Below are 71,246 nucleotides of genomic sequence, written 5' to 3' on the forward strand. Positions count from 1 at the left end.
CCTTCACGGGATTTAATCGATACAAATCCTCGTTTCACGTGTCAATTAATGCGTATTTTTTTCTCCAAAGACCAAAGAGCTAACCATCTCACTCCTCATCGCTTGATTAATGCAGCGCCATGCAAACCAACCTTCTCACTTCCGCATGCATGCAGGGGATATTAATGTCCTTGGTTGCTAGTAGTGGCAAACCCCATCAATTTTGCCTCGATTAGTGTTAGTGGCCCTTTGCAAATTGTAATTTTGATATACTGTCCTTGTGTACAAAAAATGGAGGTAGTAACTATATTTGACTTCCTTCCCCATTGTGGTGACGTTGATGATATCTTTTTTTTGTGGTTTGGCAAAGTGCGTTCGACGGAGAACACCATTGAGGGAGACCACGGTAAGTCGTTCGCAAGTGCCGCCTGCAAGCCGAGACAGCCGCCTTATTGCATCCAGGAAGTCTGTTGAACCAAAGGACTAGTACTACTAGGAGTACACAATAGCGTCGTCCGTCCAGCTTAGTGCGGTGAGATGGTTTCTCGAAGAAGACGATGGAGAAGCGGAGTCAGCGAAGAGTGAAATGATGGTTGCTTCGTCTGTGCTTTTGTGATTTGACGCCTCACTGCTTTGTGATTTGTGATAGAAGGGACAGGGGAGTAGACTCTGTGCTCTATATTGTACTACATGCGTCCAAGCATGGGAGAAAGAGGAGAGACGTCGCATTTTATATTCCTTCAATCAATCAATTAGGGAGCTTTGGTTCCATCTTTTTGGCTTTGGCAACACCGTCCACAATGGTTCCCACGATGCCAAAAGCTATTTTCACATTTGGCTACACATTGTGGATGTCCTTAACCGTACCACTTGGTTTTGCTCCTGTGTGCTATCTATACAAATATCAATTATATTAATCTAAAAATTATAGAATCAAGATTAGTAAAAAGGAGGTGATTTTGCCGCGCGGATGGCGGGGGGGGTTCTTATTTTCAGAGGACGTTGTCCTGGCGGTTTGCTAACATGCGATCCCACGTGTCAGTGCTTTACCAAGCCGATCCGCGTCCCACATGAGGCAGAACAACGGCAGAAGCAACACGTGGTTAAGTTGCAGAAGATGAGGGAGAAGCGGATTCAGCAACGAGTGAAATGATGGTTGCTTCGTCCCTCCAACTTCTTTTTTTTAGGATTATTACTTCGTCCCTCCAACTTAACTGCGGGAAAGGTGCAGCTTTGTGATTTAACGCCTCATTGCTCATAACTATGCCAGCGCCCTGACTGGGGTGCTTCATCCCGGCTGCTCTGCACTGTATTCCGGTATGGCGTGGACCCGGTAGCTTGATGTCCCACATGTCGGCGAAAAGGACTAGAAGATTTATGAAAGCGAGCGCTCCACTCTTATGACGGAGGAGTACACGACACGACCGCCCAGTGAACTGTCACTTGTACTGTATAGTACTATAGTTTTGTTGTTTCACACGATCCATCGATACAAACCCGATTAAACAAAAAAGGGCGGGATTTTCCCTGCGCGGTAGATGATACTAGCCATACATTTCAAAGGCAATTTTAATGTATGCAAACTGAATAATTATAAGTAACAATATGATATCTAGTAAAACTAAAAACACATATGATTTATTGTGTTAGAGTGTAGTAGTAGTGTTGTAGTGCATAGTTGTTAGATGTAACATGCGAGAACGTGTAGAGATGTAGTTTTGGAGGGCCTACAGAGAGGAAAGCGTAATACGGTCACCGAACTTTAGAATAAGCTGATTACGGTCACTATATACGTTTTGCGGTGATTATACGGTCACTTGCTCACGGTTCAGCATCGGATTGCACTCTGTCGACCGGCCAAATAGTCTGCGTGGCGCCATGTTGACTAGTTAAATTGACCACGTTCCTTGTGGGTCCCACCTGTCAGTTCGCGTAGGGAAAAGGTCAGATAAACACAAATTTACGCAGGCGCGACAAGACTCCAACCCGTGCGCGGGAATCACCTGGTTGTGTATGTGTCTGTCAGGGCCTGATGTGTGCGCATGCACGTGTAGGTTGAGCACTTGAGCGTGAGAGTGTGTGTTGGTCGTGTGGTGTACTGGTGTGTGCATGCATGCGTGCGTGTGTGCGTGTGAGTGTTGCGTGCATGCTTGGCTGCGTGTGTGCGTGTGAGTGTTGCGTGCGTGCGTGGGTGCATGTGTTTGTGTGAGTGTTGCGTGGATGCAGTTCATGTGCATGCGTGCGTGTGTGTATAATCACCACACCAGCTCCTGTGTGTTAAACAGACGGCTCAGCATACCAATACAAGGACACCTTGTCCGTTGTGCCCGCGGTCATGACTTCGAACCACCATCCAAATATTTTTTGTCATTTGTTTTCATTCTTATTAGCAAGATGCCTGTGCGTTGCACGTAACATCAAGATGCGTTTTTATGTCTAGTTTATCTTGTGAGAGAAAAGGATGAACGAGGGAAGGCCTTATTTGCAAATGTGGAGAGGTGTGTGGGTACCTTTTTGCAAAATTGCCAAAGTTTCTTTCCTATCCGTCAGATATAAATCGAACGGCCTATATTGCAGGATGGCAGGCACACCATCATCACCAACTCTATTTTTTATAAGAGTGTATTTTATGTATTTTATAAGAGTGTAGATGTAGAGTAGATACAAGTCGACAGGTGGGCACGATGGTAGTGAGATAATGTGATGCAACACTAGAGGTGCCACGTGGAACGTTTAACTGGTCAACTAGTCATGTCATGAGCAAATACAGAGTTGTATGGTGAGCCCGTGACTGTATAATAACCACTAAACATAAATGGTGACCGTAATGAGTGGATTCTGAAGTCCAATGTACGTATCATGCTTTCGCTTCAAATACAATGGTCGTCATTGCATATATCGCGAGAGAAAGATGAAACATGCATGAATTTTCTGGGGGCTTCCTTTTAGAGGACCTAGAGATAGTTTTGTGTGCATACATGAAAGGGGCTTACAGGGGGGGTATGCGATGGAGAGAGAGATGCTCTTCGTTTCTCTTTATTATGACTAACTTTGTATATAGTATAAAAATATACAAATTCACAGTACTCCTCCATATAACTTTGTAATGTTGTATATATGTAGAAACTCTAAAATAATTTTTTGGCCACACTTTATTCAAAAGGAATGTTGTATGCGAAATAAACATGAAGAGAGGGCTTTTTAGATCAATTGGATACGTGATGTAACATGTGTGAATGTGTAGTTGATGCATGTGGCGGGGCCTAGAGAGGTATGTGTGTATTACGTATTCGAGAGAGGCATGGATAGAGGGGCCGACGGGGGGCGTGCGAGAGATAGCACGAGAAATGAGAGTGTTCTAGAGAGAGAGAGAGATGAATATGACGTCACAACGAGAGATTCCATTCCCTTGAGTGTGTATATGCAAGGGGGAGGGAACAGAGGCACCAGGAGAAATTTTTTGTGTGTGTGGTGTTTGTGTTGGTATGTGTGGGTGTGAGAAGATAATGAGACGTGGGGGCAGAGGGTGTGTCACCGCGTGAGGTCCGGTGGGTCGAGGTCAGGCCCTTCGTCCGGTTCCGTCCTGCGCCACATTGGTCGGCCTGTGACGCATTTAGGAAGACCCATGGATGACTAGTCGTACAAGACAAAGATAGCAGAATTGTGAAGGACTCTGTGTCCACTGACAAAGTCGGCTAGGATTTGTAACCCTAGGTTCTTGGACTAAGGTAACCCCTTTATCTCTGATATTACTATTCATCCAACCTAACTTTAAGGGGCATCCTACAGAATGCTCTGCTAGAATCATACTCGTCGATTAGGAAGAGAGATGTGAGACAATGCGTGAGAGACAGGCCTAAAGATAATGTGCGTACATGAGACACGTAGGCAGGTCCATGTATATAGAAAGGGTCGATGGGGATTGTGCGTGTGTATGTTTGCGAGAGGAAGAGTGCTTGTGATAAAGGTTAGTGAAAACAGTTGTAAATGGTTACGTGAGGGAGGGAGGGTTATATCTAGATCATGTGTGCGAGAAAGACACCTCGGAAGAGAGTGTGTGAGCATGTGTGAGAGACCACCGATGGAGAGTGAAACTACACGTAAAATACTGCTCTACACATTGATTAAAGATATAAATTGTATCCAAATATTAGGATGGGATCATGATATTTGCAATTCGTGTAAGGAGCGGTCATTGATCCATCAGACATCTAGATTCTATCGAATTTGAGCATGTCTATGTTATTATTCGACACAATTGATCCACATAGTTAGTATTTTTGAACTCCAGACAATGCATCGCTTTAGCAATCGAATATAAACGTGAGTATAGTTCATGTTGTGTGTGTAAAGCACATTATACATACGAAAGTTACACGATGAACATTATAAATAGCTACCTATGAACTAGCATACATTTGAATTCAACTTAAGGTGGTTCAAAAAAATTGAATTCAACATGAAGTCCATTCAATTATTTGAATTTGATATCATGGCATTTGTAAACCATACCTAAATTATGGGGGCACCAATCTTTGCTCTGATTTTGTACATAATAGCATATGTAGTCGTGTACAAAATACATTCAAATTTAGCTCCTCCATTCCAAAATAATCATAGTTATAGGATTTTCAAGTGTCAAAATTTCAAAAAGAAGCGGACAATTTAATGAGGTTTTCAAACGTACAAGGTCAAATATAACGTTGTCTATTTAGGTCAATCCTCATAGTTCAAGAGTACTCTAAACGTGAATGCTTGTGTTTCAAAATTTCGAACGAAGCGCCAAAAGAGCCTCTACTCGCCTGAAACCACATGAAGCCAATGTTTGGTAGTACAAGGAAATTACTTTTCTAATAACTCCGACCCGTGAAACCTACCGGTCCGACGTCCAAAGGTCTAAACCGGGGTAGGTTTGTAGCTTCATCTAGACGCCACGCAACCGCCTCCGAAAAACATTCATACACAATGGCCGCCTAAGCACACATGTGCGCGGCCGAAATCGCTCCCGCCCACTATTTGGGACACCTGGGATTACCATCGTACCCCCGACCCGCAGTAAGTCCGAAATTTAAGAGGGGGGCAAACTTTGTACTTCCCCCAAATTTCAGACAAGCGCGTCCCATCTTCTGTTCAAAAAAGCCAAAAACAAGCGCGTCCCAGACCGAAACATGGTTCCCCCCACCCGTCTGATTCCCCATTCGTACTCTGTGGGCGCCAAAACTACCTCTCCACCAGCCGCGAAAGCCCGGCGTCCTCCGTCCGCCACCCCATCCCACCCATCAACCACCGCCCTCCTCCATCACGCCGGAGCCTATACCCCGACGTCGTCGTCCACCGCAACCTCAACCGCAACGCCCTCCACGGCTAGTAGTTGAAGCCGAGGCCGAGCAGTCCGTACCCGAGCCAGTTCAACCACGCCATCCTGCGCCTCACTGCTGCCGCTCCAACTTCGCCACCCTCCACCGCACCGGAGTTGTTCCTGCTACGCCGTCCTTCGCCGACTCGGATTTGCTTCCCCTCCGCCGACATACGGCCACGGCAACACAGCAATAATTTGGCCATGGGTTCGTCCAAGCCTGCACCCTCCAGAACATCAGTTTCCCCGGTAAAAAGAAGATCGGCGCAACATGTGGAGGTGACCACATCGGCAACCGAAAATGGTACTCCTATTCCCTTATTCATGCAAATCTTACGTCTCTGCTTTCACGGTATTCATTCCACAGAAGACACTAGTTGACCGCTTCTTCTTGATACTAGATGTTCCTAGTAACTCGCGATGCACAAGGTTTCTCCTCATATACTATTTCACCTTAGCTAGAGGTCCGTCGCCCCCTGGATTTCAATTTCTGGCTAGTTGATTCCCAATTAACTGAAGCATTCCCCGGTGTAACAGGCGCTAGTACGCCTATTACGCCGGGGAAGCAGCGCCTTGGTGTTTATCTTAGGGGCGTGTGCAGCCTAGAGCTACTGGCGCCCGATCTGGAGGTCGGCCGGGATTAAAGGGATGGCCTAGGGGCGCTGCCAAGCACGGCGGTGGTGTGAGGTCGAGGGGAGGGCGGGGCGGCGGAGGCAGGGGTCTGGGCCGGTGGTCGCTCGCGGTTCGAGAAAGATCGTCAACAGTGACTGGCGGGAGGTAGACGAAGGCCATCTACCCGTTCCTTACAGATCGGACGGTTCATTAAAAAATCGATTGATCTATTTATTTTCAGTCGACTGTTATCTTAGATATGACCACATGTGGTGGTGTGCTGGAGGAGTACCTGTATTTCCTGTGCTCATATATTACAAAATTATACGGAGTAGAATCTAGTTTTGTTTGTCATGCAATGTTGTAGAGCTATCATATGTCTCCTGACATTTATTTTTCAGCCACCTGCTATCTGCTACTTTTACAGTGCACTAGTTCTGAACACACTTCACCCATACTCTCACTATTGTGTTTTTATGCAAGGGTATTTTAGAGTCTGCCGAAAGAGAAGCAGCAAAGAAAAGAGAGAAGTCGCGTCAGCTTTCTTCGCGGGTAGGCACGACACAGTACAGCGCTATAAAGGGTTCAGTGTCAGCAGATGGAGATGGTAAACGTAGCTCTGGAGTTGATGACCTCGCTCGCAATGAACCACCATCCCAGGTGCTTGTTTTAACTTCACGGTGTCATATGTGGTTGTATGTTCCATATGGTGTCTAGCTTGTATTCGAAAGGCCGAAGTCGGTCTTTGAGAAGGAAATATATATTTTTACATGAACCACCATCCCGTGAGCACCAGAAGACAAATAGCTAGTCAGGGTGTCGTGGTTCTAAGCCTGACAGTAGAGTGGGGGGTAGGTATGGAGAGGCAAGGTCCTAGCTATGGAGAGGTTGTAAGCACAAAAGATGTACGAGTTCAGGCCCTTCTCGGAAGAAGTAACAGCCCTACGTCTCGGAGCCCAGAGGCGGTCGAGTGGATTATGAATGTATGGATTACAAGGTGCCGAACCCTTCTGCCTGTGGAGGGGGGTGGCTTATATAGAGTGCGCCAAGACCCCAGCCAGCCTACGTAGGAGAAGGTTTAAGGTGAGTTAAGTCTGGGGCGTTACTGGTAACGCCCCACATAAAGTGCCTTTACTATCATAAAGTCTACTTAATTACAGACCGTTGCGGTGCAGAGTGCCTCTTGACCTCCTGGTGGTCGAGTGCGTCTTCGTGGTCGAGTCCTTCAGGCCAGTCGAGTGTGTCCTCGTTGGTCGAGTGAGTCCTCGTTGGTCGACTGGAAGGCGACCTCTTCTAGGGATGTCCTAGGGTAAGTTACTTGGGACAGGTCCGTGACCCTACCCTAGGTACATAACCCCATCATTAGCCCCCGAATGGATTGAGGCTTTGAGTGAAGAAGGAGTTGATGTCGTTTCCGATTAACCTTTGCGCTCTAGTTGTGCGCTGTTCTGGATCAAAGAATCTCTTCGTTGACAGGGAGCAATTCGTCTTTGGTCGACTCGATCCATTCTATTTTTGCGTCGAGTGATCTTTCGAGCTTCGTCGATCTCCGAGCGACGGATCGCCGGAATCACCGCGTCTGACAGACTGGTTTGTTGTTCGCGGATTCTGCGGGGTGCGAAATTTGGGGGCGCGCGCGAAGCGGGGCAGACCGCGGCGTTCGGATGGGACGGGGCGTAGACGCCTCGATCTCCGCGCCGCCTTTTTCGCCACGTATCCAGTCCTCATAACTGCTCACAGATATGATTAGATCGACCGGGCCCACTCGTCAGCCACTCGGAAGGGACCTTATAAATGTGCCCGGCGAAGATTTCTGTGCTGCGCCTCCGCATTCTCCCTCTCTCCCTCTGCTCCCTTCCTCCCTGCTCAGCGTGCCCGCTCTCGCCTCCGCACCGCTTTCCTTCGTGCATCTCACCGGCGACCATGGCCAAGGAGAAGACGGCGGCGCTGGAGCGTGCCAAGAAGGCGTCGGCATCGGAGAAGGCGAAGGGGAGATCCACCAGCCGCAGAGGATCCTCGTCCAGATCCCGCCTGCCGAAAGGCTGGGTCCAAGGCGACTGGATCCAGTCGACCATCACGGAGAAGGACCTCCTCGACATGGCCAACGAGGGCTTGATCCCTCACGGAGCTGCGAGGTTGCCGGGGAAGGAGTGGCAGCCACAACCAGAAGAGGGTGAGTGTGTGCTTCTGGCCACTCATGTCGATCGGGGGTTTTCCTTGCCACCGAGCATTTTCTTCCGGGGTTTCTTGAATTTCTTTGGAGCGCAGCTCCACCACTTTACCCCAAACTCCATTGCCTACCTTGCTGCATTCGTGTCCATGTGTGAGGGTTTCTTGGGCTGTCGACCGCACTGGGGTTTGTTCAAACGTATCTTCACGTGTCGCTCTCAGACCGTGAAGAAGGCGAGCCCAGGTGACGAGAAGACCCGAGTCGTCCAAATGTGTGGGGGCCTGGGGATTCAGGTGAGGAACAATAGCACCTTCCCGCCCATGTCTTTTCCCGAGTCCGTCAGGGGCTGGCAGTCGACTTGGTTCTACTGCCAGGTCCAGTCGACGCCAGGGCAGTCGAGTGGACTCCCTCCGTTTACCATGGACCGAGTGAACAAGCCCTCCCCCCTGAAGTTGATTCCGGAGGAGAAAGCCGACGTGAAGATGTTGATGGAGCGCGTGGTGCATCTGGTTCGGGACGGCGTGACAGGCATGGACCTCCTGGAGGTTTTCCTCAAGCGTCGCATCCAGCCTCTCCAGTTCAGGAGCCACTGCATGTGGTTGTACTGCGGGCCCGAAGACGAGACTAGAGTCCATCCAGAAGAAGTCGACGATGTCACTCTGGAGAGATGGATGGCAGCCGTTACCGGAAACAGGGACAACCCGCGCGGAGCCAGAAGAATTCCTCCACTCGACCACGACAGCATCCCAAACAAGGTACACTTGCTCTGCTTTCCATTGTCCTTGTCGTATTCATTTCTGCTAACCCTGTCGACTGGTCGACTGATCCTTGTTTGGGCGACTGCTAGGCCTTCACCGAGCTGTACTCGATGCCCAATGGGGCACAAGCTTCGACTGAGGAAGGCGAGGCGAGCGGGGCGAGGCGAGCGGGGGCGAGGCGAGCGGGGGCGAGAGCCAGGAAGAGGAGGAATGGGACTCGGATGCTGCAGGGGATGACGACGACGATGATGATGATGAAGGTGATGAAGATGACATCGAGGACGAGGAAGAAGAGGAAGAGGAGGTCGTTCCACCGCGCTCAGAAAGGCGGTCGAAGCTTGTCCACGACCCTTCGACCGAACGTGGCAAGGGGGTTGCGACCGCCACCCAGTCGACCAAGCGCCCCCGGACCACCTCTCCGGCGCCGACTGAAAAGGCGCCGAAGCAGCCCAGGGCGGCTTCATCGAAGCCGACCAAGCTCCTGCCGAAGATGAAGGTGTCCATCCCCACCATTTCAGGGTAATCGTGTTGCTCATATTTTCTTATTCTTATGCGAACTTTATCTCTGGTCGACACTGATGTTAGTCGACTGATCCTTTGGAGTTGCAGTGCTGCTACTTCTGAGACCTCGGCCCGGGCCGATGACCACGAGATGGAGGATGCCGCAACTTCGAATCCAGGTGCTGTGTTCTTAATACCATTCTTAGTCGACTGACTTGCGATCTCTGATCCTGACCCTTCTCTGCAGCTCCACCCAACACTGTTATCGATCTTCCTGATGATGATGAGGATGAAGAGCCGCTGAAGCATAGGAGGAGTCGAAAAGCGCCCGCCAGCAAGGTGCCTCAGGATGTGTCAGCGCCTGAAATTCTGACTGTGGAGGGAGAGAACACCACTCGACACACGGTGACCTTCGCGACTCCACTGACGAGTGCTCAGCAGCCCTCCCTCTTCACGACTCACCACGTCCCAGAGGACCAAGCTGGTGCGGCGAAGGAGGCGATACGCCAGGCGGGACTCATGATGGAGCAGCTGAAGACCATCCGGGATGCGAGCCAGGCAGCTTATGACGCCAGCTCTGCCCTCCAAAGTAATGTCCAGGTCAGTCGACTGCTGTTTGTTCTGTTGGATATGCTACCAAAAACTTTTCTTTTCCGGGATTTATATTAGTCACCCACTGGGAGTGTCGAATAAACTCCGTGTTAGCGGGGGCACGCTGAGTGCACCCGCTGGGTGTAGTCCCCAAGGCTAAGGTCGACTGCTGGCAGTCGGCCTTAGGCTTTATAATGTCAATCTTTCTATCAGTCGACTGGTCGACTGGATTTCGCAAACCGGTGGGGGCACGCTGAGTGCACCCACTGGGTGTAGTCCCCGAGACTGTGGTCGACTGCTTGCAGTTGATCACAGTCTTAGATAATGCGTCTCGCACACTGTTTTTTTTTTTTTTGAGGTCGACTGGTCGACTTTGTCTTCAACAGGATTAGTGGGGGCACGCTGAGTGCACCCACTGGGTGTAGTCCCCGAGACTACGGTCGAATGCTTGTATTCGGCTGTAGTCTTAGAAACTTGTGTTTTTCCCTTTTTCACTCGGAAGTGAATTATTTTTGACGTTTAGTCGATTGGTTCTTCGCAGAACTCCTGTGATCTTGTGGCTCGCTACTCAGAGCTAGAACAGAAACATACTCAAGTCGAGCTGAGCTTGAAGCTGGTTCAGGAGAAGCTGACAAAGGCGAAGGAGGAGACTGAAGGTATGTTTGGTGAGACCTTGACGACTGCTTTTCCTCTTGCTTGTTTCAACATCTGATCTTGCTGTGTCTTGCAGGTAAGGTAAGGGAGGCCCAGCAGAAGAAAGACCTTGAGCTAGCTGAGAAGATCAAGCTTGCTGACGAGAAGTTAGCTTCAGTCACCAAGCTTGAACAAGACAATACCAACCTGAAAACTGCTCTTGGGATTGCCAACAAAGAAGTCAGTCGACTGAGAACTGACAAAGCTGCCTTGACCGATCAAGTCAGCAAATTGACTGAGAAGAAGACTGCGCTGGAGGCCTTCCTGAGTGGCTTTGCCAAGAAGCTGTTTCTTATGCTCGAAGGTAAACCTCCATGTTTGGCAAATATTTCTGACTGTGGCTTCTTCCATTCGACTATCCCCTTGACTTAGTGATCACTCTTGCAGAATTTTGTCAAAACTTTGAAGAAGAAACCAGCCGACTGGAGCCAAACCTTGACCCTGTCAATTCTCCGGTGAATGACGAGGTTGCCATGGATATCTTCCGACTGGAATCTCGCGTTGCATCCGTCGTGGATTATCTCGCAAGGCTGAAGGCCGCCACATCTCGCATCGACTCGACGCTCTGGCCTGAGGAGACACTTCAGAATGACCTTGAGTCATTAATGGCCCGCTTGAACACGATCCCTGGTCGAGTGCAGGAATGGAAGAAGTCCTCAGCTCGGTGTGGTGCAGATGTTGCTCTGTGTCTGGCCCGAGTCCACTGCAAAGATGCACGAGAGGAGAAGCTGGCGGCTCTTCGGGTGGCCAATACCAAGAAGCACGACTTCAGGTCCTTTATGGAGACTTTCCTTGCAGCTGCCACTCGGATCGCCGACGGAATTGACCTTGATGAATTCGTCGCACCTTCCAGCCCTCCACAGGAGGGGTAAAAAACTTCTTATGGCTCGACTCTTTTAAATTTGCCTCGGTATGCCGAGTGGAATTGTATCCGACAAACTTTAACAGGCTTGACGCCTGAGCACTTTCGGTTCCTTTAGACATCGATTCAAACTTGAATTTGGCGCTTGAATATGATTGCCTTCGGCTCAAAATGTCCTTTGCAGGTTCAAAGCAAGGTGCCTGTGCTTAGGCGAGCGCTTGGACTGCAGCTAAGCCTCCGAGTGTGAGGATCGCTCTTCACTCGGTAGGATTTTTATAACTTAGGCGAGCACGAGGCTGCAGCTAAGCCTCCGAGTGGAAGGCTGGCTTACCACTCGGTAGGATTTTGATAAACTTAGGCGAGTGCTTGGACTGCAGCTAAGCCTCCGAGTGAGAGGATTGCTCACCACTCGGTAGGATTTTTATAACTTAGGCGAGCACGAGGCTGCAGCTAAGCCTCCGAGTGGAAGGCTGGCTTACCACTCGGTAGGATTTTGATAAACTTAGGCGAGTGCTTGGACTGCAGCTAAGCCTCCGAGTGAGAGGATTGCTCACCACTCGGTAGGATTTTTATAACTTAGGCGAGCACGAGGCTGCAGCTAAGCCTCCGAGTGGAAGGCTGGCTTACCACTCGGTAGGATTTTGATAAACTTAGGCGAGTGCTTGGACTGCAGCTAAGCCCCCGAGTGAGAGGATTGCTCACCACTCGGTAGGATTTTTATAACTTAGGCGAGCACGAGGCTGCAGCTAAGCCTCCGAGTGGAAGGCTGGCTTACCACTCGGTAGGATTTTGATAAACTTAGGCGAGTGCTTGGACTGCAGCTAAGCCCCCGAGTGAGAGGATTGCTCACCACTCGGTAGGATTTTTATAACTTAGGCGAGCACGAGGCTGCAGCTAAGCCTCCGAGTGGAAGGCTGGCTTACCACTCGGTAGGATTTTGATAAACTTAGGCGAGTGCTTGGACTGCAGCTAAGCCCCCGAGTGAGAGGATTGCTCACCACTCGGTAGGATTTTTATAACTTAGGCGAGCACGAGGCTGCAGCTAAGCCTCCGAGTGGAAGGCTGGCTTACCACTCGGTAGGATTTTGATAAACTTAGGCGAGTGCTTGGACTGCAGCTAAGCCCCCGAGTGAGAGGATTGCTCTTCACTCGGTAGGATTTTTGTAACTTAGGCGAGCACGAGGCTGCAGCTAAGCCTCCGAGTGGAAGGCTGGCTTACCACTCGGTAGGATTTTGATAAACTTAGGCGAGTGCTTGGACTGCAGCTAAGCCCCCGAGTGAGAGGATTGCTCTCCACTCGGTAGGATTTTTATAACTTAGGCGAGCACGAGGCTGCAGCTAAGCCTCCGAGTGGAAGGCTGGCTTACCACTCGGTAGGATTTCATAACTTAGGCGAAACGGATTCGCAGCTAAGCCTCCGAGTGAGAGTCTGGCTCACCACTCGACAGGATTTTTCCAAACTTAGGCGAAACGGATTCGCAGCTAAGCCACCCACTGAGGGGGAGTTTTTATGTGGACAAAAAGAAAAAGTGCTGACACAATTATTTCTAAACCCATGAATTACAGAAGTTCTTTATTGCAACTCATCCGAGTGATACAACTTAAGTGTAAAACGGGTGGAGTAGCTCCGCGTTCCAAGCTCGGGGCTCGTCGATATTATGCTCGACGTTGTAAAGACGGTATGCCCCGTTGTGGAGAACCTTGGTAACAATGAAAGGGCCTTCCCAAGAAGGAGCAAGCTTGTGTGGTTTGTGCTGATCCACTCGGAGAACCAAATCCCCTTCCTGGAAGGCTCGACCCCTCACATTTCGGGCGTGGAAACGGCGCAGATCTTGTTGGTAGATGGTCGACCGGATCAGAGCCATCTCCCTTTCTTCCTCTAAAAGGTCGACTGCGTCCTGCCGCGCTTGTTCAGCTTCTACTTCGTTGTATATTTCGACTCGAGGAGCATTGTGGAGAAGATCACTCGGTAAGACTGCTTCAGCTCCATAGACCAAGAAGAATGGAGTTCTTCCGGTCGACCGATTGGGCGTGGTCCGCAGTCCCCAGAGCACAGATGGAAGTTCATCGACCCAAGCTCCAGCCGCGTGTTTGAGATCACGCATCAGTCGCGGTTTCAGTCCCTTGAGAATCAGTCCATTAGCTCGCTCTGCTTGTCCATTCGACTGCGGATGGGCGACCGACGCGTAGTCGACCCGCGTGCCTTGGGAGTTGCAGAAGGTTTTGAATTCCTCTGAGTCAAAGTTCGACCCATTATCCGTGATGATGCTGTGCGGGACTCCATATCTGAATACTAGTTCCCTGATGAAGCTAACAGCAGTACCGGTGTCGAGGCTCTTGATTGGTTTAGCTTCGATCCACTTGGTGAACTTGTCGACTGCCACCAGTACATGCGTGAAGCCACTTCGTCCTGTTCTCAAAGGACCGATCATGTCCAGCCCCCAAACTGCAAAAGGCCAGACGAGTGGGATGGTCTTCAAAGCTGAGGCAGGCTTGTGCGACATATTCGAGTAGAACTGACATCCTTCGCACTTATCTACTATCTCCTTTGCCATCTCATTCGCCTTGGGCCAGTAAAATCCGGCTCGGTATGCTTTGGCCACGATGGTCCGAGAGGACGCATGATGACCACAGGTCCCCGAGTGAATATCGTTGAGGATGAGTCGACCTTCTTCTGGTGTTATGCACTTCTGACCGACTCCAGTCGTGCTCTCTCTGTATAATTGTCCTTTGATGACGGTAAAAGCCTTAGATCGACGGACGATCTGTCGAGCCTCTTCCTCATCCTCCGGAAGTTCTTTCCTCAAGATATATGCGACATACGGAATCGTCCAGTCGGGAATGACTACCAAAACCTCCATGATCAAGTCGACCACCGCTGGGACTTCAACTTCAGTCGGATCTGTGGCACTCTTGGGCTGCGGAGTTTCTTCGGTGAAAGGATCTTCTTTGACTGACGGAGTATGTATATGCTCCAAGAACACACCACTCGGAATGGCTTCTCTCTTGGAACCTATCTTTGCTAGATCATCAGCTGCTTGATTTTTCAGTCGGGGTATATGGTGGAGCTCCAACCCCTCGAACTTTTTCTCCAGCTTCCTCACTGCACTGCAGTATCCAGTCATGGCTGGGCTTCTCACGTCCCACTCTTTCATCACCTGATTGACCACTAAATCCGAGTCACCATAGACCATTAGGCGACGGACGCCGAGTGAAATGGCCATGCGCAACCCATATAGGAGGGCCTCATATTCTGCCTCATTGTTGGAGGAATCAAAGTGAATCTGGAGCACATATCTGAGCTTATCTCCTCTGGGGGAAACCAGGACAACCCCAGCACCGGAACCATTCAACATCTTAGAACCATCGAAAAACATGGTCCAATGCTCCGAGTGAACTTCAGTCGGCTGCTGCTGTTCGATCCACTCGGCGAGGAAATCTGCTATTGCCTGGGACTTAATGGCTTTCTTTGCCTCAAACTTGATATCAAGGGGAAGAAGTTCAATCGCCCATTTGGCCACTCGACCAGTTGCATCTCTGTTGTGCAAAATCTCTGATAGTGGAGCGTCGCTGACGACTGTGATTGAATGGTCAGAGAAATAATGAGCAACCTTCTTTGTGGTCATGTATATTCCATACACAAGCTTCTGATAATGAGGATATCTCTGCTTGGATGGAGTCAAGACTTCAGACAAATAATACACTGGGCGCTGAACTTTGAGAGCTTTTCCTTCTTCTTCCCGCTCGACCGTTAGCACAGTACTGACGACTTGTCCTGTGGCTGCGATGTAGAGCAACAGAGGCTCTTTGCTGATTGGAGCAGCAAGCACCGGCTGGGTGGAGAGCAGAGCTTTTAGCTCGGCAAACGCTGCATCAGCTTCCGGAGTCCACTCGAACTTGTCAGCCTTCTTCATCAGTCGGTAAAGAGGCAGTGCCTTTTCACCGAGTCGTGAGATGAATCGACTTAATGCGGCCAAGCATCCAGTAAGCTTCTGGACATCGTGCACTCGCACAGGGCGTTTCATTCGGAGAATAGTGCCAATCTTTTCTGGGTTGGCGTCGATTCCCCGTTCGGAAACGAGAAAACCGAGTAACTTGCCACCAGGAACTCCAAATGTGCACTTTGATGGATTGAGCTTGATATCATACCTTCTGAGGTTGGCAAATGTTTCGGCAAGGTCAGCGAGCAGGTCGGAACCTTTTCGTGACTTAACAACAATATCATCCATATAAGCTTCCACATTCCGACTGATTTGAGTGAGTAAACACTTCTGGATCATTCGCATAAATGTGGCTCCGGCATTCTTGAGGCCGAATGGCATGGTGATATAGCAGAAGCACCCGAATGGAGTGATGAAAGCTGTTTTTACTTCATCGGGCCCATACAGACGGATCTGATGGTACCCGGAGTAAGCATCTAAAAAAGACAACCTCTCGCATCCCGCGGTCGAGTCAACAATTTGATCTATGCGAGGGAGAGGAAAGTGATCTTTCGGGCAGGCCCGGTTTATGTGCTTGAAATCAATGCACATTCGGAGCGACTTGTCCTTCTTAGGAACCATGACGACGTTAGCGAGCCACTCGGAGTGGAATATCTCTCGGATAAATCCTGCCGCCAACAGTCGAGCCACTTCTTCACCGATGGCCTTTCTCTTCTGGACGGCGGACCGCCGAAGATGTTCTTTGACTGGCTTTGCAGACTTGTCGACTCTTAGGCGATGCTCAGCCAGTCCCCTGGGAACACCTGGCATGTCAGCGGGCTTCCATGCAAAAATGTCCCAGTTCTCACGGAGGAACTGGATGAGCGCTTCTTCCTATTTTGGGTCGAGTGTTGTGGAGATTCGGGTCGGAGCTGCTTCGGGGTCGGTCGGGTGAATGTGAACAGGCTTCGTCTCACCGGACGACTGGAATGCAGATTCTGTGGCGGGCTTCTTGGATCGCAGCAAGTCACTCGGATCTGCGTTTTGCTTGTATTCTTCGAACTCGACCGCTGTCACTTGGGAATCGGCAATTTTGGAGCCCTTCTGAAAGCACTCCTCTGCCTTTTTCCTATCTCCGGTGACAGTGATCACACCTTTGGGACCGGGCATCTTCAATTTGAGGTACACGTAACATGGTCGAGCCATGAACCGTGCATAGGCTGGCCTCCCCAAAATGGCATGATATGCACTTTGAAAATCCACGACCTCAAACGTCAACTTTTCTTTGCGGAAATGCTTTGAATCGCCAAATACTACGTCCAAAGCTATCTGGCCGAGAGACTCAGCCTTCTTCCCTGGTATAACTCCATGGAAGCTCATGTTACTAGTGCTCAATCGGGACATCGGAATGCCCATACCTTTCAGCGTGTCTGCATATAACAGATTCAGCCCACTTCCACCGTCCATCAGCACCTTTGTCAGTCGAGTGCCTTCGACAACTGGATCGACCACCAAAGCTTGCCTCCCAGGGGTGGCAATATGAGTTGGGTGATCAGATTGGTCGAATGTGATGGGTGTTTGAGACCACTTCAGATAATTTGCCTTCGCTGGAGCAACCATGTTAACCTCTCGGTTAATTACTTTCAGTCGACTTCTGCTTTCCACATCTGCGAAGATCATCAGAGTGGAGTTGATATGCGGGTATCCTCCCTCACTGTCCTCTTTGTCTTCGGCTTTGTCTGACTCCTTCTCCTTGTCCTTAGACTGTTTTCCCTGAAACTGCTGGATCAGGAGTCGACATTGGCGAGTGGTGTGCTTTGGGTAAATGATATTCCCCTCTTCATCTTTCTTCGTGTGAATATGACACGGCATATCCATCACGTCGTTCCCTTCTTTATCCTTCACCTTCTTGGGGTTCCAGGATCCTTTTGGTTTCCCCTTAGACTTTCCTTGAGTAACGGCCAGAGCCTCTCCAGGAGCTGCTGGTTCAGCCTTCCGCTTCTGTTTCCGACTGGAATTTCCTTTTTCCGACTGACTCGGCTTGTGCTTGCCGCTTCGGAGTCGGTCTTCTTCTTCGCCGTTGGCGTACTTGGTAGCAATCTCCATCATCCGACTCAAGGTCATGTCACCGGTTCGACCAAATTTCAAGCTGAGTTCTCTGTTCTTGACACCATCTTTGAAGGCGCATACTGCCTGATGGTCAGAGACATTTTCCACTGTGTGATGCAAAGTGATCCACCTCTGAATATACTCTCTGAGAGTCTCATTGGTTTTCTGCACGCAGACTTGCAACTCTGTCAATCCCGCTGGTCGCTTGCAAGTCCCTTCGAACGTTCTGACGAACACTCGGGACAGATCTTCCCAAGTGTAAATACTGCTAGGAGGTAATTGGGTCAACCATGCCCTGGCAGAACCTTCCAACATGAGGGGCAAATGCTTCATGGCCACCTCGTCGTTCCCACCACCGATCTGAACTGCCACTCGGTAGTCTTCAAGCCAAGTTTCAGGCTTAGACTCACCAGTGAACTTGCTGACTCCTGTTGCCAACCTGAAATTGGGGGGAATAACAGCGGCTCTGATAGCTCTGCTGAAACATTCAGGACCAGAAACATGTACTCGACTGCTCGTGGGCACTTCTCTGTCGAGTGCACCACGATGGGCTCTGTTCCGGTCGACCAACCCTTGCACGATAATGGATCGCGCGTCGAAGCCTGGCTCCCTGGGGTCAACTGGAACTCTACGCCCTGTACTGTACTGACGCCTATCATCTGGCTGCCGAGGAGCGTAAGACCCACCCCTCGGAGGGGAATAGGGCACTCGACGCCTATCATCTCGGTCGAGCCTGTCGCCATATTGATCTCGCCGATACTCACGCCCTTCGCGCCGCGGAGGCGATCTGGGGCTGTGAGCCGACTGTACCGTATTCACAGTGACAGATCGACTGTGAATTCTGTTGCGCGACTGAGACACGGCTGAATTCTGATCTCCTGCTGCCCGGAGCAGATCCCTGATCTGCAGCAAACCTCTGCCAGCTTCTGACTGCGAAGGCTGAATGGACTCTGCTATACGGGTCGCAGCTGCTAAATTCTGAATTGGGGTTCGATATACCTGAGTCGGCGGGAAGAGTTGACGTCGACTGGTGTCGGGAACTCGTTGCCGCGCGCGCTCGTCGAGTGCTCGCTGAAGGTTCTCCAGTCGAGTGCGCTCGGCCAAATTGGCTAGACGCGCCTCCTCCAAGGCACGAGCCTCGGGGGTTTCTCCTGCGATGGGAATACGCAGGGGATCCTCGTTCCTGCGGCGAAGCTCTTCTCTTTGCAGAGAGTCGAGTGGCTCGGGCTGGTACTCTTCGTAACCTCGAGCAGGGTCGCCGCCGTCGCCTGCTCCACCACCGCGGGCGAAGCCAGGAGGGCTATGGGGCCCGTCGACCATCAAGATTTCCGCCGCTGGATCACTGCTTCCGCACTCGGATGCAGTCTCTCCGGAGCCAGTCGACTGATCGAACAAGCCGTAGAGAGATTCGTTGGGCTCGATTGCCGCAACTTGTGTAGTGGCCGACTGGCGAGCCACCGCGTGACTCACCCATCGCTGAAGCCTCGACCGGCCTGAGCGCTTGCGCTGGCGGGAGACCGGGAGGGTGGAAGATGGAAGATCCGACCGATACTGGGTCGATGGTTGCCGCAGCAGAACGCCGCGGACACATGCGCGAAAATGCGTCGCACCGCGGACGGGGAGCGCATCCACGTCGAGTGGAGCCTCCTGGAGCCATGCGGAGTCGTCGGCGATGAAGGTGAGAGTGCCGAGACGGATCTCTTGACCCTCGATCAAAACTCCAGCAGACACCATGATGAAAATACTCGGAAGAATCGCAACTTCTCCACAAAATCGCTAAAACACCTGCCCCACGGTGGGCGCCAACTGTCGTGGTTCTAAGCCTGACAGTAGAGTGGGGGGTAGGTATGGAGAGGCAAGGTCCTAGCTATGGAGAGGTTGTAAGCACAAAGGATGTACGAGTTCAGGCCCTTCTCGGAAGAAGTAACAGCCCTACGTCTCGGAGCCCGGAGGCGGTCGAGTGGATTATGAATGTATGGATTACAAGGTGCCGAACCCCTCTGCCTGTGGAGGGGGGTGGCTTATATAGAGTGCGCCAAGACCCCAGCCAGCCTACGTAGGAGAAGGTTTAAGGTGAGTTAAGTCTGGGGCGTTACTGGTAACGCCCCACATAAAGTGCCTTTACTATCATAAAGTCTACTTAATTACAGACCGTTGCGGTGCAGAGTGCCTCTTGACCTCCTGGTGGTCGAGTGCATCTTCGTGGTCGAGTCCCTCAGGCCAGTCGAGTGTGTCCTCGTTGGTCGAGTGAGTCCTCGTTGGTCGACTGGAAGGCGACCTCTTCTAGGGATGTCCTAGGGTAAGTTACTTGGGACAGGTCCGTGACCCTACCCTAGGTACATAACCCCATCACAGGGCACTGGCCGAGCCAGTGACAAGCCCAGCAAAGATAGGCATCACCTGTAAGCCAACTAAAAAGCTGCGATGGTGGCGAAGCAGCCCGCCTCCCACTAGGCTCTCAGGTCCTAGATGATCATGCTCACCACTCCAGCCGGATGTCTGGCTTGTATTGCTTCTAGTTTGGTTAAATTGCATCTGCTTAGTTTACACATTATACCGTTGAATATGACATGCCTTTCTGTTTTTGGTACATACTAGTACATCTGTGTATTAACCATGTTCTTACATCAAACTAATGTTCTTGTGTATCCCTCATCAATCACTTATGACGAGGCAGGCAGGCAAGGGGGCTACTCCTCATTTAAAGAATGCAGCGTCAGCCTCCCGACATGATTCTCAAGAAACAGAAATGCTAGATGAAGATAGTGAACGTAGCTCTGTAGTTGATTACAACATTTCCCCTACACTAGCATCGCAGGTGCTTGCTCTAACTTGGCAGCGTGATACGTGGTTGCATGTTACATATGGTGTCCAGATTGTAATTCTTCCAGTCTGGTTAAACTGCATGTGCTAGTCTGCTTAGCTTATACATTATACCTGTTAATGTGACATGCCTTCCTATATTTAGTACATAGTATATCTGTCTATTAAGCATGTCCTTACATAAAACTATTGTTTTTTTGTATACCGCATCAATCAATATGATGAGACACCTTTAGTATATGCAGTGCGATATTAGTTGCATATTTCATATGATTTATAGCATGCGCTGCTTCTAATTTGTTGAAATTCCATTTATGATGGGACGCTTTTAACTTGCCAGAGTCATATTGGTTGCATCTTTCATGTGGTGCCTAGCTTGCATTGCTTCTTATTTGTTGGAATGGTTTCTGCTTAGTTTACACAAACAGTTGTGAACATACCATGTCGTCCTGTTTTTCGTACATATTCCATCCTGGTATCATGTGTTTGCCTTACATCAAAGTAGTGATTGCCAGTATCATGCATGAATGAGTTCTGAAGAGAGAATTTTATTGCTTTTTCTTGTCGGTTTTACTTGACAATTCAAAATCAATAAAGCGGAAGGAAGTTAGCAAGGCAGCGGATAAAGGTGCTCCTTCCGAACGGAGGGCCTCTATAGTTTCTACTCCTCCACACCCCCAAGATGATTTCTAAGACAACACATGCATAGACACTCAAAAAAAACTGTGTTTATGATGAGCACGTCTCCCCTAGTGCACCATCACCGGTGCTCCCTCTAACTTGGCACTGTTATATGTGGTTTCATGTTATGTGTGATGTCTAGCTTGTATTGCTTCTAATTTTGTTGAATTCCATCTGCTTAATTTACACATTATACTTGAATAAGACACATGTTTCCTGTTTCTAGAACATACAATATCTGTCTGTCACACCATGTTCTTACATCAAATTACTACTGTTGTGTAACCTGCAACAATCACTTATCATAACACACGTTTGACTTCGGAGTGTGATATAGGTTACATCTCGCATTCTTTTCTAGCTTGTACTACTAATTTGTTGAAATGGCACTTATGACGAGACAGTTTTAACTTGGTAGAGTGATATTCATTGCATCTTTCATATGGTGTCTAGCTTTCATTGCTTCTAATTTGTTGAAATGCCTTCTCCTTAGTTTACACATCATAAGCTGTGAATATGCAATGTTGTGAATATGCAATGGCACTAATGACGAGAGACCTCTAACATGGTAGTGTGATGTTGTTTGCATCTTGCATATGATTTATTTCTTGTACTGCTTCACATTTGTTTAAACGCCATTTATGATGAGACACTGTTAACTTGGCAGAGTGATATTTGTAGCATCTTTCATATGGTGTCTACCTTCCATTGCATTGCTTCTAATTTGGTGAAATGTCTTCTTTTTAGTTTACACATCATAGTTCTGGTTATCTCTTCCGTCCTGTTTTTCATACATATTACATCCTCCTATCATGTGGTTGTCTAACATCAAAGTTCAATTCGTCTGCTTCACGCATCAATTTGTTCTGAAGAACTAAATTATTATTCGCTTTTCTTGTCGGCTTGACTTAACATTGCACAGAGAAAGAGGAAGAAACACAGAATGACAGGGAATGAGAAGCGGATGAATCCTGCAGATTCTGCTGGTATTGATGGTGCAATAGAAGGTCAAAGTCCAGCGAAAAATTCTACAAACACAACATCCCATGCTACACGAGCTGCAAAAAAAGCCAAACAGAAACAAATAGTTGCCACCAAACAAGCAGAGACAACCCTAGTTCTTGCAACACCTACCACAGTACTACCAGCTGTACGACTTACTCGTGCGTCAACGAGCTAGCAGCACGTTACCAAGCTCCCTTGCCACCTAACACTACTTCCCAAGCACTCTTGACACAAGACGAGTTGGCAATATCAGATGAACCTTGTGAGCTTCAATAGCAAGAAGGTAGTTGCTGGAGTCAAGTTACAGTTGCGTGCTTCTTTATATGTAGTCTCACAGTTTCATGTACAGTAACACTTCCTATGTTCGTTGTTGGACTAGCACTTAGGCGCAAGAGGAAACAAACATCAGGGATAATGCTCGATAGGTTAACTAAATCTAGAGGAGGAAGAATGGAGATCCGTTTTGAGGCAGGTTTAAAAAGGCCACGTGATGCTACAAAGTCAGCCAAGTTAGTATCAGAGGCAGCGGTTGCCGTTAGGTGTCATGTACATATCCTCCCAACATGGATTCAGTACAGGAATGAGAAACACGAAACCCAGTTCAACACCTTCCACGACCATTTATCTGTAAGTATGGTTATGTATGGAAACTAGTAATATCGTCTTGCTCTGTCCCATACTTTCTAGGTTGCTGATAATGAGACTCCCATAATTTTCAACAGATGAGGTTCAAGTTGGATAGCCAAGATGATGCAACCAGACAAGTTTGCACCCATGTTTTCAAGTCTGCTCTGCGATAGTATCGGTATAACTTGAGGAAAACTCACTTTGAAGGCAAGGCTAACAATGAACTTTCCCAAACATCTACAGTGGAAAATATATCGGATGAAGATTAGAGGGGCCTTGTTAAACACTGGTCTGATCCGAAGTATCAGGTACATTATATATATGTGATCAGATCACATGTTGAAGTCCTATTTACGCATGTGCCACACAAATCTATCTTCTTATAGGTGAACTATTCAAAGAATAAGGCCAACCGTACGAAAGTGAAATTCCAACAGACAACAAGATCTCGTAGCTATATTGCACACTGCGAGGCTCTTGTAATTAGTTGCTGTTTCACTCTTTTCGTTGTACCATATTATCAGATCTATATTGACTTGTTCGAAATGCAGAGGAAAGCCCGCAAGGACCAAAAAGTACCTGAACCAAATGTTGTGGAAATCTTCAAGGACTGTCACACCAGCAAGAAGAAGGGCATGACTACACCAGTCAAAGCCGCTGTTGTAAGTCATTAATCCTCATGCCTTTTAACTACTACTTACTCTGACTTGTGCCTTGAACTGCATGGTTTGCAGCCAATGTCTATTACTCTTTTCAATTTTATACACAATTGTCTTAGCGTATCATTGCACCTTACAAGGTTTAAAAGAGAGGAGTGATGTTCCTTTGATCTTGACCCGTAATCTAGTTCCGTGCCGGACTTGCCCACACAACGTTACAATTGCCTGTTTGTCTGTTCTTAGTTGTTTTGTGATATGAATGATGTCATACTATGCTTACCGTATTATAAACTTTGTTTCTTTATCCTTAGCCCTCAATACAATGTGAAGAAATAGACAATACATTAGCGATGGTACATGGTCATATGTTTGGAACCTGGTTTTATTATGTACTTTGCAATAAAATACAACTAATATTTTACATGGGTTCACCAGAATATGTTCTGTATATAGACCAAAGCTATTTTGTTTGGTTTTGCTGCCTCCTTAATATCTTCTGTTCTGGTACTACTAATGTAAAACCTCAACTTTTCAGCGAGCTATGGAAAGAATGGTGGAACCACCACCTTCTGAAGGTGGCGAGGCAATTATAACCGCAATGTCAGCTCTTGCTGCAGTGGGTCAGTACCTGTCCACTAACAGTGCCAAAAGCACGTTCCTGCGTAATATTGGGTTGGTTGTTAAGGCGATATCGTCCAAACTGCCTCATGATCAAGATATGCGAGCTCAAAGCAATGTTGTATCTGCGCTCCAGATACAAGTCCATTCCCTAACAGAGACCCTTTGTGAAACAAGGAGAGACATTGTTCGATGTCGTCAAGATATGCATGGTTTTGAAACCAAACTATCAGACATTTGCTATGTTGTTCAGGAGCCTAGGGGAAATGAAGGCGAGGGTTATGGTGCTCCATCGGACAATACAGCATGAAAACGTAACAGTCAGGTCAAATGAACTGAACTTCTGAACTTCTGGTGGTGCATTTATCTGCTAGACTGTTAAGTTTTACGCCAACCTTCCTTTTGTTATATAGTTGTAATTTGTTTTGGTGCGATACAAAATTTATTCTTAATGTGCAGCCACCGGCTGAAGAAAACAGCAAGCCATTTTTGTATAGTCTAGGGTGTTCCCTATATTTGCACTGGTGGCGATCTTTGATGCCGAGTGGATGTAATCTGTGCAATCGCCTTAATAGTCTAGTGTTAGTTTCGGCCTTATTTATTTCCTAGTCTTCTTTTTCCCTGGTTTGCTAGTGGCCGCAACAACCATGGGCCATATACGGGCCGTAGGATCCATGGGTCTCCTACGGGCCGTAGGATCCATGGGCCTCCTATGGGTCGTCGATAAATGGGCCTCCAACAGGGTCGTAGAATAGGTGGGCCTCGGGCCGTCAGATAAATGGGTCTACATGGGCCGTAAACGGGCGTAATTGGTATCGGCCCAGCACGGTAACGGGCCGTTAATAGGCCATAGGACAGCAAAGGCTTAATTTTGTCACAGGCATAACGGGTCGTTAATGGGCTAGAATATAGGACGGGCTGGAAACGACGCAACGGGTTAACAGGCCAAAAACGGGCCGACTCTTGCCATGGGCCGAATTTGTCCCATTAGGGTAACAGGCCAGTAACGGGCCGACTCTTGCCATGGGCAGAATTTGGCCCATTAGGGGAACAGGCCAGTAACGGGCTGGAAGTAATCAAGGGCCGAAAAGGAGCCCAAGAACATATGGGCCGTCAATAGGCCGAAAGCTAACACGGGCTGGAAACGGCCCATGTAAATCACGGGCCGTTAACGGGTACAAAGAAAATTACTGTTCATTATGGGCTAGAGTCACCGTGGGCCTGTAAAGGGCCGAAAGATACGAAGGCCTCATATGGGCCGAAAGACGTCATGGGCCATACATGGGCCGAAAGTGAAATGGGCTGGTGTTATATTTGACGGCCCACATGACGTTGTTGGGCCGATTTCCTTTAGGGTCTAATGGGTCGTGAGTTAACGGGCCGTAAAATGGGCTATTTGCGAAGAGACCGTTAACAGGCTTTTCATGGGCCAGCCCGTTAACTTTTGACCAAGTCAAACGGGCCGGCTTTGTAAGCTAAATGGGCCAGTGGTGGGCCGTGGCACGTGTCGACATATCATAGGCGCCTATCTGACCCACTGACGAGCTGACACGTGTTTCGTCCGGCCAACAAGAATTTTACACGTGGAAATTTCCCATTGGTCGGGGCTGTTACCAGGTTATCGGATCCAAAACCCGACCCGATAGCTTAACGGCGTTCTGTTATGGTGGATGCCACGTGTCGGTCACCCTTGACGAAAGCACTTCTGTGACGCGTGATTTATCGTCATGGAAGTGGACACTTCCGTGATGATAATTTTGGTAATGTCATGGAACACTTCTACGACAGCACAGGTATGACTATCTTGATTCTGTCATAAAATCGTCATGGATGTACATGCATGACAAAAAACACGACCTACTGTGACAAACACGTATCATCACGGAAGTGTATTTTTTTGTAGTGCTTGCTGAAAACCGCTTGTCATTTCCTTCTGCTCCTCGTTGAGTACGACACTCTTACTTATCAAAAGGACTATGATAGATCCTCTACACTTGCGGGTCATCAAGACTATTTTCTACCGCCATTGCTGGGGAGTCGGATCTGCCCCTGGGATGAGTTGGGTCGTTGGATAAAATCGGTAGATGGAGCAATGAACAGTGACGATTTTTTTGCACTTCGACATTTCAGTCTTATGTTACTGACTGGTAGGGTAGGTTGCTGATGGGGCCACGCCTGTCAGCGGTTGTGTCTCGGAGGGTGGCCGGTGCATGCATCCCGTGGACAAACCGTGCATGCCCCGCCTGAAATTTCCATGCCCCGACGAGGGCAAGAGTGGTATTTCGCATTGTCCAGCACCACATGGCTTCCACTGATTCGCTACTCCATCCCCAGTTAGGGGAGACGCTAGGGTGCTGCCATCAGCATCGAACACGACGTGTCGCTCGCATTTCTCCCAATCACTCCTCCTTCTCCTCCATTGTCGGGAGAGGCTCAACCTACCACTCGGATCGCTCCTCTCCCGTCGAGCTCGTGTGTCTGCATCGTCGGGAGGAGCGGAGGTTGCGGCTCGCGCATCTGCTTCTCCCTGGACTGCAGCGCAGATGGGGCAAAGACGTTGAGCCTGCTCCGCATCTCGTACCCAGCTACCACTCTCTTCCTCCCCTTCCCTCGCGTCGCTGCGCTCCTATTCCCCTCTACTCTGCACGGTGCTCAGCAGAAGCAGCACGGCCGGCCGTGTTAGCAGCACTCTTCTCACGGAGATCTATTCCTCAACAATTTGAACTACAAGCCATGGATTCACCAAGGTCTAGCCATTACAGAGGAGGAGAGGAACACGAGAGGAAGAAGATACATAAGTAGAGGAGGCCGAAGCCATCCAATTCCTAGCAAGTTGTTCGTAACTCTATCACTTGTATTTGTAGTTGCCGTGTTGCCTGGCTACCGAGCAGCCCAAGCCCAGTAATTACGACCCATTATCGATCCCATGCGAGAGAAAGGGAAGTCGCTAACATTCCCCCCTCCTTAATTTTTGGCTTGACCTCAAGCCGACGCCACGTTGAACCACCAGGATCCCATGGCACTTGAATTTTGCTGGCGGTAATGGGCTCGTCGTGGTAGCCATAGTTGATGACGGAATGCACTTGAATAAGAACAATGTAGTAGTTGTGGCCGGTGGGGTCTTGATCAAGGTAGCGGACGCAACAGAAGGTTGGAGCTTCAACCTTCATCCCTGTTGTAGCTTTAGCTTGTGCGAAGAACCTCAGTGTTTCTACAGGAATTAGGTGTCTTGTCAATAGTAGAGTGCTCCAGAACCATTGGCCAGGAAATCTTCCATAGGAATACTCTTCCCTGATGAGACTTTTGCTGTTAGGATACTGTATTCTTAGGCAACTGAACTCGGCCATGTGAAGATAGACTAGCACTCTGCAATGACAGCTCCCACTGTTGCAGCTACCATTATTCCATGGAGCAAAGAATTCTTCCCCAAGAACAGCCACATAAGAGGAGATCATAGCAACATGTCGATTGGCTGATGCCAGAGCGCGTGGTCTGGTTGGAATGAGGATATGTTGTGCTAGGACATTGCCTGGATCCCATGGAAAATACAACTCGGGGTATGTTGCAGCAATAATTTGTTCCTTGGACTGGTTAACAATATCCACGTACTTCAAGTTAAGCGACCGTGCAATCTCCCATTGGACATGCTCCAGACCACACTAAATAACATGCCCAGTTTTCATCATCATCTGGTCCACACAGAGCATAGCACTTGTTTGTCCCTCTACAAATATCGAAGGAAAGGCCACTACCATTACCAAGCTTGTGGCTGCAAGGTTCAGAGTAGCACACCTCCTGAACTGGAAACTTGTTCGATGGAAACATGGGCGGTGTTGAAACCAAATTTCCAAATAGAAGGAATATGTGCTAGGCTGCACGTCCTCTGTTTCCCTTGGCTGGAATACAATTCCGATAGCCCATAAATCAAGCACAGGAACCTGCCTTCCAATCGTACCAATCCGCTGGATATATTCGCAATACAGCCCATTCCAGGCCTCTCAAAGCACACAAGCCTCATCGCAGGAACAACTTGTGAAAAAACTACAGCACGAAAGCTATGGCAACAAGTACCTTCACATGGTTCGGGTTGAAACTGGGAACGGCCGGGACTGATTATTATGCATTCACCGCAACTTGCATCGCTTCCTAGAGTGATCCCCATGTTTTTATCCAACAAACATGCACTATAGATGTGGCAGCCCAGCAAAGCTTCAAAGGAACATTCATCTCCAAATAGCAAAAACTCTAAGGAAAAGGACCAAGCAGGTTCCCACTGGAAATCCTCAAGAACGACTCTTCCAATGGAATATTCAGTTCTGCGTTGATTCAAAAAACCTTTGTAACTGAATCTAACTGACCAAAATAGTGTAACTGGTGGCCATAGAAAAATGTCATCCAACATGGCCTTGGTTTCTCCCTATGTAACTGCAATTATATCTCTAGTTGACATGTCAATCTCGAAACTACTAATGGAGCCCTCCCGATCCACAAGGATGCACTGAATGATAGTAGTACCATGAGCAATAAGGAGCACCACTGATATAACATGTTCTAATAAACTGCATTTGTTCTTATGCTCGTACAGTTGCAGACTCAGAGCCCACACTACTACAAAAGAATTTGTACCCTCCCAATAGAATTGTCGAGATATGCCAATTGATTTCTTCAGCAGAGAAATTCTGAGTGGGATGAAAATAATACCGTGAGGTGGCAGCCATGAAAGCTTTAGTGCTTCCAAACTTACTTCTGCAATAAATTGCCAATATGGTCTCTCTGCTATTATTCCCTTGCTCTGAATCTCACAGGACAAACTCCCAATCACAGTAGGTGCATCTCGCTTCGCTAGTAATAAATCAAGAGTGCCTGCACTAAGAAATTGTGTGGCAAAACAAAAAAGATCTGACCACTTGAATATAGTTGGATTCAGCCGTGCCGTTTGAACTCCAGGAACACTATAAATCACAGTGAGAGGTGCACTCCCTGTAGGTTCCACAGTTTCCAACTCTTGCAATTTCCCTGATAACTGCATAACATACAATGTACCTTGCACATTGAACATTCTAAAAGTTGTGCTCCTCGCTGGAGTCCACGATGTGTGCAGTGACTCCACACCAATTAGCTTGTGCTCCATGATTGATTTAGCTGGGCGAAGGGCCGCAGTTTTGACCTGGTTGGTAGTTACAGGGAACTCACAACTATTGATGACATGAAGCACACATGGCATGTTGGCATCTTGTACTGAATGTTCATATTCCCTGGAGTGGTCCTGCTGCTCAGTCATGACCACAGGGCCGTCATACAGAACTTCTGTCGAACACTTGGGCGGCGTTCTGACAAGCTTGAGGACATCAGATGGTTTAAGGTCAAGGCAGCAGAGCTCGGGAACGACATCGACGATGACCTTTGACGAAGCTGATGTTGCGGCTGGAGCTGTCACTGACATGGTGACGGTGCGGCTTGGGCATTGCATCGGTGCGGCTTGGGCATTGCATCGAACATGTGGTCGGCGTACAGGGAGCGAGGACATTGGTGACTTTGTTCTCAATTGCCTGGCGCGGTGCTGCATCTTCCCGCTGCTGTTGATGCTGCTGCGTGGAGGCTGATGCCGATTTCTGAGCAGAGATCACCATGGAGGCATAAGGAACAGAGGAGTTGTCGTCCACCACAGACGTAATTGGGGGCAATGTGGTCATTGGCGCAAGGTCGAGGCACTCGTGGTGCCTCGTGGGCACAGCCTGTAGCGTTGTTGCAACGGCAGCCGACACCTCCGATGCTACCGCTGCCAACACCTCCTGCTTGTCCTGGTCCATCCACTCGGCAAGGCGTCGCTGCTGCGGGTCCTCCACCGACGTGAGCGCTCGATCACGGCGGGCAGCCCAAGCTGATCCCCGTGACATGGCTGGAGATCGATTACGATGGGGAAATTTTGTGTGGATTTTGCGTGGAGGAATCGATTGGCTCTGAATACCAATTGTTAGCAGCACTCTTCTCACGGAGATCTATTCCTTATCAATTTGAATACAAGCCATGGATTCACCAAGGTCTAGCCATTACAGGGGAGGAGAGGAACACGAGAGGAAGAAGATACATAAGCAGAGGAGGCCGAAGCCGTCCAATTCCTAGCCAAGTTGTACGTAACTCTATCCCTTGTATTTTTTAGGGGTTACCACCACTTTATTAATCAGGAATCAATAACATCTGGTACAGCTAAAACATCTGGCGTGGTGGACAACCAAAGATAACGACCAGCAGGCAAAGAGACTGAGGCCCTAGGAAGATCGTGAGCTTCAGAGTTTGCTTCTCCTGCCTCATGGATTACTTCTGTTTCTACAAAATTCAGCATTCTCTTCCCAATTTCTCCAATGATGGTGGACGAAACTCCCATAAACTTACTCTTCAGGTGACGGACAATAGCTAAACAGTCTGTAGCAATTCTGAGCCGAGTTAAGTGAAGATCCTCCACCAAGGAAAAGGCCTCACAGCATGTGTGTGCTTCCAAGCTCTCAGGGTCAACGAGCCCCTCAAACACCAATACTGACCCTCCAAGATACTTGCCATGGTTGTCGCGGCAAATGGTCACACTCACTCCGAAGTTTGCATTTTTTGAGACAGCAGCATCGACGTTAAACTTTGCCACTCCCAGAGGTCCCTTCAGCCATCTCTTCAGTACTGTCCGAGATACGCTGTCTCTGATAGGCTTAGTCTTTTGCTTTGCCGGCACTAAGTCCAATTCAGCGATGTAGTTCTGAACAAAGTTGAAAGTCGATAGTGGACTCTGAAAGATCTCCTCATGTTTTGCTTTTCTCCTCGCCCACCAAATGGCCCAAAGCGTCACTAGGATCGTTTTGAATTCTTGCTCGCTGACTGAATCTTGCATCACTGCGAGCCATAGCCTTGCATCTTCATGTTCAGATGCTATCATATGTTCCACTAGGGCCTCATCTAGCAGGGCCCAGACACACTTGGACATACGACAATCTAGCAAAGCATGTCGCCATGAATCCCGGGTTGAGTTGCATAGAAAACATGTATCATCATCTGATATATGTCGGTGCTTCAATGTTTCACCTATAGGAATAGAATTCTTGGCAAGTCTCCAAGCAAAGTTTCTGATATGGCCTGGAACATTGGCTTTCCAGAGCTTCTGCCACTGTTTTTGAGTTGCTCTAGTATTAGAATTACTTTCTCAATTCTCCAACCAATCTTCTCTTATCTTTTTTGTGTCCACAAGCATGCGGTAAGCTGAACGAACCAAAAATACCCCAGATTTTTCATACTGCCAAGCCCACTGGTCACAAGTCGATGACGTGCTCAGGGGAATGTTAAGAACAGAATCTGCATCAACCCGGTTCATATGCCGAAAAACAACAGCTCGATTCCATGTTCGCGATGGACCCTCAATCAATTCTGAAACAAACCCTGGTTGATCATCGGATATTGGGTGCAGAGCTCGAAGCAGATTATCTCTTGGAATCCAATTATGGTTCCATACCAGGGTGGATTCCCCATCACCAATACGCCGGATTAGTCCCTGCTTGAGAACATCCAACCCTGCATGCACTACCCGCCAAATTTGTGAAGGCTGCTTTCCCAACTCTGCATTCAATAGATCAACCATAGGGAAATATTTTGCTTTAAGTATTCTAGCACTGAGTGAGCATGCGTCTTGTAAAGTCCGCCATCCTTGCTTTGCCTACATGGCTAAATTGAACATTTCGGTATCCCTAAAGCCAAGCCCCCCCATGTACTTAGGCATGGTGAGTTCCTCCCATGATACCCATGCAGTCTTCCTCTTGCCCTCTTTACTGCCCCAAATTTTTTTCTAAGCATAGTATTCACTTGATTGCATAACCCTCGGGGAAGAAGGAAACATGACATTGAGAAGGTTGGAATAGCCTGAGCCACGAACTTCATCAAAATCTCCTTCCCTGATGACGCCATGCATCGCTCAATCCACCTCTCGACCTTAGACCACAGTCTGTCTTTTATGTACTTGAAGCATCCATTCTTACTATTGCCCACATCTGACGGTAATCCCAGATACCGTTCATTCAAAGATTCATTGGGAACAGTAAGTATTAATTTTATAGTGTTTCTTCTATACTTAGGACAACCTTTACCGAAGAAAATAAATGACTTTGCCAAGTTAACTTTCTGACCGGACGCATCACAATATTGTTGCACCGTATCTTTGATAATTGTTGCTGCTTCTTCATTCGCTTTAAACATTAGTAAACTGTCGTCAGCAAACAATAAGTGATTTACTGGAGGTGCAGAGGCTGCAACAACTACACCCTGCACATTCTCATTTGTACCTTTAGACTTGAGCAAACACGAGAATCCTTTGGCAGCCAACAAAAATAAATATGGTGAAATTGGGTCACCTTGACGATCCCCCTCGTAGGTCTGAACTCCTCCTGCCTGCTTCCATTTAACAATACTGAAAAGGACACTGTGGTCACACATTGCATTACCTTTTTAACCCAGGAAGGATGCAAACCAATCTTAATCCTTACAGCTTCAAGATAATTCCACTCAACTCTATTGTACGCCTTCATCATATCCAACTTCAAAGCACAATGGGAATTGTTCTTGCTTCTAGACTTCTTCATAAAATGGAGGCACTCATATGCAGCTATGACATTATCAGTAATGAGCCTACCAGGGACGAACGCCGACTGCTCTTGGGATATTATCTCCGGTAGAATCTTTTTCAGTCGGTTAGAATGTACGTTGGATATAATCTTAAAGATTACATTGCACAAACTAATTGGACAGAATTGGGTTAAAGAGGTTGGATTTTGTGCCTTAGGGATAAGAACGATGAACGTTTTATTAATAACCTCCAGAGAATCCAAGCCATTGAGAACACGCAGCACCATCTCTATCACCTCGTCACCACACACACCCTAGTTTCTCTGAAAGAAATGCGCCGAGAACCCATCAGGACCCGGTGATTTTGTGGGATACATTTGAAACAAGGCCTCCTTCACCTCACTGGCTTTGTACGAAGAACATAACATATCATTCATTTGTGGTGTGACTTTACAAGGAATATGTGATAGCACCTCTTCCATCCCTATTGTGCCCTCGACAGTGTACAAGTTTTTATAAAAATGTGACACCATCTGTCCCAGCTCAGCTTCATCATTACACAACGTACCATCTTCTCTTTTCAGTTCATTATTCGGTTCCTTCTAGCTCTCATAGAAGCTTTTTGGTGGAAGAACTTGGTATTGCCGTCACCTTCCGCTAGCCATTGGATGCGTCAGCATTGCCGCCACTTTACCTCCTCTTGGTAATTAAGTTCTACTATCCGGTTCTGCACTTTAATTTCCTCGTAGGAAGGCCCTTGGAGATTTGTCTCAGCTCGCATCTCCTCTAACCTCTTTTTCAAACTCCTTAGTTCAGTCCGAACCTGACCAAACGTGTTCCTGCCCCAGACTGCCAGTGAGGTTGCCAAGGCTCGCAGTTTTGCACTTGTAGCCTAAAGAGATTTGGCCTTCCCCAGCGACTCCCAGACTCGCTCAATCATAGGGAAATATTCATCGTGTGCTTCCCACATCTGCTCATACCTGAAGGGTCTATCAAGTGCAATTCGTCTATTCGCTGCCTCCAAATCATTGAACAAAATGATGGGCGAGTGATCAGACTTCGCAGCTGTGAGGTGCCGAACAGAAGCAAATGGGAACATAGAACTCCAACTGGCCGTCGCTAGTGCCCTGTCCAATCTGACTCTACAGAACTGGCCACCCGCCACTTTTTTCTCGAACGTCCAGTCCACTCCAATATAGCCAAGATCACATAGCCCGCAAAGGTCCACTGCTTCCCTAAACCCTGCCATTTGAGTAGCGTCCCTTTCATTCGGCCCTAGCTGCTCTTCCTTCCTTAGTACTTACTTACTTACGAAGCCTTTTATCCCAAACAAGTTGGGGTAGGCTAGATATGAAACCCTTTCACGAGGACTTCCCAGGAGGTCACCCATCCTAGTACTACTCTCGCCCAAATGGGTTTCATACCCAAAAGACTGGCTAGTTTTTACGTTGGCTCGCCAAGCCTATCACAACTCTTAGATATGAAACCCTTTCACGAGGACTTCTAGGAGGTCACCCATCCTAGTACTATTCTCGCTCAAATGGGTTTCATACCTATGGGACTGGCTAGTTTTTACGTTGGCTCGCCAAGCCTATCACAACCCTCCTCCTTTACCCGGGCTTGGGACCGGCTATGCCTAGAAGACATAGGCGGAGTTTCTTCCTTCCTTAGTATCTCATTAAAATCACCGATACAAGCCCACGGGAGGGTAGATTCACCCCTCAAGAAAGACATCATATCCCACGTGTTTTGTCTTAGGTGTCTATGTGCCTCTCCATAAAAGCATCTAAATCTTCACTCCTTGCTGATATCTGAAACCACCATATCTATATGATACTTCGAGAAATTCAGTAGCCTCATACTAACCGGGCTCTTCCAAAAAATAGCAAGACCGCCACTTCTTCCGCTACTACCAACTGCATAGCCTCCTTCATACCCCAGAACCCTCATCAGGCCTTCAACTCTCTGCTTGGACAATTGAGTTTCAACTAGACAAACCACCTCCGGCGCACACTCCTTGATGAGCTCCTTGAGCTCTCGAACTGTCGAGGGGTCCGCCTATCCCTCGACAATTCCAACATATGATTCTCATTGGGTCTGGCGGCCCTCCTCGGAGGAGGCCGCCTCACTAGTGAATTCCATGTCCTCTCCCTCTTCTCTTAGCTCAAGTCTAAAGGTACAAATGAGAATGTGCTGGGTGTAGTTGTAGTTGCCGTGTTGCCTGGCTACCGAGCAGCCCAAGCCCAGTAGTCGCTAACAGGCCGCCGCACCACGCGTCCATGCGAGAGAGCGCCCTCCCAGGTCTCCTTTCCTCTCCCGTCGCCGTCATCTCCATTGCCACTGCTGGCCGTCACCGTCGCTGGGAGGAGCACCAGATCTGCGCCTCCCTACTCCTCCCCATCGGGACCGGGTAGGAGGTGGATGACCGAGGACCCCGGGGACGACAAGGTGGCCGAGCAGTCCACGACGCCATCGGAGACAGAAAAAGGGGTCCAGCCATCCGCGGCGCCGTCGCCGACGTCCAGAATGGGACGCTCATCATGCTTCTCCACTTTATGGCCGTGTGTAGCTTGCAGAGGCAGATTTCAGCGGTGGCATGGTCGTGCAGCCTCTCCATACCACAACGTCTTTCTCCTCAGGTAACCACGTCTTGATGTTCTACTCCAATTTGCCTGCAACTGTATCATCAATTTAAGTGACTGGATTGTTGTGCATACTATAATGTGCAGGCCGGTTGCTACCTTAAGTAAATTTGTATTGTTTGCAGTTGATAGGATCAAGATTTTGTTCAAAAAGAAAGAGATATAGAGGTTCACTTTCTTGCCCAGGTGAGTGCTCGAGTTGGTAGTGTTTAAAGGATACATAACCTTGGTGGCGTTTCTACTATTTTTCATCTGCTCAAACTGTAAGTATATTCAGATTAATTTTTATTACCGAAAAAGGGTTTCCCCCCACTTTATATTATAAAGCACCAGACACACGATCACAGGGTAACTGCCGGGGCGAACGGCACAACAAGCCCAAAAGGGAAAAATAAGAAATAAAAGCCAACAACGGCAGCTCGGCAAGCACAAATGATCCGCCACCGCTGCGCCCTCCACCTTCGTCCCACCACACGCCATGGCACCGGCCCGCCGCATACCAAGCAGCACCTCCAAGAAGGAATGCGACGCCAACGACGCTGCTGCCCGGACGAGTCCTAGGGTTTCCCCCGGCATACGGAGGGGAGCGGGTGATGGGTAGCGCCGACGCCCTTCAAGAAGGAATGATGGCACCCTCAGGTGTCACCGCGTCGGAGCCGGAAGAACTGGCAAAGATTTCTCCCACATCCCCAAGCACCGCTACCCACTCGAACCGGGGCCATCCAACCATCAAGCCACCCGCAAGCACGCGCCACCACGGTCTTGGACACATCCACGCCGCCCCGCTGCGAACACCACCACGAGGCCAAGGAGGCCGGAAAGAAGCGCCAAGCGACGGGAGGAACCACACCGAAGCCAAGCGGGAGGGAACCACCTCCCCCGCCGACGTGCGGGAGGTCCGAGCCCCCGGCGACGTCGTGGTCGCCGACCGGACGTGGCAGCAGGGCACACCGGGCCACCCCTGGCCCGGCCAGGTCCACAACGGACCCGCAAAGCCCCGCCGGCCATGTTGCAGCAAGCCGGCACCTACGCCGCCCGCTCCCAGCTGTCAACGCCGCTCTCCCGCCTCCTGGAGGCCACGCCGCCGGCCCGTCCCGCCGTTGGCCCGCCCAAATCCAGATGGGGCCCAAAGGGCCCAGATCTGGGCCGAGCGGGCTGGTTCAGGCCGCGCCGCCGCGCTGCCCCGCCGCCAACGGCGACGCCGTCGCCCAGTCGTCCACCCACGCCGCGCCAGGATCTCCGCCGCCACGTCGGACCGCCGCCGCCGAAGAGCACCCCCCGGTGCACACCGCCCCGCGCCGGGGAGCACCGAGAGGGGAAGGGCAGGAGGCCGCCGCCGCCAGCAACCCAGGGGCCAGGCCTGGCCGCGGGTGCCGGCGACGGCGGCGGGGAGGGAGGGAGGGAAGGGGGGGCTCTAGAGGAGGGGGGGCGCCGGAGCGCGGCCGGTCGCCCGCGGGGACGACACGGTCGCGCGAGAGGAGAAGAAAGAAACGGAGGGAGTATACTGCAGGCTGTAAAAACTCGTAAATCATGCTCTTGAGATTATCGCCATGAGTAGTATTTACTGGCATATCATGTTTTAGATGTTTCTCTTCAAGAGATGCTTGCACTTTAGTTAGAGAATTTTATTCCTGCCGAATCAGTAGTATGTGTTAGAATTGTGTACGAGAACAGGGAACAAGTATGGTAGGCAGTGCAACATTTAATTAGCAATTAGACCGAAAGATCATACTCATAGGCAATGATGTTCTTGTCTCATTCTTTATTTATTACCAGATCATATCCATAAAAACGTATTGCTTAATCGAGTCTTGGTTTACTTACATGTTCTGCTTATAAAACCATTATTTTCTGTAACGACCTGCTTCACAATGATGTGGTCCAAACCAAATATCTTTTCTTTTGTTAACAAACATTTGTTATTATGCTTAGCATTATCGGGGTGACCTCTCAGATTTGGAGTTGTACTTCGTTATTATGAATAATGAATATGGTCAACAATCCGAAGAAGAGTTGCTTTCTGCTGGGAGAGTGACGCGTGTGTTACTAATCTCTTATTTAGCGTTGCTCTAGGGTCGGTAGTACCATATGAAAGATCAAACATTTCATTCCTCCTTTTGTTCTGATGCAGATGCTTGCTTATGTGGTTGCAGATCGACTTGCGATATGTTAAGCAAATCACTGTGCCACGCAATGAGCAATTAGAAAAGAGTGTTTCACCAAAGGTGAGGATATTTTTGTTCATCCAGGTTGTATTTAAAATAAGATTTAGCTACAGATAATCATTAGTCAACTATTGTAATTTATTGGCCAAGCGTGTAGTTAGAGTTAATGTGTCAGTGGTAAATAATGCATCATAGAGTTTTTTTTGTTAGTACACATTGTTTTGACGTCTTTAGGAGGTCTGAATATACGAGTTTTTTGTCTCTGATAGATATAGTATGGACCTGCAGCTTGTTGATAATTTGCTCCTTGGGAGGTCTGTTTCCTTCAAGTACAGCTAAAGCAAAGAGACACCAAGTTGTTTACTGCTTGAGATTTTGATTACCAATCTGCAACAATGCACATGCCCTTTGGTATTGCACTCTAAATATTTTCATTGCTCATTTGTTCTCCTGCAGATAGTTTACATCTTAACTGTCTACAACAAAAGGGATCCAAAGCCATCCATGCCATTCCGTATTCCTCTCATCATACACTTGATCATAAAAATCAGCTTATTTTGTTACGGCCCTACCATTTAATCTATCAAACTACTGTTATTGCAATTGGTCTTGAAAGGCCACTAAACTATTACTACATTATTTGGCATTGCTGTATGATTTATTCATTTGGAGGAACTTCTTTTATTGGTGAGAAAAATACTGTGATTCAGTCCCATCCTTTTTACTATGTGATTCGATTTACCAGCACTGGACTTTTTACATGCTGTTATGCATTTATTCAGTCCCATCCTTTTAGATTATCCTTCCACTTTCAGCTGAGATATGATATATCTAAAAGCTCTAATGAGCATGTATAGCTAGCAAGGAATAACTAAAGTCTTTGCAATTTACGTGTTGTTGTGCGTCGATTTAGCCCAATTGTGCAATCAGAATGACTTAGATTCCGCCGTTGTCATAAGCCCGAGGTTCTGATCTTAGACCTGGCCGTTCGACCAGATACTAAGTCAGACAAACTCTGTCTAGTTCTTGAGATTATTTTCTAGCTTTGGATTAAAAATCTGCAAACAGTACTTATGCTTCTTACATTCCTTCCGGCTGTAAAATACACACATTCTTTCTATTTGTTGTAACTTTCTACTAAACTATGTGTGTTGAACAAAGCATGTCATCTTATTTCAGATAAATGATGATGTAGTAATGGATGCCTTCTACACGCTACATGTGTGGTTCCCGAATTGGACCATATATTTCCGCGAAGATCTTCAAGTATGGCATTTGCTTAATTCTCTCACATCTGCCATTTAAAGTTCCTCTCTTTGCTTCTAATCAATCTGTGTAGATACTACTCCCTCCGTTCCTAAATATAAGTCTTTTAGAAATTTCAATGAGGACTACATACGGATGTATATAAACATATTTTAGAGTGTAGATTCACTCATTTTACTCTGTATGTAGTCTATGTTGAGATCTCTAAAAAAAACTTGCATTTAAGAACAGAGGAAGTACTTTCATAGGTTTTTATGCAACAACAGAATTAACAGTTGTTTGCTCTGTTTACATTTGATGTCGGTTTCTTTCATCTATATATGTCACTCACCTAGCTATTAGCATTATGTGTTACAACAACCTACATGACCTGAATTTTGGTAGGGCTAAGGTGACAAAAGTCTGAGAAAGTGGAAGCTGGAATATTGTCTGGTGTCGTGTAGGTTTACATTTCCAGCTCATTGGCTAAATAAAATGGTGTCCGAAGTAGTTTATCTATTGCTTGGAGAAATACTTCTTGCTTCCCTTGATTTGAGAAATAGTTATGTGGCGGCTCAAGAAGGGGGATAGTATGTTGGTGGCCTCAGTTCTGTAACATAGAAGTTTGGCCTGCTGCTTTTCATCTCCAGTGGTCCACTGTTTCTCCGGTTTTATAAAAAGGAAAATATTGTTCTTTTGTAGCTCGGTAGTACTTATAACCTTACATGATGCTGATTCTTAAATTGCCTAATTAAAAAGCAACGCTTAATTGGAGATGGTTATGCTTTGCCACTCTGCAGTAATATATCTGATTTAATTTTCCATATCCTGTTCATGACAAAGATGTGTCTGTGTGTGGGCATGTGTGTGCCATTGAATCAGGATTTAAAGTTCGGGTGTCCTCAGATTTAGTTACATGCATATCTTCCACTACCTGATCTTTCCACCATAGAAATTTGTGCTCGTCCTCTATCTGAAAGATCAAACATTTACTCCCTCCTATTCTAATGCCGATACTTTGCTTGCAGATCGACTTGCGATGTTGGGCAGATCACAACATTAAAAGACGAGCATTTAGAGAAGTGTGTGCTCGCCAAGGACCCAATGGGTTTCTTAAGAGCTGGTTGCACATCGTTGCTGTTAGATGCACCCAACAGGTATACATGAGGTCTGTCCCTGGTTTTACCTTGGTCTTGTAGTCGGCAAATCTAACTTTTTGAATGTTCAAGGTCGGGGTTCTGCACTAAATAGTACCAGCTTGCTGCCTTTGTCGACTTGAATTACATTTAGTTTGTCTTTCATCCATCCATATCTTTGAGATTTGAGACCAGGGTGCACATCACAAGTATGTCAACCATGATGTCAGGAGCCCCTTAATCTTCCCTTCCTTTTGGTTGTGATCCGATCGTCCGTTTCTTCTTTGATAGCCTTTAATACTTCAATTGAGATATTAATATTTGCAGTTCATGAGTTCTACATTAATCGTCTGATGGATTGTAAATGGAAGAAACTACATGTATGTTTTAATCTTTTTTCTCCCACTGGTTTTCTTATGAAACTGGAGAGCTTGATGAATGTTGTGGACATGTTCTACCAGACATTTTCCATGTACATATTGAGTCCAGATTGTTGTTTTTTGTGACCCTTTGGTTGAAGGATCCACATGTGTTTTGTCTAAAGATTATTGTTTTCTCCAGGAAAATTGTTTTTTCTTCACTTCTTGGGCCAGCATTACTCGACGAGGAACCTAATCCATTCTTGGCGAAGGAAATCCGAAGACTCCGGCAGATAACATATTTGTTGGCATTGACTCCTGTCATTATTGCAACTATTTTAGGCTGCTACCCGATTGTCACTGGCCATTTTTATAGAAACGCCTTGCTTTCGCTATTTTGTACTGTTCGGCTGCCCCTTAATGCGCTACTCAGGCTTCGGCCTTTTTTTATATAAATGACTTGCTCTTACTATTATGAACGGTCTTTCGACCTGCAGAATGTATTCCTTTCTATATAAATGATCTAATCCTTATCTATCAAACTGCGTTGCTTTTGGTATATTTTTAGTGTATAACATATGCATCAACTATACCTTGCTTTTGGTACATTATTGATGTATACTGGAGTTTTAGATGCTGGACCACAGTGCTGAACCGGCTACCGCGTGCTTTGAAAGAATTGTAGTGGCATTTTCCAAAGTGTAAAATTGCAATGGCATTTTTCCAATTGATGAAAGTTTTAGTGGCATATATCCAATTAACCCAATTCTATAAAAGGTTGTCTAAACTTTATGCTATGTACAAATACTGGACACAATTGAGGGGCTAAACTTGAGTGGCTGGTGGTACAGATACTGCAACAATTATAATACTAGATGACCCGTTGCGCCAATGGCGCAAAGGCCGAGAGCAAACCAAGCTTTCAAACCGATATCCTTTAAAGATAAGGAAATAATTCATACATAGCGCTGTATATTGCATTGATGGTAAGTTCATAGGCTAAAAGAAAGTCATGAAACCAGTTTAGATGCATCATGTAGATTGCCAGCTTCTCTGGTAACTAAGATTGCATTTCACCGTCCTTATAATTAACTTTTTTGCTTCTTGTTTTCCATGCTGCTTCTGCAGAATAAAACTGACAACAAATGAATAGGAAAACCGATCATAGTTGCACACAAACATTTGGGGGGGGGGGGGGGGGGGGGGCTTTGTAAGGTGACTATTGTTCCATCTAATAAGCAATTTCCCAAGAAAGAGCATCATCTTTCTCTCAAAAAAATTTTAAAAAGGTAAAAAAAGACACTGCAGCCGCATTAGCCTTCAAGCAACACAGACAGATGAAAAGAAAATGTGCGTCTTCCAAGCATATGGATAATAAGAAAATCAACTTCCTCTCTCACCTTTGGAGTTAGCTACTGAAAAACTGAAGGACCACAATAAATCACTGGAAAGTAGCATTTCACTGTGATTATCTTTTTTCTCAAGGATTTCTGCACACCTATCCCAGGTTACACTTCCTTGCTGATGGTTTATTCTTGCCTAAAGTTGGTTGTTGAATACATTTTATATATAAAAAAGAGGCACTCCTACTGTATCTCCCTCAATTGTCAAAGCAAAACTGAATCCTTGCACGCCTCATGTTGTCCAAATTCTCCATTTAGGCACACACTACATTTAGGGGCCCTTCTTAAATTATATAGAGTTCTAGGAACATGTGCTACAATTAAATATCCAGACAATCAAACGCTGATTTGATAACACAAGAGACTTTAGCATGCAACATTTTAGAAAACAGAAACAATGGTTATTATTGGTATTAATAATAAAAGGAATCATACAAAGTATGCCGAGTGCTGAGAAAAACAACTTCTGCTCATGTGTGAGTCAATATGCAACTCTAATTTCACTGTGGGTCGAGGATTGTTCTTCAGACAATAAAGAGTCAGTGTCCAATACTGATTATTGCCGCATAAGCTTTAAAAATAATTGCAGATGCAGAAGCTATAAAATTAACTATAGATACTTCAAGCTTCTACTCATGTGATGAGTCAATATGCAACTCTAATTTCACTTTGGGTCGAGGATATTTGCCAAACTTTTGAAACTCTTGTCATAAATTCATAGTTTATCTCTTTACATAAATACTGAATTAACATTCTTTACATAAGACAGCGTGGAATTACCTTTACAAAGCTTCTCCGGGATGAGATAGAGCTGATAAAGAAGAGTGATAATTAGTTAGTGCATGCATCAGATGTTCTTTGTAAGAGATTATTTCATCTCGCATCATGAGGTAACGGGGACGGCTTGTTCCCTATGTGTGATATGTTAACCATATCGTTAAGATGATACCATCAAGAAGAAACAACTACATGTAACATTTCAGTAACATTACCTTGATATCAGCATGGCTATATGAGAAGAATTGGATGGCAGATTTGCTGAGAGGGGGGAGGGATACTGCATTATCTACTTGTACAGCTTGAGTGGGGATCATTGAATTCAAACGATCATGGTCAATAGCTCCTTCTCAATAGGGCTCATTCTACATAAATGAATACATCTTAAATAAATCAATAAACTTGACAAAAACACAACTCTTATTGTGAGCAACATCATAATTATGCAAGATGAGAAAGAATAGGCAGGCGAATTGGTATATATCTTAAGAGGAAACTAAAAAACCTGTCTGCTTTAGAAATGGAATAGATGTGTCTATGATCTGTCTACCAGTGCTACATAATACTCACGCACCCCTAGGTTGTGCTCATGTTTAATGTTAGTGGTGCTTTATATGGCCTACGATCTGTCTACCAGTGCACCCCTAGGTTGCACCCATGACACAAGAAGCCGATTAGAACCAAGAATTTTGTAGGTAACGCCACCCAGTTAAGCATTCTTCGTATTTTATAACTACAAAAGAAATACTTGCATTTCACGAAAACAGAATCAAATTTGCTTGAGTCGATAGGTTTGCAAATATCCTTGAGAAGAAACAATCTGAATAGTTGACCGGTAACTGCCAAACCTATACTGAACATGAAAGCAATAACCATACAATACCTAAATGAAAATCAACAAAGATGTCTTGTTGTCGAACGGTATTGCCATGGTATTTCCATGGATGAGCTCATGAGAATGGTATTGCCATGGATGAGCACAAAGAAGCAATGGCGGAAGGTGATCACATTAAAGATACTGTGTCAGGAAAACAGCGACAAAAGAAATCTGGACGTGGCCAACCAACGCACTGTAGTTATAGTTATGGCCACTGAAAACAGGAGACCTGGTAGGCCAAGCTAGATTTCAGATTAATTGCATAAGAATAAGATAGCACATAGGAATGATTGCTATTTCTTGTAAAATAGATCATCGAATTAACCACTACATTAAAAAGTAAGAAGTGGCTTTACAGATCTATTATTGTTCAAACAGATTATCAACTACTGTAGAAAAAACCAACAATTGACCTGAACATTCTTTGTTCTTTTTGAGTTGATGTCAAGCTGGCCATAAAAAGGGACACATAAAAATGCCGAGAAAAGTGAAAACAAAAGCAAAAACTGTATGTGAATAAGTGGAGTAGGCAGTAGATAGATGTAGCATTTCCATGAAATTGGACCTAGTACCTTGTGGGCGGCCCTTCGCCATTCAAGGCATGACCAGACATGGACTATAATCCAATTAATTCTTGCCAGATCCTAAAATGTGGGATTATGTCACATTGCGGAAATAAATCACATCACGAAGCAATTAGCAATTTAAGTGATCCAGATAATCATGGAACAATGAGCAATATTTCATCTATTAAAGAAAAAGGATAGGGAAAGAGAAAAATATACAAGTTGGTCCAAGATTTTTCTATGGAATGGTGTAGCTAACAAATATATGGAACTAAATCACCACCTCCTGCTACTTGGCATCAAACCATAGAATTATTTGTGGTGCTAATAAGCGGAATAAAATCACCCTCGCACTCTCATTGCCATCAAACCACATAATTCTTTGTGGTGCAACACATGATGACTGAGGAAGGAGACCACCGACGCCATGTCAGGGTGCACCCAGATGGGATTGAGTCGATGGGCTACGCCACTACCACGTTCTTGGGTCTGGGTACAACCAAGAAGCAAAAGAAGGGAATGAGCATGAGAGGGGATAGATACCTTAGCGACAAGCAGCTGCGACTGGACCTCGAAGTCAACAGTCAAGAGCATGATGGAATGCGACCACAATCACCTGGTCCATCAATCTCCACAATCCTTGCTGCTTCAGGACACCACAGCCATCAGAATAAAATCTGGCTCAGTCAAATCCGGAAATAAACAACAAAAGAGGCAATTCAAAGGTATATAATGCCTACATCTATATACAGAGGTTAACTTCAGAATGATGTTCAAACCTTTTAATATATTTACCATTAAACACTTATAAGTTACAAATATATATATTTGCTAAACACAATGATTTCATTTGATTTGTCCTTCTATGGTTATTTCCCTTAGTTTGGTTGCGTGAAAAACAAACAACTAACGGCAATGGCATTTTTAGAGAAATCATTGGTTGAGAAAATTCGTGAGTCAGGAAAAAAAATAAGACGCATAATGGAGCACTTGTATTTGCTTTAGTGGAGTGTGGAGAGGTTGGAGTATAGACATCATGGCAATAAGGAACTTCAATAGGTACCTTTTTTTTGCAAGGCTAGTTATCAAGTGATGCTCTGGCTACTGCCCTCCAGTGTGCCTCCTTGTACAAAACTTAAATCACCATCTGCTGCAGTACACATGAAGCGTTCAGCCCGAGTTGTGTAAGGAGCGTACTGCCACATTGTCCCCATAATCCATTGACAAAGGAAAGCAAGGTGACGTACCACATATTCATGGTCCAGGAAAGAACTTACCCACCCAACGTCATGAGCCCCACCTGTCATCCATAGCAAAGCAAGCATAGAAGCAAATAAGAGATAACGGCTAACCGTTAGCCAGTGCTGTAAAAAGAACAAATGCCAGACAATGGTGCAACGTAGAGCACAACGCGCGGCAGATGCTCCAGGAATTGTTCAGCTTAGCATCATGGATTCATGATTCAAATAACTACCAAAATGTCAACATAAGTCATTATGTTATAGTTTCAGGACAAAGGATCACAAGATAGTTCAACCATTAATGTGATTCAGGTTCAGCCTACCACAAGATCAGAGAAGTTAATCTTCGTCCGCATTGGTTTCATCGGCTGCACCGTTCTGCTCCTGCGGCCCTGCATCTTTATCCAATTTCCCCCGTTTTGCTCCAAGCTGCATTTTTACTTCTGAAGATTGCAGAAAGGGTTGAGTGCAATGGAATAAAGCTGAGTGTTCTTCTTATATTGATTGTGTCTAAATACAAAAGCTATTCGCTACAAGCAAATGGAATCCCAAATTCACGCAATCCCTCGTTTGTAAGGACATAGAGAGCTAATAAAATTCCATTGTTATTTATTTAGCTCCCATTTTATAACGATTGCGACTATATACAATAGCTATTTGGTACAGGCAAAGGAATGCCCAAAATTATGCAAACCCTTGTTCATAAGGATATAGAGAGCCAAAAAATTCTGTTGTTGTTAACAACTTGTATTTATTAGCCATACCCGCGCGGCGGCACGCCGCGCCCCGTCGATACGTCATGTGTATATGTTGGAATTTTGCAATCGAAGAACAATAACACATTATAGTTTTCTCTAACATATATTGACCGAAAAGCTTCCGCTATTCAGCTTAGTTACTATATAAATTCAATGCATTATTAAACACTATTGGTTACTGAGAAAAAAAAATGAAAGAAGAACCATCCATTAGCTCCCAAAGGTGTAGCAGACCATCGCTTAAAACAATTTGATTTTGTAGGAACCTCTCCTGGCGCAACATCAATTTTCCTTGATACTTGCAATAGAATATTTAGCAAAGAGCAGGCATTATATAATAAAGCTAACTCGGTAAGGCGACAACTCTATACATATGAGCCAGATGGATGATTGTACAACCGAAAGGGATAGAAACTTCATTAATTATATTCATGATGCATGGCTGAATACTTGTCTACATCACACCTCCACAAAAATGGAAGAGTAAGTATTCCAAAAGTACGACGTATACGTTACATGACAATTGACATATATATCAGCTATTCAAAATCCAATGAATTTTCCCGGAAGAACTTAGCTAACTTGACTATCCATTCTTTAATCAATAGCCACAAAGCAACATATTTCATAACCACAGGAAGCAGGAGCCGACATCCTCAGCCAGAGTTGGGTGTACTTGCGGGCGACCTCACCGTCACCAGCCCATCTGCAGGTATGCTAGCTCCACCTCTTCTCTTCTTTGTTGCAAATGCAAAAAGGAGAGCCTCAAATATGGAAGAGCAGCCAATGAGATACAAATTAATTTAGTTTTATTTCCACAATGCCAATGAATTAATAAAACTAATTGATAAATTCATGAAGAAGAAACAATTTATAAAATTAGCTCGGCTGATATAAATATAAACTCATGTGGCACTTAGATGCATCTCCATAGGGTAAGTTTTTCTCCCGACATTTACAGTTGGCACCTACATTCTTGCATTATTACTGAAAATAATATTTAGAGCACATGACATCCTACTAAAAAAATCAATACTTCAACATAACATGCATAGTCACTACCTAATACTCAATCCAACGAACTACGAAGAACATCAATTATGAATTTAGGTGGCACACTGCCATTTCTGTACTACCACAACACTTCTTTGGAATCCTCACTTAGGTGCCCACAAACCAGGGCAACTCATTTATGCACCATATAATACCCTTCTTTTTGAACTGAACTGTAAGATTTTTTAAATAAAGAGAAATGGTAAATTTTATCAAATTTCATTGAAATAGTGCCCAGAAGGATCTTAGAACTGACATGTGTTGGGCGATGACCCTCCCCGCTTGGTGTCCTTGTCCGTCTTGGCACATCTGTGAAAGAAATCATAGAATTGACTTCATATAGTGCAAAAGGTTTCAGAAAGATAGTGCCAAAACCTAAGCTATACAAACTGAATCTGCACCGGCTAAAAAAATGTCCGATTGTTTGGATAGAGTTGTCTTCACAAGGAGTCTTGCCGATTAGACCTTCCACCTCTTATTTAATGACATTCTTCATGTGCAGTCCAATGGATTGTGGGTGAATATACTTATAAGCTAACATGTCTACCTCAGACATAATTCTTTCTCTGTATCATCATCAGGTTCAGGTTCTGCAAAAATGTTCAAACACATACATTCATTCTCACGAAATCTCAAATTTGGGGTTTCCAAACAACTATTGTAGACTGTAGTGCTCTTACAAAATAGATAAAGTAAAAAAGTTCTTGCATAGACCGAGGTAGGCACTCCTTCAGGCCACATTAGTTTTGAGGACTGCAAACTGCAAATCGCTTGCATGCAGCTCTAATCTTGGTTGCATTTTGAGGGCCAATTCTAACGGTATCAGGTTGTCAGCACCTGCAACATCCCAAGGGATCGAAATACCAATTTCTGTAAATCATGCCACACCATTAAACATCAATGTTAAATTTACATATCAGTACCGTCAGTAACGAAGACATTAATGAAAACAGAATGTGCCCTATCTAATAAAAGTAAGAAGATCAAAGTAGATCCACATTCTCCCTGCGGTATGGCCTATCTAACAGAAGTACAAAGAGCAAAACAAATCTGTGTTCTCCCTGTATTCCATGATGTGTGTTTTACCTTGTAAGCCACCAGAAAAATATGCAGGCGACCGTGAAAGTAACCCTATGCTTGACAATAAAAATTCCAAGTTTCGAACAGGATATGAAGCAAGAACCCCAAACCTGAATTCATATAGGGTTGGCCACTCATACGAAGAACAAATACAATAATATTGAGTTTCTATACTAATATCAAGGTGGTGGTGATTGACACACAGAGGCCGCAGCCGTCGCGTCGTCGAGCTCAAACGGCATGAGCTCTGCCAGGGACCGCCACTGTGACGCGGATCACACCCACCGTCATCGTCACTTTCTGCCGCCACCTCCTCCTGGTTTGCCACCATTCAGCAATAGAACTCCTATGAAATAAACAATCAGAAACAAAGCAGGGAAGGAGGATTTCTAGGTTGATCTCTAGGCAACAATCAGAACAAAGCACGGAAGGAGGATTTCTAGGCTGATCTCTAGGCCGCAAAAAGAATCATGGGAAAAATCTAGGGTACTCGAGAGCAAGAATTGAATCCAATGGGAGGTTAGCTAGAGACTGGTCAAATGTCCAGATCACGACGGTGGACGACCTGTACCTACACTGCTGCCCGGTGAGGCCGCTGCCCCTGATCACTGTCCCTGCCGTCGTTGCTTCCGCCTTCCAGGACAAACAACGACAGCACGACATCGAGCGGTGAAAAGAAGAAAGAGTGGAAGCGAGGAGGAAGAGCGAGGGAAGGAGAGACCTGAGGTGAGAGCATCGTGTCGCTCCTGTCGTCTTGTGTTGCTTCTGGTCGCTACTCCTTGCGGACTTCCTTTGTACACGAACAACACACTGCGTTGTCGCTGCTCGCCGTGCCCATCGTCGGCCCCACGCACCGTGGTCAGCTCTCACCATCTGAAGTGTCCTCTCCTCCTGGTTCCTTCCCTTTGGCAATCCACGGAATCTTCCGACATGGCCGCACGGCGTGGCGCCCTGCTGAGCCCGCTTCTCGCCGGACACGACTCCACTCTGCCGGGTCCGCCGTTGTTGCGCTGCTCGCTGTGGCGTCGTCCGGCTGCTGCTGCTCCTGATCCCCAGAGCCGATCGAAGCTAGAGCAGGGTATCCTTCATCCGTGCACGTGAAAGCAGGTGGAGTCCCATCCTGGCACGATTGTGGCGAACGACGGGCATGGTTGAAAGATGGGGATGGCATGGGGAAGAGGGCCTTTTATAGGCGGCACGACGGTTGAGCGGCAGCATGTGGGTGGGGCGGTGGAGAAGCGGCAGGCGGCACAGGTCGAGAAACCACGGAGCTTCTCGCGATCCTTCCACAACCATGGAGAGAAGGACACGCGGAGGAAACGGAGAGGAGATGGCGATCTATCCGGGACACACATGCACACCCCGATATATTTGGAAGCGTCCACGAAACCACGCAAAACCAGCGGGCCCAGTCAAATCACATGCACAAAGCGACAACAGAACCAAAAGAATGTCCCGAATCCACGCCGAAATCGCTGCGATCATCAGGAAACTAACCCCTCCACGTACCAAATTAACGCACGCGTCGGCCTCTGGCTGGGCAAACTTTTCAACGTGAAACACGCTGGCCCACACTGACCCAAAATCGCTAAACCCACTAAAGGAATCGCTGCACATGTTAACAAAATTTTGACCGAGAGTCTAGAGCCACCATGTAACTGTACACGGTAGAATCCCAAACTAATACGCGTGTCCCCATCCGATTAGCTAGGAGGTCGCCGTCGAACAAGTGGTTTAACCTCGGGCCAAAAACGCTCCTAGGAATAGAGGCTTGGGTATTTATGCTCCAATATTCTCGCCAACAATCTAAAGGACTGAACCACTGCATCCTTCATTTGCATTGTCACACAAGAGTTATTTATCTATGCATCATCTAAATCCAAAGAACATGTTCTTGATGGACACAACTGAGCAAGAACAGCAGGTTGTAATGGAATGAAAGAGACAAGTAGACAACAGCACCGACCTTCCAATGCATGAATGCAATCCTCAGGGGCTGCACAAACTGGGAACTCAAATCGTTTGCATCTCTCCTTCCTTGCACACAATCATCTGCCCTGCAAATAAGATCACACAGTTACTATCATCATCCCAAAAGTGTCACATCACAGGGAGAAGCCTAATATTGTGCTCTCTGGCGGCTTGTTCCTCAATGCAGATCCTAAACCAGCAGCCCGAACGGATGCCACTAAATTAACACCCCTATTTTCTCTCCTCAAGAAACCCCAAACATTTTACATAAGCATCAAATTCGTCACCCATAATAACCAAAAAATACCAACCCTAATTAATCTAATACATCAAATAAATTAGGATTACTCCCAAGAATCAGAGCAAAAATTGAGTAAGGAAGAACAGAAAATGCAAAGCAAGAGGCACGTACGTGGCTGAGAGGTTGTGGATGAAGATGTAGATGCTCTCGGCGCAGGCATCCATGGCGCCCTTGTCCAGGAGACCTCCGCCCTCCCCCTTTGTAACACCCCAGGAAGTGAGGGAGAGGGAGAGGATCCGGATCGAGTAGGGGAGGAGGGAAAGGCTTGGAGAGGAAGAAGGAGGGGATGGATTGCAGAGGAAGGATTCAGGTTCAGAGTATCAACACACGCGTGATCACCCACGGCCACAGGCGGCCAATTTAACACCACCCACGCACGCCACTTGTCTGGCCAGCTGGCTGGGCCCACCAGCCAGCTCTTAGGCGCACTAACCACAGGTTAGGTGTGACATTCCTCCCTCCTTAAGACGCGTCTTCATCTTCTTCGTCAGTATCTTGTTCGTCCTCCGCTTCCGCCCACAGTGGTGCCGCTGGGAAACGGTTGCGCAGCACGTCGTGGTCCTCCCATGTCGTCGGCGCGGAGTCGCCGGTGCCCCACTGAACCTTGAGCTGCACCACCGGCGCGTCGCCGTGCTTCATCATGCGCCTGTCCAGGATGCGGGTCGGCGTGAGGTTGTCGACGGAGAGGTCTGGCACCTTGGGAAGTTCACCATACACCGGCGTATAGTCGGGGGTGAAGGGCTTCAGCTGCGACACGTGAAAGACAGGGTGGACTTGGCTTTCTGGCGGCAGGTCGAGCTTGTAAGCGAGTACCCCAATCTTCTTGATGATCTTGAACGGGCCAAAGTACTTGAAGGCGAGCTTGGCGCAGGGGCGATTGACCACCGAACGCTGCGCATACGGCTGGAGCTTGAGCAGCACTTGTTCGCCCGCCTGAAAGTGTCGCTCGGTGCGGTTGCGGTTGGCATTCTTCTTGAACCGGTGATGTGCGCGCTCCAGCTGTGCGCGGATGTGCGCCGCCCAGTCCAACTCCTCGTCGGCCGGCGCCGACTCCGCCCAGGAAGCCATGGCGCCAAGGTTTGCTTCCGTGCCGTAGAGGGCCTTGAAGGGAGTGCCCTTGAGTGACGCATGGAAGGTTGAATTGTACCAGGCTCCGCCATTGGCAGCCACCGGCGCCATTGGTGCGGCGAGTCGTGGACAGCGCATCGGAGGTACATCTCCATGCACTGATTCACCTGTTCGCTCTAGCCGTCGGTCTGGGGGTGATACGCTATCGAGTACAGCAGTTTGGTGCCAGCGCCCGCGAGCAGCTCGCGCCAGAGGTAGCTTGTGAAGATCTTGTCGCGATCGGAGACGATGGACGCCGGGATGCCGTGCAGCTTCACCATGTTCTCCCAGAATGCGCGCGCCACCTGCTTGGCGTTGAAGGGGTGGCGAAGAGGAACGAAGTGGGCGAACTTGGTGAAGCAGTCGACGACCACCATGATCGTGTCATATCCTTCTGAGCGCGGCAACCCCTCCACGAAGTCCATGGTTAGGTCCTGCCATGGCGCCGCTGGAATGGGCAGCGGGGTGAGGAGGCCCGCCGGCTTGACATGCTCGTGTTTGGCCTGCTGGCACACGGTGCACTACTGCATGAACTCGGCGACGTCGCGCTTGAGGCCACGCCAGTCGAAGTGTTTGCGCACGCGCTGGTAGGTGGCAGTGGAGCTAGAGTGGCCACCCACCGCACTGCAGTGCAGCGCGGCGATGAGCTTGGTGCGCAGGGCCGAATTGGCCCCGATCCAGAGGCGCCCCTGGCGCCTGATAATGCCGCGGTAGAGCTCATAGCCTTGATCGTCCGGGCTGTGAATCGCCAGTTGCTGCAGTCGTTCCTGGGCGTCGGCGTCAGTGGCATAGGAGTTGGCCACCTCCTACACCCAGTCCGGCTGGCACGTCGGGAGTGCGGCCAGCTCGAACTGTTTGCCCAGGCGCGAGAGCGCGTTGGCTGCGCCGTTGTCCAGCCCCCTTCTGTACTAGAAGCGAAACTGTAACCCCACCAGCTTCGCCATGGCCTTGCGCTGGAGCACTATCTCCAGGTGTTGTTCGCCCAGGTTGCAGAGAGATTTTTGATCTGTGATGATGTCGAAGGGGCCGCGCTGCAAGTACTAACGCCACTTGTCGACGGCCATCATCACGGCGAGGAATATCTTCTCGTAGGTGGATAGCTTCTGGTTGCAAACGCCCAGAGCCTTGCTGAAGTACGCGACAGGGTGCCCATCCTGCGCGAGCACCGCGCCCACGCCCGTGTCGCAGGCATCCGTCTCGATCGTGAACGGCTGTTCAAAGTCTGGCAGGGCCAGGACCGGCGTGGTGACCATCGCTTGCTTGAGCGTCTCGAACGCTGCTTGTGCTTGCGCCGTCCAGGAGAAGCCCTTCTTCGTCAGCAGCTGCGTGAGTGGCTTCGCGATGATGCCATAGTGCGGGACGAACTTTCTGTAGTAGCCCGTGAGGCCGAGGAAGCCGCGCAGCTCCGTGGCGTTCGTCGGCGTCGGCCACTGCTCCATGGCCTATGTCTTCTCCTTGTTCGTGGCCACGCCCTCCTTGGAGATCACATGACCCAGGTAGTCGATGTGGTCAGCAGCGAATGTGCACTTGGATTCCTTGACGAAGAGCTGGTGCGCCCGGAGCAACTCGAAGACGATGCGCAGGTGTTCCAAGTGCTCCTCCATGGTCTCACTGAAGACAAGAATATCGTCAAGGAAGATGATGACGAACTTGCGGACATAATTACCGAACACGGAGTTCATCAAGCACTGAAATGTGACCGGCGCGTTCGTCAGGCCGAACGGCATGACTCTGAACTGAAAGTGCTTGTGGTGCGTCTTGAACGCCGTCTTGGGCTCGTCCTCCTCACGCATTCTGATCTGGTGGTAACCAGCGCATAAGTCGAGCTTGGAGAACACTGCTGCGCCGGCCAATTCATCCAGGAGTTCGTCGATGATAGGAAGGGGAAACTTGTTCTTAATGGTGGCGTCGTTGAGCCGGCGATAGTCGACACAGAACCGCCATGTGCCGTCCTTCTTATTCACGAGCAGCACCGGCGCGGCGTAGGGACTGACGCTGTGCGTGATCACTCCCGAATCCAGCATCTCCTTGACCTGACGCTCGATTTCGTCCTTCTGCAGAGGCGAGTAGCGATACGGGCGCGTGTTCGCGGGGACCGCGCCCTCCACCAGCGTGACGGCGTGATCGTACTGGCGGTGCGGAGGGAGCCCTTTCGGTGCCGCGAACACGTCGGCGAACTCCTCGAGCAGGTCGGTGAGCGGGGTTTGGCTTGCACACTTGCGAGCCGGGCGCGGCGCACTGTTGCAGGTGTCTACCATGGCCATGGCCCAAACGTCGTTTCCGGCCACCATCTTGCGCAGCTCTTCGGGCCCAACGGCCTTGATTGAGGTGGCCGGCTTGGTGGACACGCTACGCAGAGTGACTTCTTTGCCGTCGTGCTAGAATTTCACCCACTTGTCTTGCTAGTGGCATGTCATCGTACTGTTCTGGGTGAGCCAGTCCATGCCCAGAATCCCATCGTACGCGCCGATCTCCAGTTCGCGCATGGGCGTATCGAAGGTGTGGCCCTGCATCCACCACTTGAGGCCGGGCACCCTGCGCGTGCAAGTGAGCTTGTCGCCGTTGGCCACGCGCACTTCCGTTGGCGACATCTCTTTCGTGGCGAGGCCGAGGCGATCGACGAAGGCCTTGTTGACAAAGCTGTGGGTGCTGCCCGAGTCGAGCAGCTGGAGCATGACCTGGTTCCCGACGAGGGCGCACAACCGGATCGTCGTCGTGGAGTCCGTGTCGTCGAGTGCCTGCGACGAGAGGAGGCAGCACTCTGGCGCGTCCGTGGCCGGAGCAGGGGGTTGCACCGCCGGCCCCGGATCGTCGAGCAGTTGCAGGGCGTGGATGGTGTCGTCGGAGAGCACCTCGCCGTGGTCGCCCACGTTGATGGTGAGCAACTGCGCGGATTGGGCGTAGCGATGCTCTCTGGAGCACCGATCCCCACACTTGAAACAGAGGTTGTTCGCTCGGCGGAAGTCGCGTAGCTGCCTCTCCCGAGCATACTCGTCCCCTTGGGCACGCGCCGGCGCGGCCACGGCGCGCTGTGGATCGGCCGCGGCAGCTGTTGGTGGTGGTCGGCCAGCGGGTGTGACGCGGGGGCGTGCACGGGTCGTGCCCAGTTCTTCCTCCTGTATGCGCGCGAGCACCGAGGCGTGCGTGATGCTTGACGGCGCCTGGAGCCGCACCAGGGCACGCAGTTCATCCTTCGGGCCGAGGAGGAATTGCGTGACGAAGAACTTGGTGTTGATTGACGGATTGAGCGCGAGCAAGTGGTACATCTGCTCGTCGAACACGGCGCGGTACTCGGCGACGGTGCCTATTTGTCGGAGTTGCAGGAGCTTGTGCATCACCATCTCGAACTCGTCGGCGCCAAACTCTTCCAGAATCGCCGACATAAACACGTCCCACGTGATGTTGCGATGCGATTGGCGAAACGCTTGGAGCTAGTGTGCTGCCTGGCCGTCGATGTAGAGCGCGGCGGTGGCAACCCACTGGTGTGTAGCCACCTTGTAGAGCTCGAAATAGGCGAGGCAGTGGTCCAGCCATAAGTATGGCGCCGTTCTGTCGAACTTGGGAAAATCATGTTTCGGGGGATTGTGGTACTCGTTGGAGTGGTAGCCCGGTGGAGACGCGGTTGGCGCGGCGACAAACCCTCCCTGTGGTGGCACGGGAACAAGGGGTGGGCGGTGATCGCCCAGGTGCGCGTGCGACAACGACGGCCGTGACAGATCCGGGATGGGGCGCGGCGATGGGGGAGGGGGAGGCGGTGGGGGTTGCTGCGGTTGCGCGGGCTGGTGGATGTGCGTGGTGACCGAGCCTGATGGAGAGGCAGATCCTTCCACCGTCTTGCACGTGAGGTCGAGGTCCGCCTGCATCAGATCGAGCTGCCGCGAGAGGCCGCGCATCTCCTACGAGATCTGCGCGTTGAAGGCGGCCTGGAGCTCGATTTGCTTCTCATGATTCGCCTTCTGATCGTCGATCTTGGCGAGCAGCGTCTCCAGCATCTTGGTGATGTTGGTGTTCCCCTCGTCCATGGCATCCAGCACTTGCCGCATCGCCGCTGATGCCTTGGGAGGAGCCGTCGTCCTGCTCGAGAGGGCGTCGAACCCCGCGACGGATTTTGGGTGGTTCACCGGAGCAACCCACACCGGCGCGGTGGATGTTACCGACCCCCAATCAAGCGAGGAAGAAAAATTTCGGAAGGTTTGTGGCTCTGATTACCAATTGTAACACCCCAGGAAGTGAGGGAGAGGGAGAGGATCCGGATCGAGTAGGGGAGGAGGGAAAGGCTTGGAGACGAAGAAGGAGGGGATGGATTGCAGAGGAAGGATTCAGGTTCAGAGTATCAACACACGCGTGATCACCCACGGCCACAGGCGGCCAATTTAACACCACCCATGCACGCCACTTGTCTGGCCAGCTGGCTGGGCCCACCAGCCAGCTCTTAGGCGCACTAACCATAGGTTAGGTGTGACACTTCACCGGCGTCGGACACGACCCGGGCGAGCTTGTGACCTCCGCCCTCCCCCTTCGCCGGCGCCGTCTACGACGAGCAGGGCGAGCTTGTCCTTGACCAGCCGCCGCAAGATGTGCTTGGGCCGCTCCTCCTTCGCCTCCGTTCGCAGCCGCCGATGCGATGAAGAAGAGAGGAAGAGGAGGCAATGCGAGGAAGGCCGCGACAGCGAGGATCGATGTCACGAACTCATCTATGCAACTGGGGATCGAGGAGGGGATTGGGATGAGAACGAGACTTGGGAGAGGGGATTTCTTCCAAGGGGAGAGATACAGCTTGGGGGAGAAGTTCAGAGAAACAACACACACATCACACGCGCTTGCCTATTGGCTTACAGCTGGCTATATAGCCGCGGTCCACTTGTCCCTCCTGCCTACTGGCCGGTGGGGTCCACCGTCACGCATCCACCGCATCACCTCCTGGCGATACAGGTGTGACATGGAATCAGAGAGGCGGATGTGGCGAGGATCGAGGGGGGAAATGGAGAGGCGGAGGCGGAGGCGGCGGCAAGGATCGAGAGAGGAATCAGAGAGGCGGCGCGGGGCTGGGGGTAGAGGAGGAAGGGGAGAGTGATGGCTGCACATGGGTCTAGGGTTGGTGCCTGTTCCTCTCGATCCAATGGGCGAGCTGGCGAGGCGCGCGGCTCGTCCAATCACACACCACATAATCTAGTAGAAGCGAGCGAATACAGCCAAACTTTGGTGTTAGGCCCATGCGTCATTCAGGATAGAATAAAAATAAGAAGTGAAAGCTGTAAAAAGTGATGAACGGTAGAAAACAAGGCAGTGTTGCAAGGCGAGGAGGATCGAGCGGCGGATGAAAATGCGCACGGGAAGTGCCCTGGTTAGGCGGGTTGCATAGCGTGGTTTATATGTTCAATCACACGCCACATAATCTAGCAAAAGCGAGCGAATACAACCAAACTTTGGTGTTAGGCCCATGCGTCATTCAAGATAGAATAAAAAAAGAAGTGAAAGCTGTAAAAAGTGATGAACAGTAGAAAACAAGCCAGCGTTGCAAAGCGAGGAGGATCGAGCGGCGGACGAAGATGCGAACGGGAAGTGCCTTGGTTAGGCGGGTTGCATAGCGTGGTTTATATGTTCAATAACTGCACACACACACTTAATCACAAGCGTTAGGACCAGGCAACGCGCGCCAAGGTGGCGCTCTGCAGGTCTAGTTATTCCAGAACCCAGCCAAATTTCCTCACCGCCGACCCCTCGCCTCTCTTTCCCCGCGAGCATTGGAGTTGAGGAGTGCAGGTGGCGGGTACGCACTTCTTGCGTCGTCGCGGACCCGAGCCCATCCGGATTTGGTGCCAAAAGGTGTCGCGTGAGAGTCTGGTGTGCGGCGGTAGTCATCAAGGTCGGGGAAGATGACCACGACCCATGTGTCGTGGTGGCCGAGAGGCAATGCCGATGGGCGCTCTGGTTCAATCTCGTTGGCGCGAACCACCTGCTGAGCAGGAGCAGCGCAGGCCCCCGGGAGATGGACATCGCAGGCATGACAGGCGGCGGTCAGGAGCAGCTGGGAGGCGTTAGCTGGGAGCAATGAAGGTGTCGGCAGCCGGCGACCAGGAGCAGTAATCGGGGAGAAATCATAGGAAGATGATTGGGGGTGTTCGGGTCCTTACGGCGCCAGCGTCCGCCATGCATCAGGCAGCCGTGCTTGCCGTCCTAAGAGCATCTCTAACAGACGCGTTATATAAGCGTTGCGCTACAAAATTAATGGTTTTTGCGTGCACTACCGTTCTGGGCGCTCCAGTGGAGGCGTAAAAACCACGCGTGCAGCATAACTAGTTCAGCGTGCGGGCCGAAACGTCATCGCGCCGTTTATTTGTTGCGTCCGCTCCCGCGCACTAGACACTCGAACGCTCGCTCGCAACTTCCACCTACCCTCATCCAGCCGCTGGCATCGCCTGCGCCACCCCCATTTGTTTCGGCGCTTCCCCGGCTTATCCCCGCGCCGCCGCTGCTTCCTCCGTCTCCCTCTAGTCGCCTTCGCCCCTCGCACGCGGCATTCCTCTAACTAACAGCGCCCGGCCGCCCGCTACTGCTTGGCGCCCGCAAAGTGTTCAACAAAACGCTTGCAAGGTATGTATTGCTTCAACTTCACATTTTTTACATGAATTTGGTGCATGTTGTTTGTAGTTTTTATAGCCTAGTTTATTGAACATCGTAGATGAGTTCGTCATATGATTCTTCCGAAGAAGAATTTGATATTGAAGAGGAGGAGGATCTTGCAATGATCCTAGTTATGCACATCAATAAAAAACCGAAGCACGGTGGTTCGGTTATGGGTCGGCATAAAATTTGAAGGGATATGATCAATGTCCACAACAGATTGATCAGGCACTATTTGTGGATCCTCCCGTGTACCCGAGTCGTACTCCCGGCGCCGGTTTAGGATGAGCATCGAGTTGTTCAGGCGCATTGCAGAGAAACTAGCGAGCCATGACCGGTTTTTTCAGCAAAGGAGGAATGCCGCCGGAGAGCATCATGATTTGTGCGTTTGATGTTATATTGTTGAACTATTTGTTGTATTGAAAGATAAACTATTTTTTTTGAGGTGTAATAACGAAATGGAACTATTTGTTCTTAATTTATTTTGTTTATGTTTGATCTTCTTGGTTGTGTTTGGAGTGCATATGCTTTTGTGCGAGACACTGGAGCTACTCATGCGCGCTAAAGTTTACAGCGGCCGCTGGAGCCAGCGCTCCACACCATGCAAAATCAGGCTATCGGAGTGGTGCAAACGTTTTTCTGGCGCGTCGCGCATTGGGTGGCGGTTTGAGATGCTCTAAGCTGGTCTTGAACGGCCCACCACACGCACAACCTTCAACTGCACCCCGTTCGAGCGCATCTGCTCTGGCCGCCGACCCGTCGTTGTGGGTCTTGTACCTATAAAATAGAAAAATAATCGATCAGTGCGTGACGGTTAGGGTCTGGGTGTGGCGATCGCTAGGCGATTTCGCCTGTCGTCTCCCTCGCGCCGTCGCTAGGGTTTGTCCTCGTGCATCTCACATGCCCTTGGCCCCGATCTCTTATCCGGGACGGGAGCGGGATTTCCCCACGTTGTGCAACCCTTGAACCCATCCACCATAAGCCTTATGGGTGAGCTAGGGCACCTAGTCGTAAAACACCAAACCCTAGTAGATCTGGTTCTTCTTCGTTTTCGTGCGGGTGTGATCTGGAAGCGGAGGATGGAGGGAGTGGAGGGGAAGTTGAAGAAGATGAACCTGTCGGACACAGAAAGGAAGGGAGTGAAGATCGGGTGGAGGAAGGCGATGCAGAAACAACAGGAGGGGTGGCTTTCAAAGCTGTCGGGAAACTCATGTCGGACAAACCGGGCTATGCTGCCGGAATGGAGACGGCGTTGGGGAGAGCCTGGTGTCCCATGAGTAGGCTCGTGGCAAAGGAGATGGGGGGGAACAGATTCTTATTCGTGTTCCAACAGGAGGCGGGGAGGAGGAAGGCGGTGGAGAACGGCCCATGGACCTTTGATAAGGACCTGTTAGTGATTGACGATTTTGATCCAGCCAAAACCATTGATGATTATCGCTTCAAGAAGGTACCAATCTAGGTACGCATCTACAATGTTCCCCTTGGTATGATGTGCAAGGAACTGGCGGAAAAGATGGGGGAGCAGATCGGAGACTTGGTGGAGGTGGATAGGGGAGAAGATGGAACAACCATAGGTCAGGCGCTTAGGGTGAAGGTTAGAATTAGGGTTGATGAGCCATTGATGAGGGGCATGTTTCTGGATGATGAAGAAGATGGAGACGGTGAACAATTGTGAAGGAGCACGGCAAGAGAAAGGAGGAGGAGAAAAGAACTGGTGCCATCTTAAATACGAGTACTTACTGGACTTCTGTTTCATGTGTGGAATTATGGGTCACACTGACCGAGAATGCAAGAAGAATTTGAAGAAGGGGGAGGAAGCACAATATGGACGTTGGATGTGGTATGTACCAGATGGCAATTCTAACCTAGGTGAGAGAAGAAGGGGAGGAGGAGATTTTGGGGCTGGCTTCACAAGGAGGTGCGGTGGGTCAAGCAATGGGAGCAAATTTGGGAATGATGGACCGTCCTGGAGGAGGGGCGGGCAACTGTCTACAGGCGAAAAGGAGAAGGGTAGAGTTGATACTGAAGGTGAAGTTACTAGCCCTCTAAAGCTGAAGCAGGCAATGGAAGATGAGAAAGAAAAGTAAGCGGATGGGAGAGCAAAAAAAGCCTTATTCACTAGGGGTGAGATGGCAGAGACGCTGTCACAGAAGCAGGATGGAGTCAAGGAGGGTGTGGAACCGGAGGCGGCAGTCCCGGTTGATACAGTACCGCAGGGGAAGGGTGCAAAGGAGGGGGTTGAGCAAGGGGGAGAAGGGAAGGAAGTGGAAGCAGGAGGTGGGGGTGTGGAGCAGAGCCCTGCAGAGAAGGAGAGGGTGAAGGGGAAGGGAGGGAAATTCTAGAGGATCCCTAGAGATGAAAAAAACAAGGGTGCGCAAGTAGTAAGCTTGGAGAAGAAGAGAGGGGTCGATGCTATGGAATTGGAGGAGGGTGGAAACCCAAAAAAGAGCCGTGGTGATGGAGTACAGGACGTGGGAAAGGAAGGGCAGGTAAGCGTGAACCAATGAGGCTTATCTGTTGGAATTACCGCGGGTTGGGGAACGGCCCGGCAATTCATGGTCTTCTGGAACTCCAGAAGAGGGAGGAACCCCGATGTTCTATTCTTGTCCGAAACAAGGATGGAGCAACGTAGGCTGGAATGGTTAAGATGGAAGATGAATATGACGTGCATGGTAGCGAAGGGTAGTGAGGGACAAGGAGTAGGCTTCATGTCAAAATATCACATTGATGCTGAGATTACAGAAGAGGATGGTTTCAAGTGGAGGTTTACGGGGATATACGGGGAGCCGAAGATGGAAGATAAAGGAAGAACCTGGAAGCTGTTGAGAACTTTAAGGAACCAAAATAATAAACCATGGTTGTGTGGGGGAGATTTTAACGAGGTTTTACACGCCTGGGAGAAAGAGGGTGGTGTGCCGAGGAGCCAAAGATGTATGGATAACTTTAAAGATGCACTGGAATATTGTGAGCTAGGTGATTTGGGGTTTGCTGGTGATGCATTTACGTGGAGGAATAATAGTCACACAACGGAGAAGTACATTAAGGAAAGGTTAGACCATGTTGTCGCCACACAAGACTAGTGCGTCCGGTTCCCTGCTTATCGGGTCGTCAATGGTGACCCACGCCATTCGAACCATCGTCCTATCATCATTGATACCGCAGGTGCAGCAGCTGTTAGAAGGGATGCTAACCATACTCATAACCCACGTTTTGAGGCGGGGTGGTTGGAAGAGGAAGGATGTAAGGAGCTGGTGAAGATGGCACGGGAGAAGGAGACGGAAGCCGAAGGGAAGAAGGTAGCAGGGGCAGTTAAAGGAGTTATGAGGGAGTTGGTTGACTAGAGTAAAAATGTCTTGGGGGACTTGGAGAAACGCATACACCGGCTCAAGAAGGATCTAGAAAAGGAGAGAAGAAAGGATATTAGCCCAGAGCAAGTGAGGCATGAGCAGATGCTGCGGTTTAAGTTAAGCCGACTGGAGGAGCAGTTGGAAACATATTGGAAGCAGAGGGCTCATGTGAACTGGATGAAGGGAAGCGACTGCAACATGAAATTCTTCCATGCAGCTGTGTCTGAAAGGAGAAGGAGGAACAGAATTAGGAGACTAAAAAGGGAGGATGGGAGAGTAATGGATAAGGAGGAGGAGATGAAGGAAGTGGTTACTAATTACTTTATGAATTTGTTTACTTCCCATGCAGGTGCCCGACAGGAGGAATTGTTGGCTCGTGTTCATCCTAGAGTCACACCAGCCATGAATGAGCTACTAGCGAAAGAGTACACTCGTGAGGAAGTGTTTGAGGCTCTACAAAGCATTGGTGACCTCAAGGCCCCCGGACCAGGCGGGATGCCATCCATCTTTTACAAGAAATGTTGGGATGTTGTGGGAGACAAAATAGTGGAAGAAGTCCTTGCTGTCTTGCATGGAGGACCAATGCTAGAGGGATGGAACGAGACTTGTGTTGTGTTAATCCCCAAGACAAAAAATCCGGAGAGTATGAAAGATCTTCGCCCAATCAGCTTGTGCAATGTGGTGTACAAATTAATCTCAAAAGTCCTTGCAAACCGCCTCAAACAAATTCTACCAGATGTGATCTCGCCTAATCAGAGTGCCTTCATTCCGGGACACTTGATCACGGACAACATCCTCTTAGCCTATGAATGCACACACTATATGCAGAATAGAAGAAAAGGGAAGGAGGGTTATGCGGCTGTCAAGCTTGACATGAGTAAGGCCTATGACCGAGTGGAATGACATTTCTTAGAGAAGATGATGAGGAAAATGGGGTTTAACGAGCAATGGATCGGAAGGATAATGCTATGTGTGACCTCGGTCTCCTACAAAGTCAAGGTTAATGGAGTGTGTATTGACACGATAATACCGCAGCGCGGTTTCAGACAAGGAGATCCACTTTCTCTATATCTGTTCCTCGTCTGCACCGAGGGTTTCTCTGCATTACTCAACGCGGCAGAGGTGGATGGCTCTTTGAGAGGGATTCGTATTTGCAATGATGCATTGAGCTTCACCCATCTATTATTTGCGGACGACTCACTAGTGCTCATTAAAGCTTCAAGTGAGAGTGCTACGTCTCTGCAAAATGTTCTACAACTTTATGAGGTTTGCTCGGGGCAGGTTGTGAACTATGATAAATCCTCGGTTATGTTCACCAAGAACACTAGACAAAGTCAAAAAAGAGAGGTCCTAGACAGATTGAACATCCGGGCTGAAGCCAAGTCCGAGAGATATCTGGGTCTCCCTGTATATGTGGGCCAAGCTCGGAAACAAGTTTTTGAATAGTTGAAAGACAGAATCTGGCAAAAGATACAAGGATGGAAGGAGAGGTTATTGTCTAAGATGGGGGTAGATGTCTTGATTAAAGCTTGTGGACAAGTGATACCGACCTTTGCAATGTCTTGCTTTGACCTGACTAAAACTCTTTGTGAGGAGATTGGATCCATGATATGCCGCTTCTGGTGGGCAAAGCAAGAAAAGACCACTACCATGCATTGGCTCAGCTGGGAACTTTTGACAAAGCCAAAGCAGGATGGGGGAATGGGGTTCCGAGACATCTATGGATTTAATCTAGCTATGCTGGCATGCCAAGCTTGGCGGATGCTAATAGCCCCGGAATCACTTTGTGCCAGAGTTCTGAAAGCGGCATACTTCCCTAACACTACTATCATTGAGGCAACGACACATCCGGGGATCTCATACACTTGGAGAAGCATTCTAAAGGGGGTGGCGCTGCTTAGGGACGGCCTGATCTATTGAGTGGGGGATGGCAGCTCAATAAACATCTGGGCAGATCCATGGCTGAATCGTGAAGGGCAAAGGACACCAAAAACTCCTCGGGGAAACTGTCTCCTAACCCGAGTGAGCGAGCTTGTTGATCCAGACACACATACTTGGGATGAGGTCCTGGTAAGAGACATTTTCCATGAGGAAGAAACCACATTTATATTAGCAACCCCACTCCGGGAGGATTTTGAGGACTTCTACGCATGGTTCCACGACAGCAAGGGCCAGTTCTCGGTAAAGTCGGCCTATAAGTTGTATGTGCAACAATGTGACTTAGAAAGACCGACGGCCTCTGAGCCTAGCCACTATGGATATGAATGGAAAGAGATTTGGTCTTTGCCTTGCCAGCCAAAAATTCAACATTTCCTATGGTGGTTTGCACATAACAGTCTCCCTTTGAAGTGCAGTATCAAGCGGAGAGGAGTCAAATGTGAAACCCTATGCGTTTGCTGTAAGAGGCTTGATGAGGACGGGGCACATTTGTTTTTGCGTTGCAAACAGTTCAGGAAGGTGTGGCGAGCGCTACAACTAGAAAACCTACGGGAGCGACTGTGTGCATGTAGGGGTGCCATGGAAGTGATGCATGAAACGCTTCGGCTACCTGAGGATAAAAAACTACTTGTTGCATGCCTACTGTGGAGGTGGTGGACCTGGCGCAACAAAGTTAATGCAGGTGACAAGCATGTCCCCCTAGACAGCCTACCCGCCGAGATCAGCCATTGGGCCTCCAAATCGCTGCATCTATGCTGACAGCCCCGTAGTACACATGGAGAACAACCTGCGCAGGTGTGGGCGAGGCCCGAGGAGGATATCCTGAAAATTAATTGCGACGGTGCCTACTTCGCGAGACACGCCACCGGGGGCTGGGGCTTTGCAGTCTGAGACCAAACGGGGGACGTGAGGGGCTCTGGAGCAGGCCATTTGAAGCATGTGGTATCAGCATTGCAAGCCGAAGCGGAAGCATGCGCTGCGGCCCTTGAGGCGGCGTCCGCTTGGGGCATGATGCGTGTCCAGGTCAAGTTGGACAGCAAAGAGCTGGTGAAGGCACTGACTAGCAGGGATTCGGACTTGGCGACCGAAGGAATCCTCGTCAGAGACATACGTGAGTTTGCCGGCTGAACTTTAGCCAGATTTCTTTCTCCTTTGCCCAAGGGCTTGTAATGTCTTAGCTCATGCTGTTGCTGCAAGCAAAGCGCCTAGTAGCTCGGGAGTTCTGGCCTGAGGGCCTCCCAGATGATGTAAGTGTTCGACGGGCCAGCAGCTTGGCTGGACATGGTTAATGTATGGAATCAGAGTGTTCCATTTCAAAAAAAAAATCGACCAGCCAAGCTGTTGCGCTGCATCTTCTGTTCTCCAAGTTGTTGTGCGTGACCCTACCCTGATGGACAGTGAGAGCGGCAGTGATACGTCTCCAACGTATCTATAATTTATGAAGCATTCATGCTATTTTATTATCTGTTTTGAATGATTACGGGCCTTATTATACACTTTTATATTACTTTTGGGACTAACCTATTAACCGGAGGCCCAGCCCATATTGCTGTTTTATTGCCTGTTTCAGTATTTCGAAGAAAAGGAATATCAAACGGAGTCCAAACGGAATGAAACCTTCGGCAGCGTGATTTTTTGGAAGAATATGATCCTGGAGACTTGGAGTTCACGTCAGAAGATCCTCGAGGAGGACAGGAGATAGGGGGCGCCCCCCCTACTGGGCGCACCCCCTATCTCGTGGGCCCCTCGAGCACCTCCCAACCGACTTCTTTCGCCTATATACGCCTACGTACCCTAAAAACATCGAATATCAAGATAGCTTGGGAGTTCCGCCACTGCAAGCCTTTGTAGCCACCAAAAACCTCTCGGGAGCCCGTTCCGGCACCCTGCCGGAGGGGGAACCCATCACCGGTGGCCATCTTCATCATCCCGACGCTATCCATGACGAGGAGGGAGTAGTTCACCCTCGGGGCTGAGGGTATGTACCAGTAGCTATGTGTTTGATCTCTCTCTCTCTCTCGTGTTCTCTCTGTGGAACGATCTTGATGTATCGCGAGCTTTGCTATTATAGTTGGATCTTATGATGTTTCTCCCCCTCTACTCTCTTGTGATGAATTGAGTTTCCCTCTTGAAGTTATCTTATCGGATTGAGTCTTTGATTTGAAAACACTTGATGTATATCTTGCCGTGTTTATCTGTGGTGACAATGGGATATCAAGTGCCACTTGATGTATGTTTTGGTGACCAACTTGCGGGTTCCGCCCATGAACCTATGCATAAGGGTTGTCACACGTTTTCTTGACTCTCCGGTAGAAACTTTGGGGCACTCTTTGAAGTACTTTGTGTTGGTTGGATGAATTTGAGATTGTGTGATGCATATCGTATAATCATGCCCACAGATACTTGAGGTGACAATGGAGTATCTAGGTGACATTAGGGTTTTGGTTGATTTGTGCCTTAAGGTGTTATTCTAGTATGAACTCTATGATGGATCGAGCGGAAAGAATAGCTCTATGTTATTTTACTATGAACTCTTGAATAGATCGATTCGAAAGAATAACTTTGAGGTGGTTTCGTACCCTACCATAATCTCTTCGTTTGTTCTCCGCTATTAGTGGCTTTGGAGTGACTCTTTGTTGCATGTTGAGGGATTGTTATATGATCTATGTATGTTATTATTGTTGAGAGAACTTGCACTAGTGAAAGTATGAACCCTAGGCCTTGTTTCCTATCATTGCAATACCGTTTATGCTCACTTTTATCATTAGTTACCTTGCTGTTTTTATTATTTCAGATTACAAAAACCTTTATCTACTATCCATATTGCACTTGTATCACCATCTCTTCGCTGAAGTAGTGCACCTATACAATTTACCATTGTATTGGGTGTGTTGGGGACACAAGAGACTCTATGTTATTTGGTTGCAGGGTTGTTTGAGAGAGACCATCTTCATCCTACGCCTCCCACGGATTGATAAACCTTAGGTCATCCACTTGAGGGAAATTTGCTACTGTCCTACAAACCTGTGCACTTGCAGGCCCAACAACGTCTACAAGAAGAAGGTTGTGTAGTAGACATCAAGCTCTTTTCTGGCGCCGTTGCCGAGGAGGTGAGTGCTTGAAGGTATATCTTTAGATCTTGCAATCGAATCTTTTTGTTTCTTGTTTTATCTCTAGTTTAGTTTATAAAAGAAAATTACAAAAAAATGGAATTGAGTTTGTCTCATACGCTTCGTCTTTTTAACATCTTTCGTGAGTATGATGAAAAGGAAAATTGTGCTCAAGTGCTAGAAGAAGAATTACATAGAATGCTTGGCATGAAATATGTGAATGATGAGCATGATTGCAATGTTGTTAGTATGACTTCCTTGAATATCCATGATGCTAATGATATGCAAAGCCACAAGCTTGGGGATGCTATGTTTGATGAAGATGATATTTTTTGTCACCCAAGTTTTGATGAGCAAATTTATTATGATGAAAGCATGCCTCCTATTTATGATGATTATATTGATGAAAGTGGGTTTGGAAGAGTGTCGACTTTAGGAAGTAGTGATCCGACTATTTTGGAGGATGTTGAACCTTATTGTGATGAACATGAAAGTGGATTTGGAAGAGTGTCAACTTTATTTAGTGATGATTCCACTATTTCAGAAGAGGTTCCAATTGATTATGAGAACAAAGTTGCTATCTATGATGATTATTGTGATGACTTGTATGCTATTAGGAATAATGATAACCATGAAAGTTGTTATCATGATTTTAGTTTTCAATTGGATTATGCTTCACATGATAGTTATTTTGTTGATTTTGCTCCCACTACTATTCATGAGAAGAATTATGCTTATGTGGAGAGTAATAAAATTTCTATGCTTGTAGATCATGAAAAAAATAATTTAGGTGCTGGTTATATTGTTGAATTCATTCATGATGCTACTGAAAATTATTATGAGGGAGGAACATATGCTTGTAGGAATTGCAATAATGTCAAGTTTCCTCTCTATGTGTTGAAAATCTTGAAGCTATGCTTGTTGTACCTTCCTATGTTTGTTGATTATTATTCCCATAAGTTGTTTGCTCACAAAATCTCTATGCATAGGAAGTGGGTTAGACTTAAATGTGATAGTCATATGCTTCATGATGCTCCCATTATGTTTCAATTCTTATCTTTTATGTGAGCATCATTGTCATCATCATGCCTAACTAGAAAGGCATTAAAGAAAAGCGCTTGTTGGGAGACAACCCAATATTTACCCTTACTGTTTTTGTGTGTCCACATGATTATGCTACTGTAGTAATCATGTTTTATAGCTTTTGTTTCAATAAAGTGCCAAGTAAGACCTTTAGGATAGCTTACGGTGATAGTTGTCTTGATCCTGCTGAAAATCAGAAACTTTTGCACCCACTAAACTAGTTTTTTTAATTCACATAAATGTGCTCTTGATATGATTGTTTTTGCTCTGGATTGGTACACAAATTTCTTAGGACTTCCTAATGTGGTAGGATTTTTGGAGTTCCAGAAGTATACGTTTGATACAGATTACTACAGACTGTTCTGTTTTTGACAGATTCTGTTTTCTATGTGTTGTTTGCTTATTTTGATGCATCTATGGCTAGTATTAAGTGGTATGACCCATAGATAAGTTGGAGTACAGTAGATATTACACCAATATGAATTTAGAATGAGTTCATTACAGTACCTAAGTGGTTGTTTTATTTTCTTATACTAACGGAGCTTACGAGTTTTCTGTTGAGTTTTGTGTTGTGAAGTTTTCAAGTTTTGGGTAAAGATTCGATGGACTATGGAATAAGGAGTGGAAAGAGCCTAAGATTGGGGATGCTCAAGGCACCCCAAGGTAATATTCAAGGACAACCAAGAGCCTAAGCTTGGGGATGCCCCGGAAGGCATCCCCTCTTTCGTCTTTGTTCATCGGTAACTTTACTTGGAGCTATATTTTTATTCACCACATGATATGTGTTTTACTTGGAGCGTCATTTTCTTTTGTTAGTATTTGTTTTCTTTTATTTAGAATAATGTTTTACATCTTTAGTTTCAATAAATATGTCAAGGATAGCCTTTGCCATGCTTATTTTGCTAGTATACATGTTGCTGTTTGAAAACAAAAAGCTTACTGCTGTTGCAAAAATTCCCTAGAAAATTCAGAGCATGATATAATGTTGAAACTTTTTGCATGATGAGCTCTGATAAATTTACTACAGTGTGAATTTTATTTCATAATTGTTGGAGTTAGGGAAGTATGATGAATCTTGCATTCTTTACAGACTGTACTGTTTTGACAGATTGCTGTTATGTTTGCATTGTTTGCATATGTTTGCTTGTTTAATGATTCTATTTGATGATAGGAGTATTAAATATGCAGGGGCATTTAGTATTCAATGTTCAATAATAATTTTAGTTATTTGTTATAGTAGAAAATGATAAGGTTTTGCATTGGTTTATACTAACCTATCTCACGAGTTCTTGTTGAGTTGTTGTGGATGAAGCTTTTAATAAAAAGAGAAACTATGATATGAGAGGAATTAAGGAGACACAAAAGGTCAAGCTTGGGGATGCCCAAGGCACCCCAAGATAACACTTCAAGAAGTCTCAAGCATCTAAGCTTGGGGATGCCCCGGTAGGCATCCCACCTTTCTTCTTCAACAACTATCGGTTAGTATCGGTTGAGCCTAAGTTTTTGCTTCTTCACATGAGTTGTGCTATCCTTGCAATGTAATTTTATTTTGTTTTGCTTGCTGTTTGAATACAATACCAAGATCTGAAATTCTTTAATGGGAGAGAGTCTTCATATAGATACATAATTATTTAGCTACTCTTTGATCTTCATTTATATCTTTTGGAATAGTTTGTCATTTACTCGTGTGCTTCACTTATATATTATGAGTAAATTGTTGAATGAGTTGATTGTCATAAATCTGAAATTAAATATGTTTCATTTGCTTATCCCATGGGGAGTAATGACTTCACATCTAAGAAGTAGAGGTTGTAAATTTATTGAAGGTTAGCAAGCATTGTATTGGTCATTTGAACAATTCATGAAAGAATATTGAAGGAAGAGAGATTTCACATATAAATACATTATCCTAGACATCTTTTATAATTGGGAGCACTCATTAAGTATGACATGCTAAAGAGTTGATGTTGGACAAGGAAGACAATGTAATGGGTTATGTTTTCCGACATCTCAGTTAAAGTATATTGTCATGGATCATTCAAACATGTTGGGCTTGCCTTTCCCTCTCATGCTAGCCAAAATTCCTTGCACCAAGTAGAGATACTACTTGTGCTTCCAAATATCCTTAAACCCAGTTTTGCCATGAGAGTCCACCATACCTACCTATGGATTGAGTAAGATCCTTCAAGTAAGTTGTCATCGGTGCAAGCAATAAAAATTGCTCTCTAAATATGTATGATCTTTTGGTGTGAAGAAAATAGCTTTATACGATCTTGTTATGGAAGCAATAAAAGCGACGGACTGCATAATAAAGGTCCATATACAAGTGGCAATATAAAGTGACGTTCATTCGCATTAAGATTTTGTGCATCCAACCCTAAAAGCACATGACAACCTCTGCTTCCCTCTACGAAGGGCCTATCTTTTACTTTATGTCTTTTACTTTATGCAAGAGTCAAGGTGATCTTCACCTTTCCCTTTTTCATTTTATCATTTGGCAAGCACTTTGTGTTGGGGTGATCCTGATATATATATCCAATTGGATGTAAGTTAGCATGAACTATTATTGTTGACATCACCCAAAGGTGAATACGTTGGGAGGCAACACTATAATCCCCTATCTTTCTCAGTGTCCGATTGAAACTCCATAACCATTAGTATTGTGTGAGTGTTGGCAATTGTAGAAGACTATACGATAGTTGAGTATGTGGAGTTTGCTATTCCTGAAAATAATATGAATTGCAATTGTTTGATGACTGAGAACATAGTTTGCTAGTTTTCAAGAATGTTTATGGTCTATGCTTTGACATGTGAATTGCTTGTTACTTTATCGTGAGAAGTTTTATGAGATGAACTACTGATATGACATATTATCATGCTAGAAAAGGTGATTGAAATTTTCATTGATCAAACTTGTGCACCTTCTAGCATTCACACTTCATAAATTCTTTCTTTTATCATTTACCTACTCGAGGACGAGTAGGAATTAAGCTTGGGGATGCTGATACGTCTCCAACATATCTATAATTTATGAAGCATTCATGCTATTTTATTATCTGTTTTGAATGATTACGGGCTTTATTATACACTTTTATATTACTTTTGAGACTAACCTATTAATCGGAGGCCCAGCCCATATTGCTGTTTTATTGCCTGTTTCAGTATTTCAAAAAAAAGGAATATCAAACAGAGTCCAAACGGAATGAAACCTTCGGCAGCGTGATTTTTTTGGAAGAATATGATCCTGGAGACTTGGAGTTCATGTCAGAAGATCCTCGAGGAGGCCAGGAGATAGGGGGACGCCCCCCCTACTAGGCGCACCCCCTGTCTCGTGGGCCCCTCGAGCACCTCCCGACCGACTTCTTTCGCCTATATAAGCCTACGTACCCAAAAAACATCGAATATCAAGATAGATCGGGAGTTCCGCCACTGCAAGCCTCTGTAGCCACCAAAAACCTCTTGGGAGCCCGTTCCGGCACCCTGCCGGAGGGGGAACCCATCACCGGTGGCCATCTTCATCATCCCGATGCTATCCATGACGAGGAGGGAGTAGTTCACCCTCGGGGCTGAGGGTATGTACCAGTAGCTATGTGTTTGATCTCTCTCTCTCTCTCTCTCGTGTTCTCTCTGTGGCACGATCTTGATGTATCGCGAGCTTTGCTATTATAGTTGGATCTTATGATGTTTCTCCCCCTCTACTCTCTTGTGATGAATTGAGTTTCCCTCTTGAAGTTATCTTATCGGATTGAGTCTTTGATTTGAGAACACTTGATGTATATCTTGCCGTGTTTATCTGTGGTGACAATGGGATATCAAGTGCCACTTGATGTATGTTTTGGTGACCAACTTGCGGGTTCCGCCCATGAACCTATGCATAGGGGTTGGCACACGTTTTCTTGACTCT

General features: G+C 47.6%; 2 protein-coding genes and 1 long non-coding RNA gene across 31 annotated transcripts; 2 read left to right on the top strand and 1 right to left on the bottom strand.

Annotated features, from left to right (window-relative positions):
* Positions 1-9,457: 9,457 nt before the first annotated feature.
* On the top strand, positions 9,458-26,279 carry LOC123078264 (uncharacterized). Its single transcript, XM_044500714.1, has 3 exons — positions 9,458-9,555; positions 9,624-9,925; positions 26,121-26,279. The coding sequence occupies exons 1-3, from the start codon at positions 9,528-9,530 to the stop codon at positions 26,277-26,279; spliced, it is 489 nt and encodes a 162-aa protein (XP_044356649.1). The 5' UTR covers positions 9,458-9,527.
* A 7,833-nt stretch (positions 26,280-34,112) lies between these two features.
* LOC123119746 (uncharacterized) lies at positions 34,113-40,578 on the top strand. 24 transcript variants are annotated; one of them, XR_006458904.1, is made up of 7 exons: positions 34,113-35,198; positions 35,289-35,387; positions 37,355-37,426; positions 37,655-37,777; positions 38,546-38,632; positions 39,640-39,768; positions 40,309-40,578. XR_006458904.1 is itself a non-coding variant. In XM_044539653.1 (5 exons), exons 1-5 carry the CDS (start codon positions 34,981-34,983, stop codon positions 40,559-40,561), a joined length of 792 nt encoding a protein of 263 aa, XP_044395588.1. In that variant the 5' UTR covers positions 34,113-34,980; the 3' UTR covers positions 40,562-40,578. The 24 variants fall into 24 exon arrangements, 3 of the variants coding, with proteins under 3 accessions (XP_044395588.1, XP_044395602.1, XP_044395597.1); XR_006458907.1 differs by lacking the exon at positions 37,655-37,777 and adding an exon at positions 37,823-37,880; XR_006458900.1 differs by having other exon boundaries at positions 35,289-37,426; positions 37,636-37,777.
* Positions 40,579-40,950: 372 nt separating this feature from the next.
* On the bottom strand, positions 40,951-50,451 carry LOC123119802 (uncharacterized). 6 transcript variants are annotated; one of them, XR_006458920.1, is made up of 12 exons: positions 48,583-49,220; positions 47,868-48,207; positions 47,462-47,618; positions 47,183-47,371; positions 47,038-47,090; positions 44,977-46,492; positions 44,793-44,879; positions 44,273-44,372; positions 43,736-43,807; positions 42,502-42,651; positions 42,290-42,420; positions 40,951-41,228 (listed from the first exon to the last, which is right to left on the bottom strand). It is a non-coding gene; the product is annotated as an uncharacterized lncRNA (long non-coding RNA). The 6 variants fall into 6 exon arrangements; XR_006458924.1 differs by lacking the exon at positions 48,583-49,220 and adding exons at positions 49,828-49,913; positions 50,245-50,451 and having other exon boundaries at positions 40,954-41,228; positions 47,462-48,207; XR_006458921.1 differs by lacking the exon at positions 48,583-49,220 and adding exons at positions 49,828-49,918; positions 50,245-50,443 and having other exon boundaries at positions 40,954-41,228; positions 47,462-48,207.
* Positions 50,452-71,246: the final 20,795 nt, after the last annotated feature.

Source organism: Triticum aestivum, chromosome 1B (assembly GCF_018294505.1).
Source record: "Triticum aestivum cultivar Chinese Spring chromosome 1B, IWGSC CS RefSeq v2.1, whole genome shotgun sequence".
In the NCBI taxonomy this organism is placed as follows: Eukaryota; Viridiplantae; Streptophyta; class Magnoliopsida; order Poales; family Poaceae; genus Triticum; species Triticum aestivum.

What these genes read in the sequence shown, in the direction of transcription:
- LOC123119746 (XM_044539653.1), top strand. Translation starts at nt 34,981, where the DNA reads ATGACCGAGGACCCCGGGGACGACAAGGTGGCCGAGCAGTCCACGACG. An exon ending in AAAAGAGTGTTTCACCAAAG is followed by an intron (nt 37,427 to 38,545) that starts GTGAGGATATTT and finishes ATCTTATTTCAG; the next exon opens with ATAAATGATGATGTAGTAAT. An exon ending in ATTTCCGCGAAGATCTTCAA is followed by an intron (nt 38,633 to 39,639) that starts GTATGGCATTTG and finishes CTTTGCTTGCAG; the next exon opens with ATCGACTTGCGATGTTGGGC.
- LOC123078264 (XM_044500714.1), top strand. Translation starts at nt 9,528, where the DNA reads ATGGAGGATGCCGCAACTTCGAATCCAG. An exon ending in TGCCGCAACTTCGAATCCAG is followed by an intron (nt 9,556 to 9,623) that starts GTGCTGTGTTCT and finishes CCTTCTCTGCAG; the next exon opens with CTCCACCCAACACTGTTATC. An exon ending in AGCTGAAGACCATCCGGGAT is followed by an intron (nt 9,926 to 26,120) that starts GCGAGCCAGGCA and finishes CTGGTAGGGTAG; the next exon opens with GTTGCTGATGGGGCCACGCC.